Source organism: Astyanax mexicanus, chromosome 5 (genome assembly GCF_023375975.1).
Source record: "Astyanax mexicanus isolate ESR-SI-001 chromosome 5, AstMex3_surface, whole genome shotgun sequence".
Classification (NCBI taxonomy): Eukaryota; Metazoa; Chordata; class Actinopteri; order Characiformes; family Acestrorhamphidae; genus Astyanax; species Astyanax mexicanus.
The window spans coordinates 21,831,439-21,893,342 of record NC_064412.1 but is presented as its reverse complement, the minus strand read 5'-3'; the positions used below and the strand labels follow the sequence as shown (position 1 = coordinate 21,893,342).

Here is a 61,904-nt window from a genome sequence, read left to right as displayed (position 1 = left end):
TATTTGTATTTGGAATTTGGGAGAAACGTTGTCTGTAGTTTATAGAATAAAACAACAATGTATATATATATATATATATATATATATATATATATATATATATATATATATCCATAAATAGCAAAATTAAGGAAACTGATTTAGAAACTGAAGTGGTCTCTTATTTTTTTTCTAGAGCTGTATATATCGTGAAACAGCTAGATAGGAGTGTCTAGTAGAGTAAACTGTGAGTAAACACAGTGTTTTAAAACTCCAGCAGCACTGCTGTGTCTAATGATCCTCTCATACCAGCACAACACACACTAAGGCCCAATCCCATTTCCCCCTTGGCCCTACTATTTAACCCTACCTATCTATTTTGCACGTGTATTCCTAGGGGTGGGGTTTCCCACTCCTTGTTAGGCTGGAGAGGTAGGGGTAAGTGTTCGGGACACAGAGGAAGTAAGGAATGGAAAATAATAATTAATTGCTGCACCATCTACCCCATTTTTGAAGACCTGGAGGAGTGTTAACTCCTTTGGGGAGGGGGGAGGGATACGAGTGGTTAAGGGTAGTTAACCAGCAGCTATAGGCTGTCGAACTCTAGTGCTCCACTGCTTTAGCTATAGCTATATCTGTATTGGTGCTTTAAAGGGTAGTCCCAATTTTTAAGGGTACACTTGAAATCACGGAATAAGGATAGAAAAATGGAGAAATGGGATTGGGCCCAAACACACAATCATTGTCACTACAGTGCTGTGAGTGACCCACCAACCACATAACACCTGCTCTGTGGTGGTGGATAATAAAATGAAAGGAGGATAATAAAGTATGCAGGGAAACAGATACAGGAGTACAATCTGAAAAGGGAAGATGAAAAAAATGATACTGAGTGTAGAAACAAGGAGATGGTCATAATGTTATGCTTAATCTGTGTATATCTGTGTATATTATATCAAAGTTTTTATTGGTAACTAAGAGTCATGGCTCTAAAATTCCATTAGGTTCAATAAAGCACTGGCCAGTCACCACAGTTCTCCTTGTACTGTTGGCCCTTTAACAGTAACCTAGCCTGCAGTGCCACTAGATTTTCCACTGTTCCTCAGTCTCTTTTTGAAGTTGTTGAGAATTGTCAGATAGAAAATTAAACAGCTGCACAGACATATGCATTTTTCACAATGTTGTTTTTAAATACCAACGAATTGCCATCTGCTTATACTTTTTTTAAATCAGCCCTTGGGAATTAAAACAGGTTTTAAACTAAAGATCTAAAAAAGCAGTTTAAATTAAAGTCCATGATTGTTAAGTACCTATGCTTGCTTTTGTCCACTTGTTCCACAGCTGTCCTGATTAATTATAGACATTAACAAAACATAAAAGCAGCATTTTGAGCAAACAAAGGTAATGCATTAAAAAAAGACAATCTCAGTTCCTTCATTTGTCTTGCTTTTTGTCAACCAAGCACTCTAATGGGAGTAAGCACTCTAATGTAAGCTTAGTGGTTGAAGTATATTAATAAATAGATGTTGGTAACAATGAGTCATGGCTAAAGGCATTACCAAACCCACAGTGAATGCACAGTGAATTGGTTTGTTATGATTGTAATCCTTTTTTTGTTGTTTTGACTCATCATAAATGTTGCCCTTAGCAACAGCATTGACAGCAAAAAAAACAAAAAAACATTTTGTCACATAAAATCCAATTAGAACACAAGCTTCGTTTTCACACTGATTGATGTAGAGTTGTTTTTATTTGATCAGCGATGTTTTCTCTGCACTAAGGCAGAGAGAAAAAAAGTCGCAGTATAAAATCACAGACATGCAAAGTGACACAGCTAATACTTTCTGTCACACACACTAAACAGCTCTGACAAGCGAGGTCCAGATGGAACCCACTTGGCACAGTCCCCTCTGCCCACGAAGGTAACAGTGTGAAGGACACACACAAAGTCCCGTGATGCTGGAGGATGTTTGGTGAAGTGAAACCTGTTGATAATGGAGGAGGGCAATGGCTGTGGTGTCAGATAGCAGCATATTTTCACCTAAATAGAATGAATTATTCAGACCCCATCTTGTGCCCTATGACTGGTATATTGTGGAGTGAAATCTGTCAATTTATTACAGAAAGGCTTAAAATAGTGTAAAATGTGTTTCAACCAGGGATGCACTCTTGATATGGGAATTCTGTGTTGATTAGTTTTTTTTTGGGGATATTTTGTACGTTTTGGCTTTGTTCAGACTGGCAGCTAAAATCTGCCATCTATCTAAACATAAGAAAAAGAAATAAGGCAATATATTTTATACAGTTGGAAATCCTGTTCATTTCTCTTTTAAGAGAAATATGCATTTGAGCAGCAGAGCTGAGTAAAAGGGTTGTGCCCATGACAAAATTCGCCAGATCTTATTTGCCATTGCCAAACGCTTATTTTGCTGTTGCTATTGAAACTTGTTTTGAGCTTCTGGTACCCCCAGGTGCTGCCAATCAGATGCATGGGTCCTGCTACAGTGGTCAGTAGATGTCTGCTCCAAGGGTTGGCCTCATGCCACGTTTGACTGATCTAGATAAAACCCGTGTGATACGCAGGTTGTGTCATTATTTGGAGTGAACCTTAGTACCAGCATCTCCAAATTGTAGGCAAAGTTTAATATAACGGTGATGACAAGAACAGGCCGTGAGCTGGGTGTCCCAAGAAGATCGGAAACACCAAACATGCTACATTGTTTTCGCCCATTTCAGTCAAAATTGTGGAAATCTAAGCTTACTGTAAATAAACGATTTTCAGGAAAGACTTTAAACAAAAATGTTTTTTTTAAAGAATTAAAGTATTGATGGTGAGATAATGTGTGTAATAATGCGTATTTTCGAATCGCTGGGCTTATTCATTTGTGGGGCCACGTCTTTGCCTGCACTGCCTATTGGAGACATGCCATTTCTTCACTGTACCTATGGGATCCAGCGGCTCCCAGTGATGTGTTTAATGACATCGCATTTGGTTTGTAGTTGGTTTGTAAGTGCTGCATCGTTGCTAGGATACCTGTTTGTGGTGAAGTAACATGAGACATGAGGCACTTTTCCACTGGCATGGTGCCGGTGCCAGGTTCCCAAACGGTTCTTTGTGTTTCCACCGCAAAATCACAGGTTCTGGGCCAGAAAAAACGTTTTTGTTCTGGACCCACAATCTTGCTGGTCTGGAACCAGCAAACCTGTGACGTGAGCGGCCAAAGGGCGGGGCACTGAAGCGTCTCTGGGGCAAAGTTGTTTGCAAAGGTCACCTCCATTCACAGCTAAGAGTAGCAGAAGCAGCTAAATGAATGAAAATGAATCAACAGTGGTCCACCGAGGATAGCAGCACAAGTTTTAAAAGGAGCTCAGGTTCCGCCGTGTTGTTTTTAAATCGTTCCCAGACTTCTGTTTACGCCCACATTCACATAAATAGTTAGTGACTCCTTAAAGCAGTGGAAAAACGGGCTCCGGCACCGGCACCAGCACTTTTTTTTGGTGGAAAAGAGGTAATGGAGAGCTTCGATTACAGTGCATTAACAGCTAATGCAGGGTCAGAACTAACTGTGGTATAATAAGCTGTTTGGCATTTGTCTCATCCCACAAATGCATAATTTATTGGCAAGAAGCACTGATACAAAAAAAAAAAACAATCTACCAAACACAAATTTCCTTTGTTTTTGTGCTATGTTTCAGATTGTGTCCAGATTGATTTTTGTCTGAAAAGCCAGAAACCACATGAAATCAGATTTCTGCAAATAAAAACCAAACAACATTTGCAGATTTGTTTGAAATTTATTCATCAAAGGTTAGTTACTAAAACCAACCTCTATTACCACATCAATTCAATTTGTGATGTTTAGACACGTCAATCAGATCTGGTCTGATCTTATCACTTAAAAATAACTGTGCTGACATTACAGGTTTGTAAGAAAATATTGATTTTTAATTATATTGCAATATATGTTTTATTTTAAAAATACAGTATATATATATATATATTTTTTTAATTATTAATTAGTTAACATGTAAAGATTGAATGTCTTTACATGTTGGTTCATTTTGAATTGTGTTTAAACTCCACCCACTAGATACTTTTCTGTATCCACAGTATTTCACCTTGCTTACAGTATTGCTGTACTGTGATTTGTGATATATTGACTCGTCATTAGTTCTTAGTAAATCTGATTTGAGAAACAAATCTGATTTGCCTACAGTCTGAACATAGCCGTAGCCACACATATCTACAGTTATGGATGTCGATACATAAACAAACATTTATAAAACTTAGAAATTACAGGGAAATTAAATATTTATTTGTAAAGTATTAAAGTAGTATGCAAATATTTTAGCTCAGGTACCCAGCTGTGCCTCCACATTAATATTTACCTCTAGATTACAATAAATCTATCATCAAATATCAGTTTGAAGTATCAGTCAAATCTAAATATTACGTTTTTTTTTTTTAAATAAAATATGTGCTTATACTCATTTAATTCAGTATATCATTGTGCATCCTCAGTCTCACCACCACAGCAAGACCAATCCAGGCCTACATTGTAACTGACAGTGAGATGTAAATATGACAATACGTATAGTGTGTCATGTGCGATGATTTGTACCGATGGTTGTAGTGTCATACATTCTTCAATCAATATTTGTCCACTGTGAAAAAGGTTCATTAGTGGCTGTTTCATAATCGATCGTCGGGTTCTTGTTCTGTAAGTCTCCGAAGAAAATGAAGATTTAACGTATAGATCCGTTTACAGTCCATTTCTCTAGCATCTGCATTTTTTGGTTGAGCTGCATTGTCTTTCATATAAGGATGCTAGAAGTCAGTCACAGAAGGCAGTCATACAGTCATATAAGCTGAGCCAGGCTTGATGCAGTTTCTCTCCTGGTGCGCATTTGTCCTGAAACAGTGAAGATATCCACCATTCTGTCCCTCAGGCTCCGCTCCGGCCTCGTCCTCTCTAAGAGGAAAACCACAGTCGAGTAAATCCCAACGGCTAACACTGTAAACCCTCCACCCGCTAGCAGCACCACTCCAGATATATACATGTCATTCAGGGCCTGGCCAGGTTTAGGCATGTGATAGGCCAGCGCAATGTCCAGAAGCACAGCTCCACAAATCAGCAGGGACACTCCTGTGACGAGAACGACCAGGACGTCGGACAGGCCGCCGCTCTTCAGCACGTCGATGCGCCGCCGACTCCTCACACAGTTCATGTCCTGCACGGCAGAGCTCAGCAGCTGCTTGAGGAGAACCCCCAGGGCCAGCAGGCACAGAGCCGTCCCTGCCCCCAGCCGCCACTCGCTGGACAGGCTGGTGGTGGTGGACAGGAGGCCCACTCCGCCCAGGCCGCAGCCCAGGATCAGGGCTACCGAGGCACAGTAGCACAGCAGGGATTTGCGGGGCTCGCTGAACCACCACAGCTCCACCTGCTCCTCCAGGAGGTTCTGCTGGATTCGGGCCGGGTCAGCATGCTGCTGCTGATGGCCCCGAGGTTGGGGGAAGTCCTCCAGCTCCGGCATGCTGCTGCCCCCAACCCAGCCACCGCTGAGGCTGATGGAGTACCAGGGTCAAGTCAGAAGGGAGGTGGTCAATAAATGCACCTGGTACAGAATTAAAAAAAGAGAGAGAGTGCTTTAGCTTTACTAAAAACTGATGAATCCAAGATAAATTTCTAAAATATACCATAAAGATCTGAGTGTAGGCTCTGAAACCCTACAATGTACCAAAATAGAGACTTAAAGTGTACTGTATGTAGTTGTGTAGCATAATAAGTACATTTAAATATCCACAATTACTAAACTTATATTGTAATACCTAACAAAAATATGAATTCAAAGCAGCGTATTGCAATTTAAAATTGTATCTTTCAAGGCTCTCATGAATTATGTTCTGGGGAAACCATTGTTAAAAACGCATCAAAGAACATACTATCAAAATGAGGTATATAATACCTTACATCAAGAATGTATTGTAACAATAACTCAAACTTTATGATGTTTATAAACATCATTCTTAAGTAGGGCACACAAAATAAATAATTTCAAACAAAATCAACTGATTAGTAGATGTTTTAGTTATTTATTTATCTGGTTTGTCCAAACTGGCTGCAGATATTAGGTGTAAACACAACAAGCAGCAAACCAGATTACACTGTTTAATTAGTTAGTCCTCAACTTACCAACTGATTACATGTGTTTCTTCTTTGCTAATACAGAACCTTCAACCCTACTAACCCTTTGCTTACAAGACTGGTCACCCCTGATAATATAATATAATATAATATAATATAATATAATATAATATATAAAAGTATAATATATAAATAGCATCTAAAATATACACTGACATGCCAAATGATATGAGATAGCAGTAGGTAAATTGATCATGAAGTTTTACCTCTGGAGATTTCTTTGGAAAGCCCTCACCTGTTTATGTTTTGAGGTGTTATCTTGTGAGTGAAACTAGACGCTCACAATAAACACTTAACATGAATTATCAAAGTTTGAAAGAGACCTTATAGTGGGTGCCAGATGGATGGATTATAGCATTTCTTAAGTTGTATTGAATATTTGTATTCAAAAAAGTTGTATTCAACATTAAGTAATATTCAAGCCATAGTGTCAAGTATATACCAGACTTGTCATAGAAAGTAACAATGATCATGACTGGCAGCACCTGGCAACAGGCTAGAGCTGTCCATATGATAGACAAGCGGCAGAAATCACATTCATGTTTATTTCAGGAGGCCCCACATGCATATCCTGCAGGTCAGTGCAGTGCAGCATTATTTAGCCTTCATGGGATATGTTTAATGGCTTATGATATGTCAGTATATAAACCATAACTTCCAGTTTTTAATAAAACACTTGGTGTAGGTGTATAGAGCAGCCCACACTCACATGTACACTTTAGAAAGTTTGGTGCTATTTTCAAAGTTTGGTGCTATTTTCACACAAATCAAGCATTTCATCATTTCACAAAGAGCTCATTCAGTAAAAAAAAAAAAACACGCCATACAAATGTTACGTCTAACATTCAAATTGTGAAATAAGTTGTAACATGTCATCACTTTTTAGTCACTATTGAAAAGCTCTGCCTACAGAATCCAACACTGTTCTAAATAAAGATTATAGGGAAACCAAAGACCAAAACAAGCCTCCTTCACACTCCCCATTGTACAGCTTCCTTAAAGGAAACTCAGATGAGAGTCCAACAATCACGCCGGACCTACACACCTCTGTTGTGACTTGCCTGTGATTGTGGCCTGTGGAAGTGTGTGTGTGTGTGTGTGTGTGTGTGTGTGTAGGTGTGTACATTATAAGAAGAAAAGAAATTCCCCCTCGCTATGAGCTCAAGTGTTAATCCCTTTATCAATGGCCTGTCCCTGTGGTCCCTGCGACCCTCAAGGTTGTGGCACCGACAGCTTGTCTTTACAATCCTGTCAGCGGCTTCAAACTGCCTGCCGGCCTTCTTCTTTAACTGCTCTCAAACAAAACTCCACAGCAGGGGTGTGCCATATAATATCACACACAATAACACTGTCATCAGTTTTGAAGCGATGCAAAAAAAATAAATAAATAAAAATAAAAATGAATGAATGAATGAATAAATAAATAAATAAACAGTGGCATTCTGCATTTACTGCAAAGCTTTAAGGTTGTTTTGTATGATTGGTTATGTTTGCAGGTCATATGCATGCACTAAAATATTCTACACTTTAGTACAGTGATAGTTTTTTGTTACATTATTTAATTTTTATGTTACATTATTGTTATTTTAGACAAGATACAGGTCAAAGTTTACAGTTTTTTTATTACTACTGAATGTTTCAACCTTAACCTTATTGCTGTAGTATATTCTTAAAATATTTGTCTGTGTTTTGCCTTTAAGGATACTTTTATCACAAAAAAAATCAAATAAAATATCATGATGGCATCGTCATATATCATATTGCCAAACTGTAATTTCTAGTTGTGCAGCATGTTATATTTTTTATATGTTTATCTAATTTGCTATCACTTACATGTCCCAATGTTTGTACATACATACATACATACATACTTATTGACTGTTTCTTCAGAAATCAAATGTATTAATTAAGAGTTTGTGTCTCCCTTTTCTGCAGTCCCCAGTATATTTTCTCACTGCAGAGATTAAGGACTGATTCCAATTGATCACAATCACACAGAAAACACTAGTTCTCTGCTTTACAGACCAGTGCTGTAATATAATAAGATTATAATTTAAGCTGCTGTCATTGTTATGGCAACAATGTGTGCACCTTAAAATGTTGAATATATTTATATATATATATATATATATATATATATATATATATATATATATATATATATATATATATATATATATATATATATATAAAACTTTTTTTTAAATAATGCACAAGCTATTTGCACCCAGTACTTAGTAACAGTGTGTCCTAAAAATATTTCTATTGAAGTAAATGTAAAAAAAAAAAAAATGTTTGTTCCAAGTTGTGCTGTGTATTCTGGTCCATTCATCATAACATTTTTTTTTAATAATGCACAAGCTATTTGCACCCAGTACTTAGTAACAGTGTGTCCTAAAAATATTTCTATTGAAGTAAATGTAAAAAAAAAAAAAATGTTTGTTCCAAGTTGTGCTGTGTATTCTGGTCCATTCATCATAACATTTTGAAGAATTTAAAGAACAACTGCCTAAAAAAAAAAAAAAATAAATAAACACTTTGACTTTGACTTTGAGATTTAAATGATGTCAAAATAAAAGACACTTTAGAGATTAAAAAAAAACTGTATTAAACTGCATTTCATTTTCACAATTTAGTAACTAGTTTTTTTTTTACTCAATTGCCCCTAAATATTGATTTTTTTTTAATACAATGGCCATTTTTAAATATAAGCACTTTTCTTCTAAAATGTACAGAATAAACTAGGTTTTTCTGCAAAGTTTTAAATTTAGGGGTGAAATTAGCCTCCCTGTGGTGCAGATACAACTTTAATATAATTAATTTAATGCAATTTATTTAAATGAGATGGAAATGTAGCAAGGCTGTTTTAAAAAGGAGATAATTTGTATGTAGTACAGCCTTTTTACACATAATTTTATACCCACTGTGGCCTTTTATACACCTTTAAATGCAGCCCTCGCTACACCAGAAAGGAAAGATGTGAGGGATATGCTCCAGTGTGGCAAAACTTGATCAACACAAAGGCCTGGCGGGTTATTTTTCCTGTTTGTTGACTTTAATTGTTTTCCTATGGTGAGTGGATGAAACGGCTGTGCGGTTTAGTGTGAGCATATGTGACACTTTGTTAATTAAGTCCCTGTAGAATTGAGCCTCTTGTCACTGTCATGCAGCACTTTGAAATAGGGCACAATAATTGAGCAGGCATGGGCAGAGAGAGGAAAATTAATCACTAATAAATAAATAAAGCTAAAATCAAGATCGAAGATCTGCTAAAGTGTGTCGGCTGAAACAGTGAACTGCATCGGTGGACGTGAGCAGTATGAGTGGGTGTCACTGTAATCATGATAAATTACATCACAACATGCTTTACTGAGTATATCGTGGCTATTGTTAAAACTTTTAGATTTATGCTAATTAAAAAAGCCAGACAATAACAACACCGTGTATAAGTAACTATACAAACTGCACAGTCAACAGTAAGAAGCATTATGCTATTTTCTTATTTCATTTATTTCAATGGATTGATTATTTTTATTTTTTTCCTGTTCCTTCTAAAAGAGTGCATTTTAGACATACTGAATGAAAAATGTAATTACAGCTTTTCACACACTAAATTAAACTGCAATTACTGTTTTTACATCCATTTTAATGGTGGCACTGCTGTTTGATTAACACATTTGGTCAGCTTAAATTGTAAGAAGCCAAGCAGCTCATTTAAGCAGGTCCTATTTTCTTAAGTTGTGCAGAACCAGTATCGGTAGGTTCTTTAAGAGCAAAAGAGATGTGATAGCCTGCTCTTCTCTAATGACTACAGTGAAAATGCACTTAAAATCACCACTGGGTTTGGAAACCAATTTGGGCTGCTCAGCTTTAGGTTCTCTGACTGAATGTCTTTAGGACATCAATGATAAGAAAAAAATATTCAGTTTTCCTCAGAACATTTAGCTGCTCGACCCTTTATCAGTTCAAAATCCATACAGGACTGCATTTCATCAGGCTTTCTATTTTAAATGAGTTTCACAGCCCTGCAGAGCATTCTTTGACACCACTATCAGATAATGGTCATGCAGAACACTGGACTAATTGATGAGTAAGAACGTTGAAAGTTAAGAAAAAAAGTGGAGAATTAGGGTGTCCGACAGCATAGCACAGTATAGCATAGCATAACATAGCATATAACAGCCAGATTTAAAATGACTAATTATATTTTCAGTGTTTATTGCAGCTAGAAATGTAGTGCATGCTTTGGTCTAAACAAAATCAATGACATATCAGTGCAAAGCGCAACAGCCTCGATTAGAAAAGTTTACACTGACCACTAAGGGTGGGCGATATGGCCCTAAAATAATATCATGATATTTCATGGTATTATCGCGATAATGATACTCTTGGCGATATAACAAAAGAAATACAAAAACTTTTTCAGATTTGTAACAGATGTCAATGATTCAGAATGTCATGATGCTAATAATAATAATGCACTCCAAATATCTCCATATATCAAGGATTAAAGTAAAATAAATGATACTGGACAGATATAATCTGTCTCTAGTAGATATATCATGGGAAATGAGAAATGTGTAAATTATTCTTTTGCTTAAAACAGCAAAAAAATAATACCCTGATGTGAAAATTAGGTGTGGGTGATATGGCACAATATTTCAGGGTATAATATCATTCACGATATTCAAAAACGTTGGCGATATTATTGCGTGCAATATGATATGGCACACCCCTACTGACCACTGACTATAACAATGGCCTTACTATTTTATTCCTACTAGTAAAAGTCAGCCATACAAGGGCATTGTGGGTGAGACTCTGAACAGAATCTTTTCATGGTAAATTATTTACAGTGATCCATGCAAATAAAAAGAGAAACGAAAAAGGAAGTAAGAGAGTTGGAGTTTATCCAATGCTAAACCTAGCTCAACTGAAAAGGTGTCTACAAAGGGTTTTCTATACAACCACAGTTTCCAACAATGGAGAAAGCATACAAGAACACAGATTAGAAGAGATTTAATAGGTGCTGATGACGTGTCATCATTTTGCGGTTCACAATTAGAAAGCTGATTCGTAGCATTGTGGGTCTATGCATTTTTTTTACTACGGGAAATACAGTGTTGTTAGTCATTAATAGAAAAACAGGACTTTAGCAAACATCCAAACATGTTTAACTGGCCTAGAATGACTGGCAACCTCACAAAAAAAAAACTGTATTGCACATTATTAAGTGTGGATGTGATTTCTGCTAGAGTTGCTTGTCTGTTCACACTGACATTTCTAGCCAGAAGCCACCGATCATGATCATTACCACCCACTGCACTGTCCATTGTTTGTGACAATCCCTTCTATGGCATTGGGACACTGTGGATCAAAAATGTTGAATGCAACACATTTTCAGCAATGGAACATCCCATTCATCTGGCAACCACTGCCAGGCTTACTTAAACTCCTATAATTTGTCAACATGCCTTATCTGAACCTCAATCACAAGATAACACCTTACAATTTAAAAGAGTATGTAATACAGTACTGTGCAAAAGTTATAGGCACCAAAGCAAATTATACTAATCCATTTATCATATAGCAATACGAGTGAACAGATGCAAATAAACATACATACAGTAAAACGTACCAAGAATTCTCATTTTTAACTAAGTATGTTATATCCTGTGAGCCAAGCTGAAGAACAAAGTGTAGCTCCAGATTCCTCCCGGATGATTTCCCTCAGCCAGCATGTGTATATGTTCAGTTCCATCAGCAGCTCACCTGACTTACCAGATTTCCCAATTTACAAACCAGGTGTTGATTAATATGATGAGAACTAGAAATAACTCTATTAAACTCAGATAAGGAGAGATTAGGAAAAGTTTTAAGGAAAACAGGGCTGTTAAAGCCCTGCTTTTTGTAAAACTGCTGTTTGTATGTAGGCCTGGACAATAATTCGATATCGGTATTTATCGCGATAAGAAATGTTTCAATAACGGTGATATCATTTTTGTGGTATATCGATATGTATTATTTACAGATCTGTCACGGACATGCGATTTACTGGCGTCAGCTCGCCGCACAGCTGAACACAATCAGCTTCCGTAGCTGTACTATCTCTGTGCGTGATGACGTAATCACATAGGCACGTAGCCAGATAGGCTAGACTAGGCTAGATTTGGCTAGGCTAGGCTAGGCTCGGGTCCGCTACGCATCTAAAATGCCTCGCGCTGGAGCCAAACGGAGCCGGCACGAGCGGATCCAAGGTTAAGGTAGGCTCGGTTTGCATCTGAAATGTTCCGCGCTGGAGTGGAACGGAAAGGAACCGAGCCTAGCCTAGCCTCGGGTCCGCCTACGGGTCCGCCTACGGGTTCGCTCGGTCCGCCTCTGGTTCGCTCGGTCCGCCCACGGGTCCGCTCGGTCAGCGGTCAGTTGCGGGTCCTCTTTGTCAGCCGCGGGTCCTCTTGGCTCCCAGCGCGGGACATTTTTGATGCAAGATGAATGCCCCTGCCGCTTCCACAAGTGATTAATTGAAGGAGGGAGGTCTAATTCAGTGGTGAGGATTTGGTTCGACTCTCGAAGGTCTGCTAAACTTCAGTTTGCTGCAAATTGTGCCGGAGAGTGGAGCCGACCAGCAGCGGTAACGTTAAAACATCTAATCTGTTCCACCACCTCAATCAGTTCCACTACATACAATATTTTCCTTATACTGGCTGAAGCACTTTTATAGCTTATGTTGTAAGTTATTTAAGTTATTTAAAGTTTATGAATCCTTTAGGTTTGTTTATTTGACGGGGATATCATGTTCCTTTTATGTTCATAAAGAGTTGTATTTTGGCTGAAGCACTTTTGTAGCTTATATTGTAACTAAGTTATTTATAGTTGATAAAGCCTATAGGTTTGTTTATTTGACGGGGAAATTTTGTTGCTTTTATGTGTATAAAGGCTTCTTGTGTTCTTTATCCTAGTTGGAACACTTTTGTTTTGATCTGTTAAATTTGTTTACAAAAGACTAAGAAGCTCTGCTTCTATCCTAATTTTAAGTAATTTTTTATTGGTAATAGTTATATTGGCTTATGTTTGATAGGGATGTCATGTTTTTATTTTGCTATATGCAAATAAAATTGAGCATTGATTTATCTTGACTATTATTTATTTCTTAAGTATTATAATGTTTTCGTGAAAGGAGGTTTCAAAGACTTAAATTAAGTAGACAGTAGTAGGTACTAGGGGTGTGCCATATCATATATCACGATATTATACTCTGAAATATCGTGCCACATCACTCATCCCTAATTATCACATCAGGGTACTAATTTTTTTGCTGTTTTAAGCAAAAGAAAAACTCACACATTTCTAATTTCCTATTAAATATTTACTAGAGACAGATTATATCTGTAAAGTGTCATTTATTTTACTTTAATACTGGATATATGGAGATATTTGGAGTGCATTATTATTATTAGTATCATGTAATTCTCAATTATTGACTTCTGTTATAAATCTGCTAAAATTATTGTTTTTTTTAAATATCTTAAAGGTGTGCAATATCATATCGTATACAATAATAAAAAAGTTTTTTGTTTTTTTGTCATATCGCCAAGAGTATCGTTATCGCGATAATACCATGAAATATTATGATATTATTTTAGGGCCATATCGCCCACCCCTAGTAGGTACGTATTTCCATTGCAGGGATTCTTAGCAGTTTTCTGAGGCCTTCTAAGTATTTATATCGATATCGGAATTATATCGTATCGACCGAAATTAAGGAATATATCGTGATATGAATTTTGGCCATATCGTCCAGCACTATTTGTATGTATTGCAATGCTTTAGTGTTTTACTGAGCTAATAAACACTTACTTCACAGTAGGGGTGGGCGATATGGCCCTAAAATAATATCACGATATTTCATGGTATTTTCGCGATAACAATACCCTTGGCGATATGACAAAACACTTAAAAAATATATATTTCAAAAATACAATATACACTGCAAGAAAAAATATATATTATTATTATTACATACAGTATAATACTGCACACTCCTTGGTGAGATATTAAAAATACAAGAATTTTATCAGATTTGTAACAGAAGTCAATGATCCAGAATGTCATGATGCTAATTATAATGCACTCCAAATATCTCCATATATCCAGGATTAAAGTAAAATAAATGATACTGGACAGATATAATAGGTCTCTAGTAGATATAAAATGGGATGGGTGATATGGCACAATATTTTAGGGTATAATATTCACGATATTTGAAAATTTTGACGATATTATCGTGTACGATATGATATGGCACACCCCTACCTCACAGATAAGAAGCTTTTTCTTTACTGAAATTCCCACAGAGTCTCAAAACATTTGCACAGTACTGTGTGTTAAATTAAACAAATTATCTCTAAAAAAGTAGGCTGCAAAATGTGCAGCAAAGTGTTCCATGTAAAGAATTTGATCAAATTTTCACCTAGAAATTACCAGCACATGTACAGTAATTTGACCAGGGATGGGCGCATGTTTGACCTTTAACTGTATATAGATATATGTACAGTCATGGATGCTAGCAAAGTGCTGGAAAGCTCTGAAGTGGCCAGCAATAATGAGTCCAAATCTAAATTAAAGCCCATTAAACACCTGTGGAAAGATCTTAAAATTGATGTTTGGAGAAGGCACCTTCAAATATGTGAGAACTGGAGCAGCCTGCAAAAGGAGAGTGGTCCAAAATTCCAGTTAAGAGGTGTAAGAAACTTGCTGGTTATAGGAAGCGACTGATTGCAGGTATTTTTTTCCAAAGAATGTGCAACCAAATATTAAGTTCAGGGTACCAATAAGTTTGTTTGGCCTGTTTTTGGAGTTTTGTGTTAATTTATATCAATTTTGCTTTTTTGTGTGTGTTAATCCAATACACACTAAGGAAATAAACATGTTAAACATGTGCAATTACAACATTTTGTCCATGACTGTATATGCTCAATAGTTATTGAGTTCATAATAGAGAGAATTTGAATGTATATAGAACAAAACATATTGATTTTGGATCATATTTACCACAGAGTGGAATTTTTCCCTCAGAAAAATGTCTTAGATCTTGAAAATATGTCACTAACAACATAACGTCCATGAGTTCTGTTCAATAGGCATAGGATATTTATGCTTCTCTAAACCCACTGCACCCACAGCCCAGTATGCCCCAAAGTGAAGTAAAAATGCTACAAGATGCTGCCATTTGCATGTGTATAAACCATAGCATAAGTGCCAGAAGTGCTTTTTATTAAAGGGCAGAGACTTGACAAATCTGTGGCTTTTATGCAGTTCTGTTTTGCATGGCTACATAACAGAGCAGCGTCAGTGTCATTCTAACAATCATCACTTAGCAATTAATTATTGTTTTAATTATTGTTAAAACTATTATTTTAGATCAGAGTAATGATGGAGTATGACTGTTGTTTGAAAAACACTGGTGTTGTTAATGTGTTGTATCTTCCACATCAGCAGTTCCCAACACAATTTGCTACATTTTTGACTTCATTAGAAGTCTTCATGTTTTTTTTTTTTTTTTTTTGCTCATCAAATTCATTTGACAGCACTGTGGAATCAACAGTGCTTATTAACAGGAGCTTATAAACAGTAGCTCATAAACATATAAATAGAAACAGCTATTTTTTAACATTGCATCAAATTGGCCAACATGCATGTTTACCTGCAAGTCTTTGTCTACTTTGTGAAAAATCCTCTTGGTATCCCTCGCAGTCTTCAAGTCTTCAAGAAACCAAAACAAAGCTCCGCCCTTCCTGACAGGTACAAGCCAAGCATCAAGGTAGCCTGTGTTCTGAGTCAGGTCTGTAGCAAAGCATTATTCTTTGGTGTCAGGGTCTGTTGGGTGGCAGGACATGTATCTGAATAGGAAGCATTCACAAAGCAGCCTCTTGTCTTTGGTCACCATGCAACAGCCGCTGCCTTGTTCCTTCCTCGCTTGGTTGCCGGACAGGGACAATGATGTAACGATGTCTTTGTATCCTTTTTTTAAGCCAGGATGAGGTTAATGTGTCACTAGAACAAGAACAAGAAAGATAAAATAAGAACAAAAGGCAGAAGAAGCCAAAAGATCAAGATTAGATACTTTTACTTTTTATATTAAATGGCTGTATCACATACTACTGAAAGAAATGTTGAGATATGCAGGAGAACAATACAACACTGTATAATTTAACACTTCTTTTGTTATCATTTCTGTTAACGTTGACTATTTGTCCAGTTATTTATGACTTTTCAAATGTCAAATGTCTTACTCTGTTCATATTTGTGCATGTTCCTTTAAAAACCACTGGGAATAGTGGTTTAGCCAAGAGTTCAAACAAAACACAATCACTGCCACATGGATAAGTATATACGTGAAAATTATTCTATACTGAGTTTGACATTTGAATTTAAATACTGAAAAAATATAAAATTTCAATGATATATGATATAGATAATATTTCAATTATATATTTTTAGATGCACCTATACTTGCTACAAAAAACACACACACATACACACACACAAAAGAGGCAGCAATATAAAGGGCTGCAAATGGTGATTGCTTGTGGATAGAGAATTTATTTTCAGATTCAATGGCTGTGTTACATACCACTGAAAGAAATTATAACATGTGCAGGAGAACAATACAACACTGTATAATTTAACACTTTTTTGGTATTATTTCTATTTATGTTGACTATTTGGCCAGTCATTTATGGCTTGGAGCACAAATTTCAAATGCCTTGTGAACTTTATGAGTTTTGAACTTTACAGCATTATACTTGTTTTTACTATGTAGCTTCTCAGTGGTTGCTAGGCAGTAGCTATGGTGTCCCAGGTGCTTGTTTCAGTGCTGCTAACTAGTTGATGTTGTACCCATGTGGTTGGTTGTGAAACACTAGTTTATTTTGTATCAACTGCACACAAGAAAGGTGCAAAGACTTTTGCAACTCATTCAATGAAGTTAATGAAAATCTGCAATAATCCTGAATTTCACTGACTGAACCTAGTATTAAAATAGTGTCACAGATCTTTTAAAAATCTCCACACTCTGTTATATTTGTGCATGTTCCTTTAAAAACCACTGAAAATCATGGTGACACTTTAAAAGCAGTGGCTTTTATATTGCAAACTCTTTTGTGTTTTTTTTTTTTGGTATAAAATATAGGTGCACCTAAAAAGAAAATTTAATCTTAAAGTAATATTATTACAGTATTTAAATTCAAAAAGTCAAACTCATTATATAAATTCAATACACACGAAGTGATCTATATCTAATATTAATAAATATGGCTTAAAGCTAATGAAAACCAAATCAATATCTCAGAAAAATTGACGACGTGGTGGTTTTTGGCAGTGTGCCAAGTCCTGCTGGAAAATGAAATCCGCATCTTCATAAAAGTTGTCAGCAGAGGAAAGCATGAAGTGCTTTAAGATTTTCCTCAAAAAAACTGCACTGACTTTGGACTTGATGTAACACAGTGGACCAACACCTGCAGATGACATGGCTCCCCAAACCACGTCTAGTGTAGAAGTTTCCAAAATCAGAGACATGTCATCTGCTGGTGTTGGTCCACTGTGTTACATCAAGTCCAAAGACAACACAGATGATGTGGATTGAATTTTCCAGCAGGACTTGGCACCTTCCCATACTGTTAGTTGGTCTTATATAATATTCTGAGACACTGACCTTTGGGTTTTCATTAGCTTTAAGCCATAATCATCACTGTAAAAAAAGAAATAAACACTTAAAATGTAAAATTCTGCAAATTACTGAAATAAAGTAACTTTTCAATAAAATTCTAATTCGAGACATATTTATTTCTGTATGCAAAGGAAGTATTAATGAGCTTTAGTAATTGTCTCCTCTTTAACAGCTTTTTCTGCTTCCAGCATGGATTCACCTTTATCAACACAATAACTTTGCTGCATATAAGGATGTGGGAGCCATTTCATGCACTTATTTTTGTGTTACACATTCATTTCTAACAACTGGTCAAAATTAGACTAGTTAATCAAAATTAAATGTGTATTCAAATGTCTGGTGTGAACAAAGTAATGGAGGCTCATGATAATTAAATTAAATGTGCTGCATTTTTCAGAGAGAAAACTTGTAACTAGGTCAAACTTGACCGGGGCACAATAGGAGGGTTCAATAATTAATAGTCTGCAGTTAATGAGTATTTTTTTATTTGCTGCAGAACACATGTACAGAACAATAAAATCAACAATCACACACAAGAATAATCATTATAACACACATTAGTGATAGTTGTGTCTAAAATATTCTTCTGTCCAAATCCTAAAACCCAAACGTCTCCTTAGGGACCAATAATGTACCTCCATGCACGGCCAGAAAATGAGCGGGGACAGATAGGACATCTTATTTCATAGTCTCTTTTTATATTCAGTATACTTTATATGGAGACATAAAAAGAACAATAAATAACTTTAACTTACAGCAAACTACAGCTAAAGAAAGTGTAGTAAAATTGTCTTGGTGTCTGTTAAGCTTTGTTTATGCATATTAGGCTAAAGTTTTTCTGTACTTCTGTATAGCAGTTTCTTAATTTATGCAAGGTGCAATAACATGTAACAAGTGCACAGTTTATGCAGAACATATAACAAAAATATGAATAAGATCTTCACCTTTACATTAGACTGTGCTTTTGCTGTACATATTTACTAATAGATGGGTTGCTTATTGCTTGTAACATGTTTTTAAGAGGCAATACAAAGTACTATTTGCATATTTGCAAATTTAACAATATTTTAACATCACTTTAAATTTAGTCAATATCAATATAACATGCCTTTTCATTGTATTTTCTTTTCATTTTTATGTTAATTTAGGGATAAAACGCCCCTTTAGGAAAGTAACCTCTGACAATGACATGTCACACTGTTTTATTTTCAGGGGACTGAAGATTCATGCTGTTCAGTAATTAATTTTAATTTCACTCATTTTTCATATTGTCTCTCTACTGAGCTGAGGTAAAGCTTCAGCTGTCCACACTGGTGTCCCAATAACAAAACAAGATCATTTTAAACAGTTAAAAAAGTCATTAATTTAAGATCAACCACATTTTTATCAAATGATAAAACCCTGCCACTGTCCACCCTGTCATACAACTTGCCATGGTGGGGGATGCATGCATGACAGTAAGTAATAAAGTTAAAATAAAGCGAGATTAAACTGGAAAAATATAATTCTCTGTGTATTTTGAAGTCAAAATAATAAAAAATCTTATTTCATTGTTTTAAAAGTTTTACGAGTCAAAATGACAATGTTTTCTAATAATGGCTCATACAATATTGTAGGGGTGGGAATCGTTTACTATCTCACGATTCGATTCGATTCCGATTTTGGGGGCCACGATTCGATTCAAAATCGATTTTTGATTCAAAACGATTTGAATTATAAAAATTTCTGCTTCTGGCTTATGAATCTTATTGAAAAAAAACCCTCCATAATATACACTGGTCCTGGAGCAGGTAATGTGTTACAAAAACAATAAAATGTGCAGGAATGTGGGTCCTCAGTGACAGAGAAATCACTGGGATATCACAATGACGTTAATGAACAATAAATAAATAATAAATAACACTGCTTTATTACCAGGCTACTAGCGGTGGTGTGTAGGTGACGCTGCTGGGCTGATGTGATGATAGCAGTGGAGCGCTAAAGTTCAGGAGCAGCTGCTGATTAACTAGTTAACTTTAAGGTCGTTGTATTTCTTCAGAAAGGGGGCAGGAGGTGGAGAAATTAATTCATATGGTCCATTCCTTAATTCCTCTGTGATGAGGAGCTGAAATTAGCTCTGATTAGCTTATTGTATTTTTCCGTTCCGCCTTAAATGCTGCAGCCCGCTGCCACCTGTAGCGTTATTTAAGGTGGAACTGGAAAGTTAGCTAGTTAGCTAGCTAACAGTTACTGAAACTAACTACTAGCGATCTTTTTTATGCTTGTTATGAAGCATTCTGCCATAAAACATTGAAACTACACGTTAATCTAAGGTAATATAGTGCTTGTTCTGCCATCTTACCGGTGATTCTCAAACACCTACGCTCTGTGTGTGTCTGGAAGATCTCCGTTTGAAGGGACAAGCCCTATCCCCAGGGTTGCCAGGTCCAACAAAAATACCCAGCCCAAAATCAGTCTAAAACCCGCCCCTCAGAATCGATTTTGGGACATTTTAAATCGATTCTGAATCGTAGTAAATGAGAATCAAGATTCTTATGTGAATCGATTTTTTGGCACACCTCTACAATATTGACAGGCTATATCCTCAAAACATTATTCCCCACTAATAATCCTGATAATTATCCTGAAGTATAAGAGGTTAATTAGCCAGTCATGTTTTCAAGTGCAATGCAAATGAATATAAAGCAGATACTCTTAAGTCTAATGGCCAGAAGCTAAAATATCTGTCCTGTCCTCTTTATATTCAGCAAGTTCTATATCAGGAAAAGAGTGTGATGTACCTGAAAACCTGGAACATGGTAATCGTGGTTTTGAATAATGCAGAACAAGGCTCTAGAAGTGTTGTTTTATCATGCACAGCTCAGATAAGGCCGTGCTTCCTACTGCTGCCTCTACTCTCCTTAATCCACGGGTTATCAGGCTGCACACATGGCTCAGGTTACTGTGAGGCATAACCCAAGGAACAAACCAGACGCAGCAGCTGCTCGGGTCCTTCACTGTACACTGTCCAACTACACCTCTTCTGTATCTCCCCAGTTGCTTTCCTAATCTCTCTCTCTGTTTTCGGTCCGTTTTCACTTCTCACACTGTTCAGTCTCACTTTAACTTTCTCTCTCTGTGTTTTTTTTTCTCTTTTAGTCCAATTGCACTGGGGTTCTGTTGGCTGGACAGGTTAACCTGCTTGAAAATAAAAGCCCCTCCTCCTCCTCCTTCTCCATTGCCTCCACCTCCTCCCCTCCTTCTTTCTTTCTTTTAGCTCTCTGTTTGACAGGCTCTACCTTTATTGTGCTGCACCTACTATGCCTACTGTTGTTTTGCACCGTTTCACTTCAGGACCCACTGATGTCACCACCTCTCCCTTTCTCTTTCTCTCTCTCTCTCTTACTCTCTCGCTCTACGTTATTATTCCCACATCTCGTCTCACCTCGCGACCATGTTGCAGCACAACCTGAAAGAAGAGTCAGAAAACAAACTGATATTATGAACAAAGACGAATTGCTCCATCGTACGCGTGTGTGCAGAGTGTCTGTGTTCTTTTTGCATGGTTAACTTAATAACATTTTGATATAGCTGCGCTTTTACAGACGCACCGATGTATGTTTTATAAAATACACTACGGCCGAGTGCGGGAGACAGATCTCCTGATTTCTTTTGACTTTATTTATTGCATTTATTTATTTATTTATTTATTTATTTCTGGGTGCCTCAGCTAGAACCCGGGTTCATTTTGTTCTGGTCGGGTCTCTAATATGCTGTAAACTCATTGCTTTGCAGCGGCTGTCCTGCTCCTATTGAGCACAGCTGCAATATTTAAGGACTAATTAAATCACCAATTAACATGCGCGTCCGCCCAGCTCCACACACTGCTGACAAAAAGAAACTGGTTCACCTTTTTTCCTCCCTCCCTTCCTCTCTCCCTCCCCTCTCACCTCACCTCCTCCCTCTCTCACTCTCTCTCTCTTTCTCCATCCATCCATCTCTCCTTACTTTGCTTGTTTTCTCCTCAGAGCAGTGTCAGGCCCCACAATATTCAGATTTATCCTGCAGGCCTGGAGCACCGTACAACGCCCATAACCTGATCCCAAACAGGGCAGCCATCCAGCTCCCCCCCCCCCCCCCCCACCCCTCTACACTGCACTCCACCCTGACCTCCATCTGTGTGACAGTCACCGGCCAGGTTACACACCTGCACCAGCTCACTCACTGGTCCTCAGGCCAAGCCTTCTCAATGACTGCCTGCCCCCCTGTCTGCCCACACGCTCCCTCACAGAACGTTCTAGGCTTTCTGTAGCTGGGTGTTCGCCGTGTTGTGTGCTGCGTGTTTGTTTTGTGCAACAGCGTTCATGAGTGTCTGAGCTTTTCTGCACTTTACACCAGTTATTACCTCGCAAATAGGCTACATCCTTCAGAGTCCTCGAAAACCAAATAGGATATAATCATCTGAGGTGAGGATGTGTCCCAAAAGACCTAGCTTCCGAGACCGTGATACGTACAGTTATTTTTCTAGGCAGCAATGGGCTTATTTGGTTTATACATAATAAACATAAACAAATAAACAATATATCATGATGCTTCTGCATCAATTTGATCTTACTGAAGTTCACAAAAATGTCAGCAAACAAATGTGTGCTCTCTTTAAACAGTGATCTTCAAATATATATATAGCAATAAAATAGTTTACTGAACAATATGGATCAATGTTTCTTACTTTTCTAATGTTACATACAGCTCTGGAAACAAATAAGAGACCACTTCAGTTTCTGAATCAGTTTCTCTGATTTTGCTATTTATAGGTATATGAGAGTAAAATGAACATTGTTGCTTTATTCTATAAACTACGGACAGTATTTCTCCCAAATTATAAAAATAAAAAATGCTTTATGCTCATGTAGAGCATTTATTTGTCGAAAATGAGAAATGACTGGAATAACAAAAAAAAATGCTTTCAGACCTCAAATAATGCAAAGAAAACAAGTTTATATTAATAAAGTTGTAAGAGTTCAGAAATCAATATTTGGTGGAATAACCCTGGTTTTTAATCACCGTTTTCATGCATCTTGGCATGTTCTCCTCCACCAGTCTTACACAGTGCTTTTAGATAACTTTATGCCACTCCCGATGCAAAAATTCAAGCAGTTCAGCTTGGTTTAATGGCCTGTGATCATCCATCTTTCTCTTGATTATATTCAAGATGTTTTAAATTTGGTAAAATAAAAGAAAGAATCATTTTTAAGTGGTCTCTTTTTTTTTTTCCAGAGCTGTATATCTATACACTTTCACAGTCCTCAAATAATACAATATTTTAATAAAAATATGGCATAATATTGTCAGTGTAAAGCTGTGTAAATGCTTTCTATGTCTCCAAAAGTGAAAACACGCTCAACTTGGCATCAACGATTATGCAAATTAACACATGAATGGGTTAAAGTAAACGATCACTTGCATGCAAAATGATATCAGTGTACTTTAAGTCAGTTGCACAGTATGCATAGGTCATGCAAAGTCTAGTGTATTTGTAGTTGGGTGGTGGTGTGTTAGTGAGTTAGTGTGTGTTGTGCTGTCATGAGTGGATCAGACACAGCAATGCTGCTGAAGTTTTTAAACACTGTGTAACTCACTGCCCCCTCTATCACACACTCCTACCTCGCTGCCTTTATCAGTGGATAAATTAAGCTGCCCACAGGATCTTATCTACCCATAGGACACTGTGTTTGGAAGTATACTCAGGCCATTAGTGACAATGAGGTGCTTAAAAACTCCAGCAGTACTGCTGTGTCTGATTCACTTGTTCCAGCACAACACACACTACTAAAACACCACCACCATGTCAATGTCACTGCAGTGCTGAAAATAATCCACTAACCAACAGGGAACAGGGTGAAAGGAGGATAATGAAGTATGCAGAGAAACAGATACAGGATTACAGTTTGTAATTATACAACTACAGAATCCTTCTCTGTGCTCAGTGGAGCTGAGAAAACATGTACAATATGTGTAGAAACAAGGAGGCGGTCACAATGTTAAGCTTGATTGGTGTACTTATATACGTATATGTGCAAAAGTCTTATACAGTAAGTCAGAATGTGTTGTGTCAGTTTAGTATTGATATCTTGTCTGTGAACTCCAGACACTGTATGGATTTGGACAGTTCCATCAGCAGCTCACCTGATCTACTTTAATGAAGAATTGATCAGATTGAATACTTCCCTGACATGACTTAGATCTTGCACTAACGCATGTATGGTTTATACAGCTCTGGAAAAAAATAAGAGACCATTTGAAAATTATGAGTTTCTTTGATTTAATCAAATTGAACATTTCTAGAATATAATCCAAAGGAAGATGGATGACCACAAATCATCATATCAAGCTGAACTGCTTGAATTTATGCACCAGGAGTGGCATAAATGTATCCAAAAGCAGTGTGTAAGACTGGTGGAAGAGAACATGCCAAGATGCATGAAAACTGTAATTAAAAACTAGGGTTATTTCAACAAATATTGATTTCTGAACTCTTAAAACCTTATGAACCATATCTTTACTACAACTTGATTAACTTGTTTTCTTTGCACTATTTATGGTCAGAAAGCTCTGCATCTTTTTTTTACTTCAGTTATTTCTCATTGTCTGCAAATGAATGCTTTATATTACTATTTGTATTTGGAATTTGGGAGAAATGTTGTCCATAGTTTATAGAATAAAACAACAATGTTCATTTTACTCAAACATATATCTATAAATAGCAAAATTAGGGAAACTGATTCAGAAACTGAAGTGGTCTATTATTTTTGTATAAAGCTGTATATAGAGAGTAACTTTAATATAAAAATAATACCCTGATTCACCTAAAATATACTTAAATTATATTAAATCCAATGCTTATCCTGAACCTAACTTTTCCCTTCTTAACCCTGTTGAGAATCAGTATAGTTCAAACACAGGTTGTTAATAATTTCAGCACATTTGGAAAACCTATAGGGGAACATCAAAGCAAAGTTATGTTTTTTGACATACAGATTTTTATTGAGTTATTTTTTAATAAAATTAATCTTACTATCTTAAAAACCTGTCAGGCTTTAAATCATCTTGACTGGTACAGAAAGGGAGAGAGAGAGAGAGAGAGAAAGAGAGAGAGAGAGAGAGAGAGAGAAAGGGAGAGAGAGAGTGTATGTGTGTTTATTGTGATGCTCACTTGACCCTTTAAGTGTTATCATCTTAATGATATGATGTTTTCGAGAAGCTCAGCCCTGATAAATTGCTTTACACGTCATTATCACAGATGGCCTGATTGCAGATGATAATATAAAGTTATGCCATGCAGTTTTAGGGTCAATAAAATTCAAGGGTTTAAAGGTTAAAAGCGTTATCATGACGTCAGGGTATTTTGCAAGTACTATGTCGCATTTTAACTCTTTCGGACCCAACATCTATTGCAATGAACATGGTGTCTTTTCTTCTTTCTTGTGCATTCTTTCACTTTAAACAGATTGAGATCTATTATTTACCAGAATAGGCATTTTATGTGTATTAGCCAACCCACTGCATTGGAAAACTATAAATCTGCACACTGAAGTAAAGCATAGTAGCATCCCAGCTAATGTGACAGAGAAAACACCTTTTCCCCATCATGTTATGAGTTGTTTTTACTGATTAGAAATAATTTGTGAATATATATATATATATATATAGTATAAATTTAAAAGCTATAAAAGTTACATGACATTTAAAAAGTGCTAAACAAACGACTCAATCGCAATGAACAGGTAAAATTTAAATTTTATGTTTTATGATTTTTATTTATTAATTAATGTTTTTATTTTTACTGAATCCTATTTTTGAGTTCATTAGAGGCACAAAATAGCATTCTTATATTTTTTTCATTACTAGAACAAGGTTAAAATATGAAAACATACTGTGTTAAAGTAAACGATCACATGCGAACATGGAGAATAATATAAGTGGACTCTGGCTGTCCAGTCAGAGCAAGAGAGAGCGAGAGCGAGCGAGAGCAAAAGAGAGAGCGAGAGCAAAAGAGAGAGCGAGAGAGAGAGAGAAATACTAACAATGTGTAATCTGATGTGGTCATGCATTAGAGAATCATGCAAATACTAATGCAGTAGGGGTGGGCGATATGGCCCTAAAATAATATCACGATATTGTATGGTATTTTCAGAAAAACGATATACTCATAGCGATATGACAAAACACTGAATTAAATACTAATAAAAGTAAAAATACTAATAATGCCCTCCATGCATCTCCAGACATCCAGGATTAATGTAAATAAATGATACTGGACAGATATAATCTGTCTCTAGTAGATATATAATGGGAAATGAGAAGAGTGTGATTTTTTCTTTTGCTAAAACAGCAAAAAAGTAGTACCCTGATGTGATAATTTGGGAGGGGGGGTGATATGGCACGATATTTCAGGGTATAATATTGTTCACGATATTAAAAAATGTTGGCGATATTATTGCATATGATACGATTTGGCAGACCTCTATAATGTTGTCTAAAATATAATTTAGCTCACTAACTTTACTGAGCTGTTTTTAGGCACCGTACCATAAAACAACAAACTAACTTAGCATGCTTTTATATTCTATTAGATGTTCTTTGATCTATAAGATGAAAGAAGCAGCTTCTAGTCGGATGTAAAGGCAGGTGTAAGTTTGTGCTGGTGTTTTAGTGGTGTTGTGGGGGTTTGTTGAGTAGCTGGTTGTTTTGCTCGGGTCAGTCTCTGAGGTGTGAGGCAGTGTTCAGTCCTACCTGCGCTGCTGAGCTGCTGCTCCGGTCACTCGCTGCTCACTCGGGTCTCCTTCTCCTCCTCTCTCACAGCGCGGCGGTTCTCCCAGCAGCGGGAACACCGGCTTTAATCAGCCGAGCTCTGATATCCGTATCCCCGCAGCGCTCCAGCGGACTCAGCGCACCGAAATGAAGGCAGCCCGGCCGGAGAGCAGCGGCTCAGGTGTGATCACTTCCACCCATCCGGACTTTCGCCTCGCGCTCGTGTGCGCGCGCGTGTGCGTGTGTGTGTTTGTACGTTGTTTGGGACGTGTGTGTGTGTGAGTGTGTGTTAGTGGGGGCGTGGCTTCTTGGTTCTCGCGCAGGTTTAGGTTTTTTTTTTTATGAAAAACTAAAACCCTATACATAATAAGTCAGTGTAACGTTTACAGTGTACAGCATGGGCGTGGTAGTGGGGGGAAAAGTGGACCTAACTACACAGGGCCCGAGTAAAAAGAGGGGCCCATGAAAATCCACGTTCATTGTGTACTGGCATGGATAGGGGCCCACTGACATTGAGAGTGTACAGGGCCCAGAATTTGCTGCTACGCCCCTGGTGTACAGTCATTTTCTGACTGTATTATAGCTAAATTCGAAAATAGAAAATTGGATATAAAACTTAATCATAATTTTTTTCCATTCAGTAGAGTGAATAAGACATGGGTTTTCATCCAATTTTTCAATTATATAGTTTTTAGTTTCAGCATTTGGGCAAACAGATATTCAAGAAAAATAAAAAGGTGAATCTTTTGATTTTCAGATCTTGTAACACAAATCTGATGGTATAATCCTTGCAAAATGCAAAAATCAGAAAATAAAGAAAAAATACATTTGTACATTTTTCCTGAAAATCCAACTACGAGGTGCAAAGATGAAAAAAGTAAAATAGGAAAAAAATATGAAAATTGACTTGTCTACATAAAAAAACAAATGATGAGTTTTTACATCCAATTTTCCATTTTTGCAAACTGTCAAAAAAAATAATTATAAACGTTACACTGACCATGTTAACTACGTTAAATCAAGGTTTCATTTTTCATCTCTAATACATTAAAACAAAGTTGATCTTATGAAGTCAGAATTTATTTATTTGTGCACATCGATTTTTCATCGAAACTTTCATTAAATATGTATATCATTTGCGTACTATATTTTGTAGTCTGTTTTGTGTTTTTGCAAAATAGAAAGAAAATTTGATATTTAAATAATAATTATATTTAAATGAATATTCTATTTATAAAACTATTGTTTGCAGAGAGCATAGTTTGCCTATAATCACTGTAAATGTAGAAGAGCTCAGCCCAGCTATTCAAAACTTTTTTGAACGTTGATATAACGTCAGTATTTTAGCATTAATCGATGGGCCCATGTTAAATAAAGGTTGTTTTTTCATCCTCAACCTTAAACGATGTAATACTACCAAAAAACGTTTATGTAATTTTTTTTTATCCAATGTTCTCTTGCAATCAGGGTGAGTGTGCTAGTGTTTAAAATTAAACTTTCTTAAAATATTGTTTAAAATTGTGGCTTTTGGTCCTCAAACCTTTAAAATGATTTAAGATGTATATGTATTTGTATGTTTATATATTAAAATGACAAGGTGGACACCTTTTTAAAAGTTATATTAAGTGAAAATGCAGAAGCAAGTGTTTTTAGTCTCTTGAAAATAAAACAGTAAAAAGGTTGTGATATCACTGATTACTGTTACAGGTTACTTTCTTAATTACTACATTTAAATAGCTTTTTTTTATAAAACTTGAATAGTGTGATTAAAACCTACATTATTAAAAAAATATATATATTTTTAAAAGATTTTTAACTTTACAAATTCAACTTAAGCAGGCAGCACTGCAGACATGACACATTAAACTGCATAAAATGCACTAAAAAAAGTGAAAGTTAACATTTTTCTATACTGTATCTTTAATATTTTTTTGTTCAGAGTAAATCTAGAAAAATGTATTTGGTACCCAGTGTTTGTATGAAATTTAAACAACTATGCTGCAGGCTCAAAAGGTACGTTATATAATGATATTGACCCTTTTATTATCTTATTTGATTGTTTCATGTGACCAGACAGACATAAACCAAAGCATAGCATGTGCAGCATGGTATTGAACCCCTATTGCAAATTAGGTTTATTGTAGAAATGTTTGAAAATTTAGCTGTTTACAATAAACTATTTACAACCACTAAAACAAGTAGATTTTCTAAATTTAATACACAATTACACTTACCATTGCAGTTTCAGACCTAGTCAGTCTCTTCATAACAATCATGTTTAGTGCTTAGTAGTACTTAGAGCACCCTTTTGCTGTTATGACCTGCAAAAATGATGCATGGCCAGAAACCAGCTTCTGGCAGCGTTCCTGTCTTAGCCCATTTCTCACGGGCAGTGGCCTCCAGTTCACTAATATTCTTGGGTTTGTGTGCTGCAACCACCTTCTTCAAAACCCACCAAAAAGTTTTTTATGGGATTCAAGTCAGGCAACCGTGTTGGCCACTCCATAATCTTCCAGACTTCTTTTGAAAACCAGCCTTTGTGGACTTTAAGGCAGTTTGGGATCATTGTCCTGTCAGAAGGTTCAGTGAGAGCCAAGCATCAGCTTTCTCACAAAAGGCATGATATGTTTTATTAGGATTTCCTGAAAGCTCACTGAATTCATCTTGCCCTTCACATGCTGCAGATTTCCAGAGCTAGAAGAAACAAAGCAGCTCCAGAGCATCACTGAGCCACCGCCATGCTTCACTGTAGGCAGGATGTTCTTTTCAGAGTGTGATTTATTCTTCCTCTTCCTTTTCCATAGGCATTGTCTTGCATGTTCATTAGTAGATGTGTATGTCTTGGAGTTGTGGCATTTCTGCAGATGTTCTGCAGTCACTCTGAGGTTTTTGACTGGCAGCTGGAGATAGCTTCCTCTTTCTGTCACATACAGGTAGTGTAGCCAGTGTTCCTGTAACGCTGAACGTGCAGGCTTCCTTGTTTGTGCAAGACAATGATCTCTCCATTTTGATTTGATTGCAATCTCTTTTGATTTAATAGAACTCTGGACTTATATTGGCCATATTTCTAAAATGCAACTTCCAGTAGCAATTCACAGTCACAGTCAGCAATTCCCAATGTGTTTGATCATAAACACAGCTGATTGAATGAATTTACAATTTGCAAATAAGTGGTTTAATAGGGGATTCCAGCAGACTGCATTAAAAATCATTAAAAGTGTAATTTTGTGTTCAATTTGGACAAATCATTTGTTGTATTAATTGTGTTATTTAACTATTTAAATGGGTCTGGTTCTAAATAAAATTGTTTTATTATAAACAACTGAAAGTTCTTACATTTTGCTACTAAACCTAATATGCAATACAATAATAACAATTCAATTATTTTAAACGGAAAGACTTGATTCGAGTTAATGGCATTTCAAGTCTCTTGTCTTACTTGTGTAAACACTGCATCAGTTTAAAATTGATTTACATTTTTCTTTCAAATGTTTTTCTTTAAAAAGTCTAACTTTGAATTGATAAAACTGATTGATCAAGTTCCTCTGTGATAAAATGTGATCTTTACTGTCAATACTAAGCACTACTGAGAACTAAACCTAAATAAATGAAAATGTTCAAATACAATTACTTTAAGATAAGTTTGTAATTTTTTGATATGTCTCTTGATATTTTTTTTTAAGATGGCTTAATGAATATTTAACATTTTGAGACCCTGCATCCTCATATGCTCACATTACATTCCTGCCATTAAAAGATGGTGGGAATCCCAGTCAAATGTTTCTGCAGCCAGTCCACCAGACAGAAACACGGGCCAGGCAAAAAATCTCATCCAATTTTATATTTGAAACTAGTTTGTTTACTTACTGCAAAAAGCTACAATTGTGTTTTGTACTGGTTGGGTCTCTCTGATTTCTAAATGGCAAGGATCCTTTTTAAATGTTAAAAAAAGAAACAATTGTCAACTGTTAAACATTATGGAGGCTAAGCGAGTAGCCTAGATTGAGCTGCATGGGCAGATACAAGAATTAATTTCACAAAATATTAGCAAATTCTGGAAGAAATGTGACACAGTTACTTAAGACATTGTTGACAAGTTGGCAACAATAGAACAGTGACTGATATGCTTACCAATATCCACCATGAATGATTTTTAGCAATGCAAGAGCTTTGCAAAACCCTTTGGGAATTCCACTTTTATGTCTTTTTACGTAAAAAAATATTTAAAATCTCTGTGAATATATTATAAAAAGGTTGTGTATGTAAGAGTTAGAAGAGGTTCGAAGTTTTAGTAAAAAGTAAAAAGAAAACCCAGTCATTTACATTTTTTTTAAAATAACAAATTAATCGCCTGTTTGCATATTATTATAATATACATTAAGTAGTCTGTTGTGGCACAAGTTTAATTTTCTATTGACCTAAAAATAAACAAGAAAAAAATGCTGTAACTGTAGTTGTAACTTCACAGTAGAGGAAATAAATAACTGATACCTTAAAAGTAAGATTTTATTCTGAAGTAGGCCTTTGGAATTTCTTACCATTACTGTTGGTTTCTTTATCATCAAATGTTGGAATAGTATGCAAAGCAGCTGGTGTGGGCTCATGTTCAGTTGTAAAAAAAAATATGGCTATTACTTTCACATCAAAGGTAAAATATGGTTTACCTCAAAATGGTGACATCCAGTGGTTGGAAAAGTAAATGTCCTCTGAAACTCTTAAGAGTTGTATGAAAATCAATCCAGCAGTCCATTTAGTTATCAAACTTCCCGTATTGATCATCAATGTATCAAAAACACAGCACAGGATCTACCAGTTTACTTTCACCATGCCTGCCTTTCCCAAGAGCATGTTAGCTTAAAGATTTTTCATTCCTAAATGGTAGAGTGAGCATTACACTGAATACTCTCTCTACCAGTGCAGATGATTGTAATACTAAGATTTACTGGAGGAACTGGGCCCAGAATGGTGTGTTTGTTAATTGCGTGGATTCGCCTGAGCTGATTCTTGTAGTGCTGAAGCTGACAGCGCACAAGCGTCTACTCCTTCCCCAAAGCATTAATCTTACTAATCAGAGTAATGTTCTCCTGCACAGAAACACACACACACAATTGACACACAGATGACCATGCAACTAAATAATTAACCCAGATACACAGTAGGGACCTTAAAAACACATATTTGTTCAATTCTGGATAATAACCTACTCTGTGTGAAGACCCTCGAACACAGAGCATTTAAAATGAAAATAAATTCAGCAGGTTTTTACTGGTTCACAAAGATAGCATTTTTAGGACCCTATGATATTCATAATATTAAAAACACAGACAGAATCACAGAATTGTGGAATAATAATAGGAAATAAAAGTGGAATTAAGATATATACACAGAAATACACAGAATTATAAAATGTACTGTAGCCTGGTGCTGCTGTTCTGAGCTTCATAACTAAAGACCAGAGTAACGTACAGACACATATCATATCAAACAACAGACCTTACCAAATGTAGCTAGCACAGGAACATCATTATGATATAAAAAATCAGCAATTAATTCGTCTCAGAAACAGATAGCATCCAGGCTAACACCTTCCAATCCTTACGGCTGATTTCGGCTGTTTGCTAGTTAGCATTGAGACACTAGCCACATTCTGGTGTTCTGAGATCAATAACTAAAAACTGAAGTGAACTGTAGCGATAATCCACATATCATATCAAACCCCAGAAATTACAGATTTAGCCATCCGTATCAGCCATTAACGTAGCTTGGAAAACAGTTAGCACACAGGCTAACACACTTCAAGCCTTTTGCTGTTAGCTAACATTAAGCCAATAGCTGCCTTCTGGTGATCTGAGTTTAATATTTAAGGATGTGAGTGAAGGATAGTCATAATCCACATATCATATCAAACTACAGAACTAATCTAACCAGCACAGTGCCATCCACCTGTTGTCAAAAATTTGCAATAAATTCAGCTTGGAAAACAGTTAGCATTGCCAGTTAGTGGTTAGCCATTCATAAAAAAAGCACCAGGCCAGATAATATAGATTAATAGATGTATACAAAAAAGCAATGTTTTTTAATGTATTTTATCTTATTTGGACTTTTGGCCAAAATAGGGGTCAAATATCAAAATTCTGTTAATATTTACATCTCATTTTTTGATATTTTTAACAGGGCTGGTATTTCTTTTTATTACAGAGCAGCATATTTCAGCTATTAATAAATAAAAAAAGTGATTTTTTAAGACACATTTGAGTGCCCTCAAATCTCCTAAAAATAATTCTGGCATGTAAATCTACTCTATAATTGTTTTGTAATTTTTAGGTGAATAAATTGCAGCTATAAAAATGATCCAAATATATTCAGCATACTGTAAACATACTAACAGCACTTTTCTATAGGCAGGAAAAAGGGAGTAAATTGGTAATTGAATTTTGTCCTTTATTGCATTTGTAAAAAAAAAAAAGTGAACTGATTTTACTTTATGTCTAAGCATATAAAGTTATTTTATAAGTTATTTTTATGTGTCCATCGGTTTGGTTTCAAGACTGACCACATTCTTCCACAGGTATTCCCTGTGATTAGCATGTTCCATCTCTAGACATACACACATTGCTAATCCCATTACATTATCAGCTTTAATTACTATCAGTTTTAACTACAAAGGGTTCACTTTGTAATTGTCTAAATAAGTTTTTAGGGTTTTTTCCAGTTTAAATGCATGTACTGACAAAATATATGAAAATATATTAACTTAGTGCATGAAGTCAGTTAAAAGGAAAGTCAGTATTGCTGCTGCTTATTAGACTGCAGCTACTGCTGAAAGTGTTTTCAAGTCTGATCTGTATCATCCCCACTTTACACACCCCTACCCTCTGCATCCATCTCTACTTGTCAGAAGTGCTTATATGAAATTTAGGGATGTTTTTTTTTGTCCGTCGGTCACTTTGGTTTCGAGAGAGACCACAGTCTTCTTCAGGTATTTTCTGTGATCAGCATGTTCTCCATACATACACACATTAATTAGCCCTTATTTTCTGAACACCATTACATTATCAGCTCTATGGAGCGTATAAGAGCACTCTGTAGTTCTGTAATTACAGACTCTTGTCCTGTAATCTGTTTCTATGCATTCACAGGATACACCACCACAGGGCAGATATTATTGTTTGGGTGGTGGGTCATTCTCAGCACTGCAGTGATTGCATTTAAGATGGTCTTTGCTATCATAACGATGGGAAAAGTATGCTTTGTGCAACTCAAAATGCGCAAAAGGCATGTACTAATTTTCTTAAAATTAATCATGGGTGTGTTTTGTGCGTAACATGCAACAAACCATTCAGTGTGTCACTTGCCATTTCCAATAAGAGCCAGGTGTGTTTTGACTTTGGCAGATTGCTATTTCAGGGGCGCAGCTACTTGAACTGTTCAAACTGACCTGCTTGTTTATGCTGTGCACGATCAAGGTGCTGCTAATTACGCTGCAGCTACTACTGAAAATGGTTTTATATCTGATCTGTATCATCCCCACTTTACACACCCCTACCCTCTGCACCCATCTCTACTTCTCCTTGTTAGAAGTGCTTAGCTAAAGTTCAGGCACGACCTGTTCTTGCTGAGTGTTTATCTAGTGTTTGATTTGTTCATCGTCTGTAGAGAAGAAAGCAGAGTGAGGCTATCTCTCTCTGTTTCTCTCTCTTTCTCTCTCTCTCTCTCTCTCTCTCTCTCTCTCTCTCTCTCTCTTTCTCTCTCTTAGAGCTGCAGTTAGTGCTGATCTGTTTCACCTCTCCAGCTACATGGGCTCATTTGTATTCTAATTGCCAAGCCTTGATCTGCCATGCTACATTTTGTACAAGGCTGTATTCTGTCAATGTGTAGTCAATACCTGCAATATTGTGCACTGAGTGTCAAACTGACAGATTGACCCAGCACACTTGGAAAAATCATTCCTTGTTCAGTTAAAAAAAAAAAGTACTTCATGCGGTATTGAGGGCTGTTACTTATTCAAGTCAACTAATTTTTGGACAAAAATTAAGCAAATTAAACGGCTCTTCAGATGAAAAAAGCAGCTAACATGTTTAATTAAATGCAACATCACAAACACTTCAGCCCAACCTCTGATCTAGTTTAGATTTTTACTGTAGGCCAACACTTCTCGGAAATTACATTTTTCAATGCCACATTTTGAGCTACTTAGCTACAGCAGATTCAATTAAATTCACACTGACATTACAGGGACCTGTATCAGGCTAAAGGAACAATAATAATTAAAAAACACATTTTATTACAAGGGAAACCAAGAGGTTGAAATGTGTAGAGATACTGTATGACCACACAAATGTCTTCAATAAACTGCATATACAGACAAATGGCCAAATGCCATCAAACATGGGACAAATGTCATGTCCAGTGACAGAGCCAGCCCTGACCAATGTGGTGCACTAGGTGAGACCTTGATTGGTGCCTCTTGTATCATCAACCATTGTGATTATACACTTATATAGTTGTTGAAAATGTATTTATTTTTCATAAGCAAATAACAGCATTAAACACAAAAATTAGTATTAAAGAAACAAGTGAAATCAAATAAATTATACATACAACATAATAAACAACATACACATTAATATATATATGGTATTGCACAAAATATTATATTAATACTATATTAAATAAGCCAGTGCAGGAATAAAAACTTTTATATTCAATATAAATAAACATATTGCAAAAAAAAAGAAAAGAAAAGAAAAAAAAAAACAGGATGTGCAGGACTAGGATTCAAATATTTCAAAAGTGCATTTAAATAGAACAGAGTAGCTCATGTGTGTTACGGTATACTAATTGTAAAAAAAAAGCTATGTGTAGCTATGACAGCAAGAGTAAATTACACCAAGCTTGCATGCTTCATTCACAAAACTGTATTTCAGCTGTCTAAAGCGCAGCCACTATGATCGCGAGACTCTTGGTTCGAATCCCGTTCATGTAGCTTGCCATCTTTCAGGGTGGTTAGATGGTATTCTTTTCCCTCATCACTCCTAGGGTGATCTAGATCAGCCAAGGCATCTGTGAGCTGATGTATCAGAATCAAGTTGCGCTTTTCTTTAAGGGCATTATGATGCTACTCAGCAATGCTGCATCAGGTGGTGGCTGACTTCACATGTATTAAAGGAGGCATGTGCTAGTATTCACCCTCCATGTGTTGTGGCATCAACTCTGATGGGAGAGATACAGCTGAGTAGAATGAGCTGAATGGGCAGAACAATTGGCTTAGCTAAACTGTGAGAAAATGGGACAAAAAATTTAAGAAAAACAAAAACTGAATTTAGTTTCAACTTATCAAACATGGAGCATGTTGGCTGTAGCTACATACTTAAGGCAATGAGTGTAATAAAAATGTAAAGACTTCCATTATATCTATTATATGTCAATATCTATTAATGATATAAGGTGAGGCATTTTAATGAAACTAGACTAAGATAGCAATAAAAAAGATCTGTTTTTTTTCAGGCAGACAGTGAAAGCTGCGAGCAGGCAGCACATTCAATTTAAAGAGGGACCACATCTTTTCTTTAATGGAGGTTATGTACCTGTTTTTTCAAATATCCCTTATGAATTTAGGGTGGGAGTAACAGATATTGACAACAGGAGGATGCCACATGGCTCATATATATCACAGACATTACTTAATATTGTTAGAATATGAAGTAATACTAAGGTTTTTGTCTAGTGACGTTAGTCACAACCCATGAGAGTTGCACTTACCTGATATGTGTGTGGGGTCTCGTGCATTAAAAGTGGATGTGATTTCTGCCATAGTTCCTTGTCTTTTTTTCTACTGTGTATTGAGGAATATTATATTTCGAGAATAGAATGCCCCATCCTTCTGGCACTCACTATCAGGCTTAATTTAAACTCTGATCATTCACCATAACCTTTACCTTGCCATGAGCATGTTGGCCAGTATTCAAGCTCATTCATACGATAAGACGTCCCACTTATACAGGTGTGGGCATTTCCATTGCCTGAAGTACCAGTTTGTGCTCAATATGACTACTGACATCTCATTGCGTGTAAATATAAGTTAATGCAAAAAAGATGTAGAATATCTCTCTCTCTCTCTATATATATATATATTTCCATGTTCTCTGATCATTATGAACTGCCTTTTATTGTATGTAATCCAGCATGAACTTGAACTCCTTTAATACTCAGTTACACTTCTTCATTTCATACATCCACACACTGCACGGTGAACGTCTTTGGAGATGAACTTGGTGCCAAGTGGGGTAGATTTCACACTTGCTCAGCATAATTGACTCAAAGTGAAACACAATTACACAGATACAAGGCCACAAATCTGTTACAAATAGCCATGAAATCATCATGCGCCATTTCTCTGCAGTGGCCTGCTTATTTTTATAGTTTCACTCACGCTCTATCATTGTGATCAAATTAAAATCACCACCAGAGAGTCCATGAGATATCTGCTTGTACCACCTAAACACTCTATTACCGCTTATAAATTAGCATTCAGCACTGTTAATCGAACTATGGTCCTCTTTTAATGGCAAATGTTTCTGTGATTTTTCTCCCCCTCTCAATCCAATTAGGCCCCGGAGACTGTGCAGAGCGGGCCTAATCTTTCCGATAAAGCAACATTTTAAACAGCAAGTGTGCTCTCAATGACAGTAAGTGAGCACAGTGCAGAGGCAGGAAGTCCAGGGTGTGCTGATATCAAACACTTTACTAGTCATAATTCTAATGATTAAATACGGTATGTGTGCTCTTTCAGAGAGAGAGGATCCCCCCCCTGTGTGTCACACATCAATTATGTTCAAGCACATGCTTGTGTTGGTGGTTATTATTCACTGAGAGCATTGTGGTGGTTGCTGGGGGTCTTTGACAGAGGAATAAAAGCAATAGAATAGATGTGCACTGTCAAAGGCACAGAGGGAGAAAAGAGAGAAAGGCCAGGAGTGACCAGATATCAGAGATTGTGTGTGTGTGTGTGTGTGTGTGTGTGTGTGTGTGTGTGTGTGTGTGTGTGTGTGTGTGTGTGTGTGTGTGTCTAAGAGAGAGAGAGTATTACAATGTGTGAAATGACTCCCACTTGCTGATGGAGTGTGATTATTCATTAGTTGCAGGCTTGCTGCTGGCTCATACTGAGCAACACTTTTAGAGTGACCTTGGCAAAGTCTCATGTGAAGCACCTGGTCACACAGTGGTCACTCAGTGGAACTAAATCTGGGTCAAGCATTATTCTATTTATGATGACAAAGTACACTAAAAATATTAATTTTATTCATAGCAAACTGACTTTTAAAGTGAATTAAAAGTTACATTACAAAATGCATTATATACGACTTTTGTGGGTTTTTTTTGGAGTGAATATTGTCGCCGTACAATGAAAAACAAGTATTTTCAAAGCAGCAACTTTACAGGAGATAGAAAAACCCTTCAAAACTTTCAATGGAAGTCAATGTAAAAATAATTTATTTCAGGTCATTTTGTAGCATTTCTATTGGTCCCGCTCATCAAGACATTTTGGCACAGTGTAAGGGACAGTTTATCTATTCAAATTATGTAGTAAACTAAAAATCAACAAAAATGAAGATACTTATTTTTCATTGGACAGTGATGATATACATCTGCATATCAAATTGTTTATGGTTGTTTTGCATTCAAAGTAAGAGCAGTCTGAATAAGGCTAATACCACTTGAACTTTTTCTCACATTTTGTCACCTCACAACCACAAACTTAGCACATATTGTAAAAAAAATTATGTTTTTCAAACTGTTGATCAAATAAAATATCTTCTGGAAAGTGTGACGGGCAAACGGATTCAGCTCCTCTATATTAATACCTAAGAGAGCCAACTTTCTCCAGTCTTCAACAAGTTTTCTTCCAGGGTTGCCCTGTATTTAGCTCCATCCATATTCCCAAAATTACACCAAACTTTATTAAATAAATTACTTCTGAAGGCTGAGTACTTTTAAACGTCACACTTTTTTTTCAGATTTTTATTTGATTTTGAAAAAATGTATCATTTTCTTTCAACTTTACAATTATGTAATTATATTTATACATTATTTTTATCTTCCTAAGTTTCCTTCGGGATAAATAAAGTATCTATCTATCTATCTATCTATCTATCTATCTATCTATCTATCTATCTATCTATCTATCTATCTATCTATCTATCTATCTATCTATCTATCTATCTATCTAATTATATTTATGTAAATATATTTGTACACTTATGTTTGTGTTGGTCTATCAATTAAAATCTCAATAAAATACATTTAAATGTGAGCCACCAAAAAAAAAAGGTCACGCACTGATATTCCGTTAGACTACCTTTAGCTTTGATTGCTGCACGCATTTGCTGTGCCATTGTTTTGATAAGCTTCTGCAATGTCACAAGATTTATTTCAATAAAGGTCTTGCAGCATTGATGATGGTAGAGTCTGACTGCTGCACAAAGTCTTCTCCAGCACATCCCAAAGATTCTCAATGGAGTTAAGGTCTGGACTTTCACAGTTCCAGCCCCATTAATTCAGGTTGTCAGCTGACCTCATTCTTTCAGCACATACTGTTGTTGAACCTAGACCTGCAGACCAACTGCAGCAGTTAGTTTAGTTAAATCCAGGTGGCGATGTTTTGGGGGGCCAGGCAGTGTGGTTATGTAACTTTGTAACTTATTTTACAACACAACACAAAAACACTGGAATACACCATGTAACTTTACAAAGACAAGGACCTACACCTTTGTCTGAAGATGCTAAATTTAAAGCATCTGAACAACTCAACAGCCTTGCGAAATCAATCTTGGCCAGGCTTCTTTTTCTTCCACTTCAGTCACTGACTGAATAACTATAAGATTTGAGATTTTGAGTTCTGACTGTTCTACACCTCTCTACCTGTAGCAGATTTCAAACTCTGTGTAATTTTTTATGATAGATTCTAAGGTGTATTTTGTTACACAGACTTCTTGTACTGAATGATCTCATCTCTCTTTTCTCTCTTTTTTTCTCTCTCTTTCTCTCTTGGGTCTCTTTCTTGAGGCCTTGAATTGCTTTCTTCAGGGATTTGATTACAGGCTGGAGTTTCTATTGGTCTGTCTTCATATATTTTCTCTGCCCAGTCCAGGTTTTCTGTCTCCTTCTGTGAAATTCTGACAGAGAAAAAGAGAGAGAAGAAAAATCCTTATTGCTTTCAATGTTCCATAAAATTTTCATTATGTGCAGCCATAATTGTGATAAATGTGTACAAACAGAGTCGACATCTTTCATCTGTTTGTTACAGTATTTCACCTCTGGCTATGCAAATGAGTCCTGCTGTGTAGGGGGACCAGCATCAGGTGTGTTTACACTAACTAGGCCATATGCTGCTTTGATTATTTAAAATCCTTGATCGAGGGTACTTTAGGGACAGGAGAAACTGCTGTGTATGTAAGTGGGAATGTGGTAAGAAACTTTTCATTTTTGGCCATTTATACCAAGTGAAGATTTCATGACAAAAGGAACAGAATTTTTTTCTTTCTGAAAAATTACTGTACACAGTTTTATACAAAAGTCTGAGCATTCTTATGCAAATGACATATTGTTAAACTGACTAAAAGGGGAGTGCATTTCTGAGGTAGGTTCATTGCTGTCAAGAGTCATGGTGGGATGTGACTCATCTAACAAGGCTCTTCTCATGGGCTTTTGGAGCTAGTTAATGTTAAACAGACATAATGATTGTGTTTTTGTGTCCGTGGTATTGTGGGGTCCAATGTGGTGGTGAGTTTTAATAATACAGGTTGGTTAGTCTGACTGTCGTTATTTATAATTTGCAGTTATAGTTCAGTGTGACAACTTACAGTAAATACACTGCCAGGCCAAAAAAATAAATCCCCATCTGGATTTAACTAAGTAAATAATGTGGGTTTGATGCTGCAGTTGGTCAGGTCTAGGTTCAGCAACAGTATGTGCTGAAAGAATGAGGTCAGCTGACTACCTAAATATATGGAATATAGACCAGGTTATCCAATCAATGGAACAGGCATATTTCAAGATGACAATTTAAGTATTCATGGGGCTGGAATTGTAAAAGAGTGATTCAGGCAGCATGAGATCATCATTTTCACACATGGATTGTTCACCACAGAGTCCAGACCTTAACCTCATTGAGAATCTTTGGGATGTGCTGGAGAAGACTTTGTGCAGTGGTCAGACTCTATCATCATCAATGCTGCAAGATCTTGGAGAAAAATTAATGCAACACCAACAATGTTGCCGAGCATTTACAGAATAAAAACGATTGAAAACTCTTATATAGTGTAAAAAATAATAAATAAAATAAATACTAATTTTTAAATCAACATTTAATATAGATGAAATAAAATGAATAAAATATATATGTAAAAAGACAAAAAATAGAAAATTCTAAAAGATCAAATTTCTATAGAAAACAAATTGACACCAAAAGTAAAGAATTTATAAAATATAAAATAAAGAGAAAGATAATAATAGTAAAAGTTGATCAAATTATAGAAATTATAAGAAATGATAAAATGAATAATAATGAACTAAGAACATAGGAATCAAAATGAAAAAAATGTATATTGGAATAAAAAAATAAATAGTAATAAATAAATATATAAATAAAACTAAATGAAACAAATTAAAAATAACAATAATTAGAAAAAGGTAAACTTATTTAAAAAAAAACAGTCTTGATATTTCTGTGTATTACGGGCACAGGCAGTGTATTATTAAAATATACTTACTATATATTTGATTTGACATTCAGTTGTTGATTATATAAAATGTTGGAATTTCTTGTGGGCTACTTTAGTTTACAGGACATGGCCCTGAATCACAATGCAAATTAGATTCTCAGAGGTTCCAGGCCTTGGCTTGAGGAAATTTTCTGCAACTGGACCTTATTGAATTTTAATTAAAAAACCCTGACATAGACCAATGAGCATGTGAGTTTACAGCACACAGGTGAACATCAGTAATGTAGTGTGTGGGTGAATGCGTGCTGCTTACCCTGTTTCACATGGCGTCGGAGTTGCCCTTGAGATTCAGGCTTGTCTTCTTCTTTTTCTTCAGCCATCTCTCATAATGCAGGTGCATCTGCCTCTATCTGCTTCTTTCACTTTTCACTCTGTCTGCTGTGCATAACTCTGTCTGTGTGTGCATGTGTTGAAATGAGCTGAAATAATGAAAGAAACCAAAACAGAAAAAAAATAAATAGTATATGCATATTTACTTGCCTAGAAAGGGTCTATAGAACAAGGAGATATACAGGGGAATCACATTTGATTTTATTTACATAAAGAAAATAGGCCATTACAATACAGATCAACTATGTTTGCATGTATAATGATTTTAACCCAAATTAAGAAAAATCTCAGTATTTCAATATTTCTTAAAGATATTGTCTATTTTATTTGCATTTAAACTTTGCACTTCCATTTAAGAGTGCCTTTCTGTGGTGTGGTTAAAGGTCTCCTTCCGCTAAAATGAACTTTTTCTTGTTCTTTGTAAAATACAGTAGGTCACTGTTGTATATGTTGTATATAGTTGTATATGCTGAACATGAAACTCTTCCTCAACCTCCATTGTCTGCAGTAGTTAGTAAAAGAAAATATTCAGAAAAACAACTTGATCAGGAAAAGCACCATGTCTACATCAACCTCGCCCATCTTTGCTTCAAGTGCCCACAGGCAGAGCTGAGGCCACACATCTCATTTAGAAAGGAGCTAACAGCGCTAGGAACAGCACGGCAGTCCGTTCCTGTGTTATTTGTGCAAAAAACACAGTGTTATATGCTTTACCCAGTAATTTAGTGTCAAAGAACAAATAGTTAGAATTTGTCTATTTAACACCACCAGCGAAGTACAATTGAGATAGGTGTGTCTATGTTTAAAACATTTCTGTTTACACTAGTTAAAATAAAAAAATAAAAAATCCACCTCAGGGTTTTGTTCCAACTGCCTGTACCTGGACTACCTGCCTCTGTGTGTTAACATAGGATCTCCAGTGGATTTCGCGTTTAACGGAGACTCTAAGACTAGATCACTGGCTGGACTGCACTTAGCAGGGCATTACACATGTTGTAAAGTAACATATAACATTGCAAAGACTGTTATTCGTGTAAAAATGTCTTTATTTTAGAGGCTATATGTTTGCATATATGAATATTCATGAGTGAGAGCCGATATCCTATAATTTTTCCCACTCCCACCACTCCTCCACCGGATGAAAGCAGCGTTTTTTTTTTTTGTTTGTTTTTTTTACAAAAACAGCTCACATGGCTTTCATTCATACTCATTCATACTTTCATTCAATGAATGAAAAAAACAATGGAATAAGACCTTTTTAAGAATTTACATGCCTTATGTTTGGGGACTACAGCCTTGTTGTGTAAACTTTATATTTACCATTGGTCTCTGGCACCATATATTTACATAATGGGAATGTCTTCCCCACCTCACCTACCATCACTGTATGTTCTTTCCATCCAGGCTACCATCCCTTTTTGTATGTTTAATAGTTTATTAATTATAATAAATTGTGTGTGACTGGCCTTAAAGTTATAGGCTGTAGAAGCAAGTTACAACCTGTACTAACACAGGATTATGCAATCATCATTTGTGAAAAAGGTAACTGTTATAATGTAGAGTGACTTAAGGCTGATTGAGACGGTGGGAAAATTGGGTCAAGCAGCGGAAAATTGTGGAAAGGCAGAAGATAATAAAGACAGAAGGTAAAGGAGGGAAAAATCACTGGAAAACGTGAATGGGAGAATGGGAGACTGCAATGGTTTAAACAGAAGCAAAAGCAGCCATAGGTACATGAAAAGGTCAAGCCAGGTCAAGCCATTCATAACAAACCCAGCACTTCACTTTGAGCTCTCCACTTAAACCCGCCTCTTTTATCCCAATCTCTAGCATGGCCTTCTTCATTCAGGGTTGCATCACTGGCATGGAGGCCCTAATAAGATTAATTTAGCCGAGGCTCAGGAGTGAAATAATAAGGTAATTATGCAGAGGCTTCATCGCTCAGCCTCTCCCGCTGTTCCGGATTGATGGAAGCCGACGTCGCATTTCCTTCACGATAGCAGCGATGTCCTCGGCCAAACGCCAGCGTCCCCCCTTGATTAATCTGTCTCCTCTCTTCTAATCAGTGTCACAGCAGGAGAGAGTGGCCATGTGCTTTAAACATTCTGCTTTCGCACCCTGATTTGAGGTTGCTTTATGAGACAGACCACCCATGATCACAGGCAGACACACACTTCGCTCAAATCTAAATATACAACCTGCTCTGTACACAGATCTGCACCATGTAAAAGCTGAAAACGTTCTAATGACAGGTTATTATTTAACAACATTTCATAATTTCTTGACTAAAGTTGATAAATGCTCCCTTCTAATGGATTACTCTATATTGACCATTTCTCCATTTTTCTCCAATTTTTTTTTTACACAAATTGTTTTTACTTTTTATATATTTTATATAAAAATCTAATGTGTTCAGACCTATATTTCTTCACTCATTAAAGTGTACATATTGTGCCTCTTTTTACACAAGTTTTTACACAAAGAATAGGTCTATGGGCTATAGGCATCATGTAAAGCGGAGTAGCCAGTGATGTTAGTGGCTGAGCTCCCTAATCTGCTGACTTGCATCAAACACTAGAATATGATAAAGGGAAACCTCTAGGTTTATAAGCCAGTCAATAATCCCACAGAAATAAGTGGTGTTAAAACTTAAATGTTCCTGCCACCGCGTTTTGTAAAGATAGGTTGCTGTTAATTATGATGTTGCTGTTTCAAAACTGATTTTGCGAAGAAAATAAAAATGTGATTTATCCTACAGCCATAGTAAGGGTTGGCTGGAGCATTTTTATAAAATTAAAAAAAAATATTTGGTAGTCATTTTGTGGGGACTGCATTTAAGGCTACCTGCTTTCAGGTTAGTTAGGGTTACAGGCATGTGCAGACTGGCCTACAAAATTTAAATAAATCAAGATAAGAGTATACTGCATAAGAGTAAAATATACAGGTTTCTTTTTTATTGTTGTATCATGTTTTTTTATTTCAGTCAAATCAAAAGTCAGATTAATTTTTTTTTCTTGTTTGATGCTAAACTCTGTATAGTCTCTGTATAGATAAAGTCCATAGATATGACTTTAAAAATATAGAATTATACCTCAATTACCTAAGAGAATCAAATATATGAGCCCTTCAAAAGATTAACCATATGGCAACCATTTGTTCTGTTTGTGAAAAAGCAGTTATTTTCGTCTTTGATGTTGTAAGTTATTTTAAATCAAGTGCATTACTGAATTAAGAAATTACAAAAAGGCATAGTTAATCACATTTGAGTTTTTGTTCAATTAAAATAAGGAAAGTTTGATATATGACAAGGGTTAACACTAATGTTAAATCCCTGTCTGGCTCACCCAGTTTATCCAGTGTTTTGTTGCCTTTTTACATCATATTTTCAATGTCTTCCTTATGGGGTCAGATCCACCCTGTTCTTAGCTTGCTGAGCTGAGTTAGCTGAGCTATTCTGGTGCTGTGCTTTTGTTTAGCATGCTTGTACTCTCTTGTGGCCCTGCATTTCCCTCCAGGTCAGACATGGTGATAAGTATCTCCTCAGCATATGAGCAGACATCTATCCTAAGCCACTGTCAGCAGGTATTGGTCATCAAAAGTTATGAGTCCATCTTAGGACACAGAGACAATTAACTTTTAATAGGAAGTGTCTCCAGGGCTCATGTTGAAAATCAGTCTCGCTGATGTACATGGCCAGGCACATTCACTGCAGTAATACTACTGTTTTATAATATACACTTCTCTCACTGAAGGGTATATGTGCAGAGTGACATTATTAAATACCACAGGTCCATTTGGATAATAGAATATAATGTTCTCCAAGCTAATTCATGTGAGTGTGTGGCTGTTTTGTTATCAGTGAGGAACTCTCAAGGCCATTAGGCCTATATAGAATGTATGTGAAGAATGTTTTATTAAATAGATACTGGTTTACCCTGTAAGAATTAGTTATTTTACATTATTAAGTTTGTTTTGTTGATGAGTTGGGGATTTGGGGTACCACTAAATGCAATCAAATCTTCACAGCAATGTAATATAAAGCCCTCTCTAGGCAGTAGAGATAGTTGTAGCAACAGCAGGATAAACTTATTTAACTTTAATAACCTTGATTTTGTAAGAAATAGTGAAAAAAACAAGTATCCCAATACTTAATGCAAGTGGACGAATAATAATCCAAGATCTAATAATCACAATTTGTCACTGATATTAGTAACACATTCAAATTCTACAATAATAATATTATAAAAACATGATAGTAACACAACTGTAGTAAGGTGGTAACAAAAAATGACAATAACATTGTAATAACACAGTAGTAATGCATGTTATAAAATTTATTTAACACAATAGTAATGGTAATGGCAACAGAATTATAACATTATAATTACATGGTAGAAATACAATAGTAATAATATGTAGATAACTATTCTAATTACATGGTAACAAAAAAATGTAATAACAGTAATTTACCACAGTAAAACCATTATAATAACACGGTAATAACACATAACAATAGTATTAAGATGCTAATCACACAATTGTATAACATCAGCAAAGCACTATATTGTTATCAATTGACTTATTTTACTCTATTCTTTCACTTAATCTTCTTCATGGATCAATAAAGCAAAAAAAATGCTTTACTTTGAAACATTGATCTATCTATGTATGTGTCTGTCTGTATTGTGTCTTCAGTTTAGTCTATAATATTTTTTTTCTGCTTTTTTTGCTTTGCAGGCACTGAAAGAAAATGCATATCTAGTTCGTATTCTATATATATCTATATCTATATCTATATCTATATATCTATATATTTTTTTGGTTGGTTGGTTGGTTGTTTTTTTAGTAAATAGATTTACATGTGACCTCAGATATATTTTAATTATAGACGTTAGGGCATGATGTGAAAAAGATTTTCTAACATTGTAATGGCCCTTCTTATAGTAGATCAATGAAAAAATAAAAAAATCAACAAGGAACATTCAGACTATAAGGAAATAATACCCATAATGAATAAAATACTGTTTCTGGGTAAAATATTGTTTGCTGTTCAGCTGTTGAACAGATTAATACCGGAGTTACAACATTTCTGACACATTTGCTGATGTGATTTAAACATTCGTTCACAGCGTTTACAATGGAGACATTTGTAATAGTTTCCTGCAAAGCTGACGGCTGGGCACGGTTTGGGGAGGTATATGATTGACTGCACTGTGATTGTTTTTCATAGGCTGTCGAGAAAGCAAATCAGAGACGGGAACTCAGAAACTGCCATGTGCTCAGCATGAGTAGAGGTGTTTAGGTGATGAATATTTGTCACTATTCGACTTCAGCTGCTCTCTGGCCCAACCCTGTTGTCATTACTGGATTGAAGTGTGACCCTCTGGGCCTTGGTTTTTCAGTCCAGAAGAAAAAGCACCAAAAGGACAATCTATTTTAAATAAAGTCAATCTGTGAATGAAGAGACAGTCTGCACTGAAGGTATTTCTTCTGGCATCAATATTATCTGAAAAAGTGCAACCTGAAGATCTTATCTGTACTGACTCAGCGTTTAAACTCAGCACTACTGTAGCAGTGCACCATAACAGCTTCCTTAATACCTAGATTTATTATTTGCTATTAATACAGTATATCATAATTAATAATTCATTACCTAATGTGAATTTGCAACTGCTATACAAGCAATGAAGTAAACAGAGGCCCTCAGGATTTAGGCAGATACAATAACACACAGACTTTAGTCAGATAAGCGGAGGATCAGGGGTAAGAGGAAATGGTGATGGATATATAACTGCAGGATACACACACACACACACACACTGCTTCACTGACTGCTGAGTGTGTGAAACCATGACACCAGCAGCATGCCATACTAATGCATTAGAGCATTAGAGCAACTGTTGTATATGTGGTATGTCTTGTACACAATGACATGCCAAAGTCACAGGATAGCAGTCTTTAAAGAGTAACTAAACCCCCTGATTTTTGCTGACTCCACCCTCAGCAGAAATTTGAAATATGCTTTAAAAAATGGGAGGAGTAGTTTGGGAGGGGCACTGGATGATGTATGGGTTTAGGGGCAGGGCAGAAGGGAGAGCTAATTGGCCATAGAAGTGTGCCTCTGAAAACGATAAGGTGCAGATGGTTGGACATCACCAGGGGGGCGGTCTCTTTGATTGACTGATTTGCATATTGCATATCATTCTCGCCTGAAGCACAGTTGAACCTATAACAGTGAGGCAGAGGTAAAAATATATTTTTTAAATAAAATCTTTAAGCAGGTCTGGTATGTTTTACAACTTCAAAGAGCACATTTCAGCTACCAATGAAAACAATACGGCATTTATATGTTGTATACGTGTTATACATTGTATACAGGTTATAAACATTGTATGCGTGTTGTATACATGCTGTGTAAAGTTAAAACGTGAAAAGAAGGGAACAGTTTTCCAGTAGATGATGATCAGGCCAGTTACATCATCCTGTTACAGGATGTACCGCTTCATTATCACAACATACTATCTTCCTTATACTACTACTATTAATACCAAAAGTGTCTATTTTATATACAGTAATGGCAATTTAGTTAAATTCAATTAAATATCATGACACAGCTTTTTAAATGTTCCTTTCAACATTGTGAAATGCAAAATTCAAGGCTCATTTGAAAAATGGCTCTGCACTATGCTCTTTCTGACCTGTCTGGTGTGTTTATACTCATACAGTAGATGTTTGGTGGACGCTGAGGCCCAATCCCATTTCACCTCTTGGCCCTACCCCTTGGCGTGCATGCTCAAAACAGAGGGGTAGGGCCAAGAGGTGAAATGGGATTGGGCCTCAGCGTCCTAATTCTTGTTAGGCTGGAGGTGTAGGGGGAAGTAATAGAGCTTGTTAGCACTTTATACTGAGATTTTTCAGATGCACTGTTCAAATGAAGGGGTATGAGAATCACTGGTAAGAAAAACACAAAGGTGAATATTTTTCTTGTTAAAAGTGACGATTAGCACTGTATTACCATAGTTTGAGGTGTAGTTTCAATGTTTTATGGCCAAATTATTCATAACAAATGTATAAAAGATCGCTAGTAGTTTCTCTCAATAGCTAGCTAGCTAACTTTCCCGTTCCACCTTAAATGGTGCAACAGACGGCAGGAGTTGCAGCATTTAAGGTGGAATGGAAAAATAGAATAAAATAAAATAAAAGCTATTCAAAGCTAATTTCAGCTCTCCTGCACAGAGGAACTAAGAAATGGACAATAATAATTAATTCCTGCACCATCCCCCCCTTTCTGAAGACATACGATGCCCTAAAGTTAACTAGTTTAGTTAACCAGCAGCTAGGTTACTGAACTTTAGCGCTCCTGATGTCATATCGGGTGTTTAAAGGGATGTCCCAATTCTTAATGGAAGGATTTCACCTATTCCCATTGGAATAGAGTTACATGGTGAATGCTCTGTTTTCTTTTATTTAATCAAATCAAAGGTCAAAGGTTAAGACTTTAGTTCCAAATACCAAATACGTCTAAAGGTTATTCAGATAGCGATTTTTTTTTGTTAAAAGTTTGGATTAAACCAAACTACAGTCATTTTACAACCTGTTCAATTCCTTAAAACCTGTTATACAGACAAGATGAACATTTTATACCATAGACACACACAGTCAGACACAGTGAGCACAGTCATTGCAGTGAGGTTTAAAGGCTTTACTCAAGGGCTGAACAGTGTTGGTGTGCCAAACCTGGGTATCTCTATCATTTGAGCCACCACTGCCCCGATTACATGCTAGTAGTGGGTAGAGCTTCTCAGATGGGGTGGTATAAAACTAATGAGGTGACTTGAGACATTGACACCCAATTGAAATCTGGGTAGCACAGTGAATCTTCTCAGTTCTCTTTTATTTCATAAAAAGGAATGTCTCAGTTCCCACTTTGTGGATTGGTTGGTACTCTTCAAGCCCTTAAAAAATTTTGAAGTCAATAACAAACAACGTTTTTCTATAATTTCTGGCAGAAATACCACTTGAATACCAATTCCACTGTAAACAGCTTTGCTTTTACATTACATTACATTTGGCAGACGCTTTTGTCCAAAGCGACTTACAATAGTCAAGTACAATGTAAAATAAGTTTAAAGGTAAAACATCTTTGGATAGGGATAAAAGGAGGTCAAAGGGGAATAATAGGATAGAGGAGTGAAGGAGGGGAAGAAGGAAATGAGGTTAGAAGTAGTTAGTGTGTTAGAGGTGTTAAGAGAGTAAGTGCTCTTTGAAGAGCTCTGTCTTCAGGAGTTTCCTAAAGATAGCGAGAGATTCTCCTGATCTGGTAGTGGAAGGTAGTTTGTTCCACCATTGGGGAACTCTGTATGAGAACAGTCTGGATTGCTTTGTGTGAATGTTTGGCAAAGCGAGGCGACGTTCATTGAAGGAGCGCAGCGGCCGGGAGGTAGCGTAAGCCTTCAGGAGCGAGTGCAGGTAGGAAGGAGCCTGTACTGTCATCACCTTGTAGGCGATTGTAAGAGCTTTGAATTTGATGCGAGCATCAACTGGTAGCCAATGGAGCTCAATGAGCAGCGGGGTGACATGTGCCCGTTTTGGCTGGTTGAAGACCAGACGTGCTGCTGCGTTCTGGATCATCTGGAGTGGTTTTACTACACAGGCCGGGAGGCCAGTTAGCAGGGCATTGCAGTAGTCGAGGCGTGAGATGACGACCGCTTGCACCAGGAGTTGGGTGGCCTGTTGCGTCAAGAACGGTCTAATTTTTCGGATGTTATAGAGCGCAAAGCGGCAGGACCGAGCAACTGAGGCCACATGGTGCGTGAAGGAGAGTTGGTCATCAACCAGAACACCCAGGTTCCTAGCAACCTTTGTCGGTGAGAGAGAGAGAGAGTCGATACTTATAGAGAAGTTGTGTTGAAAAGATGGTTTTGCTGGTATAACCAGAAGTTTAGTCTTTGAGAGATTTAATTGAAGGTGATGCTCCTTCATCCATGAGGATATGTCAGAGAGACACTGCGATATCCGTGCAGAGATTGAGTGATCTTCAGGTGAGAACGACAGGTATAGCTGGGTGTCATCAGCAAAGCAATGGTAGGAAAAATCCGTGTGAGCGGACAACCTGACCAAGAGAGGTGGTGTATATGGAGAAGAGAAGGGGTCCCAGTACCGAACCTTGGGGAACCCCAGTGGATAAGGAGCGGGCTGAGGACAGCTGTCCTTGCCACGACACCTTGAACGAGCGCCCAGTGAGGTATGATCTAAACCATGACAGCACATTGTCTGCGATCCCCATGTTTGAGAGTATAGTTAGGAGGAAGTCATGGTTGACTGTGTCAAATGCGGCCGAGAGGTCCAGCAGAATGAGCACTGAGGACTGACCTGCAGCTCTGGCAGTTTTCAACGCTTCAGTCACAGACAACAGAGCCGTCTCGGTAGAGTGTCCTTTTTTGAACCCAGATTGGTTCTGGTCCAGAAGGTCATTCTGGGAGAGGAAGCCAGAGACCTGATTTAGAACTGCTCTTTCTAGTGTTTTAGAGAGAAAGGGTAGCAATGAGACCGGTCTGTAGTTGTCAACCTGGGCGGGGTTGAGAGAAGGCTTTTTAAGCAGTGGTGTCACATGTGCTTGTTTGAAAGCAGTCGGGAATACACCAGAAGTTAAAGAGGCATTGATCGTGTGAGTGATAGCCGGAATATGTGAGTGATAGCCGGAATCTGTGCATGAAGCCTAAGCAGTAAAATCTTCCGAGAGCTTCTCGGCTCTCTGTGCATACGAAAAGCCTTAAGCTGCACTGGTCCAGCACATGGTGGGCATGTGGTTGAGCAGACTGTGAGCATGCCAATTTGCAGCTAGTGTGGTGGCAGTAACTTGCCCATTTTAATGTAGTCCAATGTGGCGCTGTAGAGCTGGCTATAGTGCTGATGACTAGTTCTGATGACTCTTCACACTGATTCAGTACCAAAGACAAAATCTGCTGTAGCCAGTAATCTGACTCAGGTCAGGTGTGCACACATCTGTGAGAATTTGCACGCACACACACACACACACACACACACACACACACACACACACACACACACACACACACACACACACACACACACACACACACACACACACACACACACACACACATAAACGCACATGACCACACATCTTGTGTCTTGTTAGAATGTGGGATCATACATCATCAAAAAAGAGTATACTATGATATTTTATTTAATTATATAATTATATAAATGATTGATTACAGTATAAATCCCCACTGTAGCACAGAAACCATGTATCTCCAAAATGACAACTTTGCAGTAGAAGGAAAACATGTCTTTAAATTTAATAGAAGTCACTGTAAAAAGATTTTCTTTCTAGTCATTATAAAGGGTTTTTGTCTAAATGTGATGATAAAAGTTTTGTAATTATATGCAATAATAGAAGGGTGAATTAACAGGGATTGGGATCATTTTCAAGCTTTCTTGTTATTAATGGAACATAAATAGCCACACAAATTGTCCTTTTCTGTAAAATTATTTAAAGATGTTAATTTTTCCTTCCTTCATTTAAGATAGCATATATTTAAACATAGTAAAATACACAAATCAACCTCATGTTCTTAAAAAATCACTTGTTTTTAATAAAAGGTGAACAATAAAATGTGCATTATACTTTGCATTATATTTCCCATTTTCTTCCTTATCTACCTCTGCCACACTGCATCAATATTTCACTCAAATTACAAAAAAAATGTTCATCACAATGCCATCAAAATTCTAACATAGACCCCTTCATACAATCAGCACATATTTATTTTGCCTAACTACCTAAATATATGATATAAATCTATGATTTCCTTTGTAATTCTTATTTCCTCTTTATGTTCAAAATATACAGAAGGCATAAAATACAGTAGAACCAGTTGGTGTGCCGGCAGCAGTAATATGTGCCAGGTGGTGTGCCGGTTGTTTTAGGATGTGCTGGTAGGCGTGCAGGCAGCTTTAGAATATGCCGGATTGTGTGCCAGCTGTGTATGATGTGCTGGTTGGTGCACTGGCTGCATTATGTCAAACCTTACATTTTACAGTAGCTGGCACATCAACTGCCACATTTAAAATTTGATGCCATACCAACTGGCACACCGTAAAACAGCTGTGATAATATCCAGAAAACTTCAATGTGACCAACATAAATATTTATATAATATATAATATTTAACTTATTGAATTTATCTGAGGATCAATAAACTAAATATGTATTTATGTAAGGACAGCCTCCATGGATAAAATGCCTCCGGCCACCAGAGGGAGACAAAGGGAGCCTCCTGGTGGCAATTTAGCTTAACTAGCAACACCTGTGCCTTGGTTTGTGTGTGGACAGCCATTTTTTCCCCTCCTTTCTTTTACTCTTTTTTAAACGAACATAAAAGAGAAAAAAACAAAAGCAAAATGTTGTTTGTCTATTTCTAACAAACCTAGAAGCACACCAACCTACACATTTCTAAAAGAGATGGCAAGCCATCTGGCACACGCAGAAACAGCCAGCACACATTAACCACCAACACACACCAAAAAATGACATGCTGGCAGCTTTAATATGTGACAGTTGGTTTGCCAGCTGCAATAGGATGTGACGAGGTGTGCTGGCTGCTTTAATATGTCCTGGATTATTATAACGGCTGCTTTATGATGTGCTGGTTACTGTGCTGGCTGCTTCAGGACAGATTTGGTGGATTGGTGTGCCAGCAGCTTTAGTATGTGCTGTAGGATGCGTCGGTTAGTGTACCACCTGATGTTGGCTTCCATGCTGTACAGAGATTAGAAGTGTTGACATTAAAAGGCCTCAGCATACTTCATGCAGAGACAATGTTCACGTGGCTTTAGCGAACAATGTGACGTAATTGCGGAGAAAACGAACAGCCGCGGACGCCGCACAGGGACTTTGCTCGCTGTGTGGTGCACATGGAAGCTGGGTGAACTCCACGGCCGAAGACACAACGCGACAACGCCTGTGATTGGTCAGTAAAAGAGAGGCGTACCTAGATGGACGATTTCAAAGAGAGGCTCGCTGAGCAGCGGTACCGTCACCTTTATGATTCTTCATTAAGAGATACGAGTTTGTCTAGACAGAGCGCGATGGGTGATCGTTTTCCGGTAGTCATAAAGTTTAACTTCATTAATGTCACAGCACCACCGGCAGTTTTGTGGAGCATACGAGACAGGCAAAGCGAAGCCGCAGAAAGTATGCCAGATCGAAAGCTCGCGAAAGTGTGCTCAACTTCGTGCAATGCTCACGAAATTTGTTTCACTGGATGTATGCCGAGGCCTTAACCTGCCACAGGCAGATCTGGGGTGGGTTTCCCGAAAGCTTCGTAACGCTAAGAACTTCGTTAACTCGTACTTAAGATTGATCGTTAATTAAAGAGTGTTTCCCAAACCCGTGCGTAACTAAAGTACTACGTAAACTCGATCGCAGATTAACGAGTGCTCTCACCCAGTCGTTATTTTTAACGAGCTTCTTTAGGGGATCTCGACTTGCAGTTCAGCACCTTAAACACCAGGGACCGCCAATTTTGTGGAAGAAAAATGATAATTTCCGTGTTTGAAGCAATTATATTACATTACTATTAATAATAATCAATTATATTATTATATAATTATTAATATTATTATATTATATTATATTACTATTAATTATAATCAATTATATTACTATATAATTATTATTATATTATATAATTATTATATTATATTATATTATATTATATTATATTATATTATATTATTTCCCGTGTCTGCGGGTGCTCCGGTTTCCTCCCACAGTCCAAAGAAATTAATTCAGGCTAATTAGATGTCGGATAAAAATTGCCCCTTAGGTGTGAGTGAATGTGTCTGTGTGTCTGTCTGTGTCTGTCTGCGCTGTGATGGATTGGCATCCTGTCCAGGGTGTATACTGCCTTCAGCCCGATGCCAGCTGGTATAGACTCCAGCCACCAAGCATCGACCCCCCCCCCCCCCGCACCCCTTAACGGATAAAGCAGTTGACGAGTGACTAAATGAGTGAATAAATTATATTATATTATATTATATTATATTATATTATATTATAATGCCAACTGTGGCTTGTAGTCTAACTGGGCAATCAAACCCACGAGTAAATTATTTAAATCCAGATTAGCGATGATAGAAGTCTTGACATTAATGCTGCAAGAAATGCAATCAGTCAATTCCTGCAGATGATGCTCACGGTCTAAGCAAAGCTGCAAAGTCACCAAGTTCATCTGGGCAAACTCTGGGGTGTGTCAGCTCGCAAATATCAGTCAAAAGTTGGACACGTCTCATTCCATGTTTTTTTTTTTTTACATTGTCGATTAATATTAAAACCATGAAAACTAATTGACGCAAATGGAATTAGTAGACAAAAAGGTGCATGGCTTTGACAATCCCCTGACATAAACCCAACTGAGATGGTGATTTAGGTTGAGCTGGAGCTTCACAGTATAAAGTACAAAACATATTTCTGTTGGTTTAAAATGTAATATATATATATATATATATATACACACACACACACACACACAGGAACATATGTATTATTATATTATTTTTATAATATTAAAAATTAGAATAATAATAAATTAATATTACTATCAACATTACTGTTAATAATATTAGTATAATATATATTTATATAATATATATTAACAATAATAGTTTTAAAAATGTAAAAAATAAGTTTAATGTTTTAAAATAGATTAGATTTTCGAGTATTTATTTAGTCATATGTATCTTTAGGAGTATAATGTTGTTAATTACAACACATTTGTACGTTTTTAGGGTGTAATAGTGAATAAATACTGCATATTGCAGTGTTGAATCGATATTTGTGGATCGATTGAGCGCGCTGTTTCGGGGGAGGAGTCAACAAAGATGTTCTTTAACCTCGTTCGTTAATTTTCACGTTGCGAAGCTCTTTGGGAAACACTCGCAGAACTGGCTCGTTCTTTACACACGTCATTCGTTAGTTCGTTCGTTATCCGCTAAGATTGATCGTTTTCGGGAAACCCACCCCAGATCAGTAGAGTTCACAACAAATCAAGGATGGTCTGTCAATACTGGGAGAAGAGTGCAAAAGGAAACGCTTTGAAACAGATTTTTAAGACTGTGATTAGCACCATGTAATTCTAAACTGAAAACTTTGAGACCTTATTGAGTTTCTTGACTTTGCTGAAACACGCTTCTCTGCCAAATACTCACATTTGATTGGATTTAAAAGATCAATCAGATCAAAAAAGTATTTTCTCTTGTCCAACAGACTCCTTGCTGAAAGACAGATGTGAATGTTGGAGACTAATGAGGTTTCAGACTTGCCTTGATACTAAAAGTGAGATTAGGATAGCCTTTACTGTTTGAATAAGTGATTGGTACTAGAGGTAATTCAAAATTGTTTGCACATCATTTTATTTTATTAACTTTATTTATCTCTAAATGTATTGTTTGTGTAACAAATTATTTGTAGCCACTGATATTAAGCGTGATCAAATTCATTAAAGATACTACAGCCCTACTGAATTAAAAAGAACTCTGATTATTGCCATGATGATCTGATATTTGTTGCAAGCAAATTTACCATTTGAAAAACAATACTTGTAAACTTTTATTATGATATGCCAACATCCTCTTACCTCCTTATCCTCTTTTCTTTCACAAAGTACCTTCTCTATGACAGGTTTTGACAGACTAGGTAAAACGTTTGATTTGGCAGATCCTAACATTTCTGCCTTCTCTCTGATAGGTTTGCTCTGTTTTTTGTCTACTTTCACTAGTACACCGCTGCTTCTTTTACCAGCATATTAAGAGTTTCCATTAATCGCTACTATGCACACTTAACAACTAAAATAAACTCCAGATAATTTCTGTCCTTGTCATGTAATAAACTAGAAACAGGCCAGGCCTCACCATGAAACAGCTTTTTAGTTAATGATCCAAATGCTTTTGAGTGTGTAAAAAAAAGATGCAATTTTTGTGTAACTCCTTGATTTACAGGTGAAAGTCTGCACTTTAAACACATCTTAATTGCTTTGAGGTGATGTTAATAATAGAGTGTACAACTGTCCTAATACTTATGGACATGACAGCATGTATGAATCAGCCAATATCTTTTAATATGGTGAAATTCAAATCACAAGATTTTTTTGATTCATGTGAATACATCACTACAGTATTTAAAAACAGTCATATGAAACATTTCAATAAATATGTATAACAAAAAGGCCACAAAATGATGACAGACTGCATACAAAAAACACTATATGAAATGTGTTTGTTTACACCCATCTCAAAATATGGAATATATCTCTGGTAATAAACAACATTTGTTGATACATACAGAACATTTTAATCTGTCATATCACTAAAATAAAATGTTCAGATATTCACTTTCAGGTGTGGCTCTGGTTGGGAGAGATTTTAACTGGACAAAGAGTGCAGATAGGTCAATTGTTAATTAGCTGCTTGCCTTAATGTTTATGGATTTTTCTCTTGTAAAGAGCAAAATTTGCAAGATATTTCAATTCGTTTCATGTTTCAACATGACATGACATTTTGTAAAATTGATTCATGACATGAAATGTTTTCTCAGTCAAGATGATTAATAATAGATGACCAAGGTTAATGAAAAATGACCTTGCATATCATGTGGCACTGTGATTTAACAGAAGATGGAAAGAAATCTGACTAATTGTTATTTTATTGCATGTTTAAGAGCCAAAGAGCAGTATATTGAGACAGCTTATTTCACCTAAGGTTCTGGGTTTGTTCCTTCAGATGAAAGGCAGCGTTCATGTATTGGGTGATATCTGTTTTCTTCCGTGCAAAGTTCAATCTTCCATCTGAGCGATCTGAAACAATCTAAAACGTAAGAGAATGTTATGTCATGAAATAACAGTAGTACACTGTGAAACCCAGCACAGTATTAGATAAGGGGGTACACACTGCTACTGAGTCTTTATTTGATTTTTGGTAGGTACATTTTTATTTATCCATCTGGAGGAACAACAAACACAAATCAATATCATCTGCAAATGTCATCCTAACACACTTACCAGAGGAGTTGATATCCACCCAATTTCTTGAGACTCTGTCATGGGATGAGTGTATTTCTTTGTTGGTTCTGAATGTGCTGCTTTGATGAGCTTTAGAAAGGCAGCTAACAGGAAAATAAAAAGAAGAAAATATTGTACAATTAAACACTATAACACTACAGACATTCAATATTTTAATAAATATCTTCCCTGTTGTTTAAGCAAACACATTTTATGAGAGCTATCAAAGATATTTAAAGTATTAAAACAATCATGAGGTAAAGGCTGAGGTGCAATAGATGCTGTAAAAACAAAAACAGTGGTACGGTATACTATATAAATATTCCTGTCATCTAATTAAATATTGTCGATGCTGGGATGTACACAAACATATAAACAGAATTGGTCCCCAGGACTAGAATTGGGATTTGGTGCTCTACTTACGGTCTTCTTTTGTTGGTTCATGTGTAATCCTTGACATGGGTTTATCAGTCAAGATGTGCACTGAAAAAAGTGTAGATTGTTACAATGTTTTATTACTTGTCAGTTACAAGAGTTTTTGTGAGCACTGGAGAATCTCCTAAAACTTTCCTAACTTTTTGAGAAATTCACAACTTGTTTATGGTTGCAGTACCATATTTTCATGTGCATTCATAGCTACATAATAACTCATTTGAACGCTTTGTTAAAAGGCAGCTGGCTAGTGTTGTGTTCTAAAAACTGTGTTGTATTTTCTAAAAGAATTCTAAAAGAAAAGAATTTTCACACTGCATTTGTGGCCAGTATAATTCACAACTTTAGAACTAGAACTTAAAATAGGAAAGAAGGAAAGAGAACTCAGATTAGGCCATATCTTAGAAAGGCCTTAAAAAGTTCCCAACATGCTGCATGTTCATTTAGTTGGTGGTTAACTGTTAAAAGTAAATATCAGACATGAAATCAGAATATTATCTTTTGTGAGATTTTTTGTGTGTTATTTGTCATTTGTTTACAGGTGAAGTCCTGTATTTTCATATACATTTGTAGCTACATAATCATTAATTTGCCTCCTTAGATAAAAGGCAGCTAGTATTGTGAACTACAAAACTGTATTGGAAAGGGGTCCAGGTTAGTCATATCTTAGAAAGACCTTAGAAAGGCCTCAACTCCTGTTATCATGCTGCATGTTCATTTAGTTGATGATTAACTAGCAAATATCAGAGACATGAAATATGATTTACGTGTCAGAATATTACTTTTTGTGTTTTTTTTTTTGTGTAATTTGCCATTTGTTTATTGGTGCAGTCCTAGATTTTTATGTATACATTCACAGCTACATAACAGCTAAAACTATTTTGACCCCTCAGCTAAAGAGTAGCTAATGTTGTGTACTTCAAAACTGTGTCGTATTTTCTGAAATCATTCACTTTTTTTAACAACGCATTTGTGACCAGTGTAATGCACTTTAGTTAGAACTAGAATTTAAAATAGGAAAGAAGATAAGAGGGCCTAGGTTAGCCATATCTTAGAAAGGCCTTAGAAAGTCCCCACCTCCTTTTATTATGCTGCATATTCATTTAGTTGATGGTTAACTGTTAGCAAGTATCAGAAACATTAAATATGACGTGTGTCAGAATATTATGTTTTGTGTTTTTTTCATTAATTTGACCCCTTAGCTAAACAGTAGCTACTGCTGGGTACTACAAAACTGTGTTGTATTTCATTTTTCACACTGCATTTGTGACCAGTGTAATTCACTTTAGTTAGAACTAGAATTTAAAATAGGAATTGAGAAAAGAGGGCAAAGATTAGCTAACTATTTAGCTAGTTATGTCTTAGGAGAGGCCTGACTAATAAAAATTCAGCTAAAGTAACTAACCTAGTTGAGCTAACTAGCTAGCTATTTTGTGTTTGTCGTGTTCTTTAACTCTTGAACTAAATCACAGTTAAGTAACATTTTTAGCCTAATAAAGAGTATTTATTTAATAAAAATGTATTTATACTCACGTTTTTTAGGGTTAATGCTGAACTCTGTGTGAAGTTTTTGGCTCCTCTGCTCTTTCCGGATCCTCTCCACAAAAATGGCGTTTTGGTGAACTATATCCACAGGTTCTGTTTCTTTAGTTTTACCCGGAGCTGACATTGCCTGTTTGAGTTAAGTTTAAGTTATGTGCTGGTAAAATATGTGAATATAGTGTTAAATCGGCCTGTCTGACTCTTTAACAGCAGACTTTTCCTCGTGAGGAATTACCTTCGCTCTCTTCTTGTTGCCTGGCAACTGTAAACACGTTCCAGCGTTTCCCGCCACAAGAGGGCGCGCGAGCTTAACAGTTTAACATGCTCGAGACAAATCCAGGGTAAAACAGCAGAGCTAATTAAAGATATATCAAAGATATAATAAACAACCACCTTAAGAACTGAAACAAAAAGAAAACAGCAGCAACAAAACAGTAAGTAAACAAGTCTTAACTAAAGCTTTTTACTACTGAAGTAAAAGTGTAAAAGTACTGCTTTTTAAACGACTTAAAGTATAAAAGTAGAAGTAATGTAAGGGGGAAATGCCATTAAGGACAAAAGCTAAGGCCGCATCACATGGTCCTATAGTGCACTACCCCTCCTCCTCAAAACCAATTTTTCTAAAAGCCACAATGACTATAAAGCTATATTAAAATTTTTATGTTAATAAATTTGGGATGCACTACGTTCCCAGTTTCAGTATTTTTAATAGTGAGTCTTCTTTTTATATATTTTTGCTTTTCTTTTCTCTGTTTGTTTTTTTGTGTGTTTTTGTGCTTCACTTTATTTTGATTGCTTCCTTTTTAAAGTGTGCCCCATTTATTTAGCTATTTTTGTTTTATCAGCGTAGTGTTTTAACACTTTTTTGCTTTTACTTTATGTTTTTGTATTTTTCCATTTCAATTTTGTTTTTTAAATTTTTGTTGTTGTTTATGTAAAGCTCATTGTATCCCTTATCTTGGCTTGCCTTAACAAGTGTCAATATGTGCATAAATAAATATATTTTTTCTGTAGGTGCATTCCTGTAAAAAAAAAAAAACTGCATGAGTTATTTTTAACAACTGGACATTACAGCAGGATTTTTATATATATATATTTTTAATAATATGACTTATTTCCACAAACCACTGTATTAATGTCAGTCTCCTTTGTCATTTTTCTTCCCTCTCTTTTCCTGCCTTAAGTAACAGGTAGCTATAGTAGTAACCAAAGTAGGTGTAAATAATTTCAAGTAGATCAGACCGCTGTTTATGTATTCTGAATGTGAACTAGTGAATAGTCCTTCTGGTTCTGTCTGCTGTGTGTGTGTGTGTGTGTGTGTGTGTTTTGGGCCTTTTTTTTAGCCATATAGCAGCAACATGTTGCAATAGAGCTGCAACTGCAATGCACACAATGGGAGCAGCTGTACTTACACTCTTCTATAGCACACAGACATGCATAATTTAGACATGATTTTAAATCATGTGCATAGCGACAAACAAAGCATTAAAACATATTTGTATTGTAAAAAGTGAAAACAGCATCCGTCAAATACTGTTTAGCAGTTTTTACTTTGATATATAAGTTTTTACATTCTCAAAAAAGAAAACTTCTGTAGTTAGACAATAAAATGAAAATGTCGCCACAGATTTCCATTTGCACCTCATTCCTAAAGATGGCAGCCTCTACCAAAGTAATAAACAAGCAACCAACACCAATAGTTTGCTTTCAGCATTGTTCCCTGTGAAAAATGAAATTAAATTTAATTCAAAAAGCCTGGGCACCTCAAGATGGTCAAGTTGGCTAATCTATTAGCATTTAGCAAATTTTATATTCGTCCTAGATTACCAAAAATTGCTGCATCCAAGGGGCTGCACATAATTAGCAGGAAACCAAGTTGTCAATTAATATAGCTCACATTAACATATTCAGTTTGCAAGCTGACTGTCCAAATACCAAGCGATATGTGCATATATACAAAAAAAAAAAAGCTTCATCTGGGCTTTGAATTCTATTTTAAAAGCAAAAGAGTTTCCAGAAGCCTAGATGG

General features: G+C 36.3%; 2 protein-coding genes across 2 annotated transcripts; both read right to left on the bottom strand.

Moving 5' to 3' along the window:
* Positions 1–1,710: 1,710 nt before the first annotated feature.
* On the bottom strand, positions 1,711–26,942 carry LOC103033021 (transmembrane protein 125). The gene is made up of 3 exons (XM_007258348.4): positions 26,686–26,942; positions 15,889–16,238; positions 1,711–5,595 (listed from the first exon to the last, which is right to left on the bottom strand). The coding sequence occupies exon 3, from the start codon at positions 5,512–5,514 to the stop codon at positions 4,840–4,842; it is 675 nt and encodes a 224-aa protein (XP_007258410.2). The 5' UTR covers positions 5,515–5,595; positions 15,889–16,238; positions 26,686–26,942; the 3' UTR covers positions 1,711–4,839.
* Positions 26,943–56,939: 29,997 nt separating this feature from the next.
* On the bottom strand, positions 56,940–60,142 carry fam183a (family with sequence similarity 183 member A). Its single transcript, XM_049479899.1, has 4 exons — positions 59,867–60,142; positions 58,325–58,384; positions 57,902–58,005; positions 56,940–57,707 (listed from the first exon to the last, which is right to left on the bottom strand). Exons 1-4 carry the CDS (start codon positions 60,000–60,002, stop codon positions 57,594–57,596), a joined length of 414 nt encoding a protein of 137 aa, XP_049335856.1. The 5' UTR covers positions 60,003–60,142; the 3' UTR covers positions 56,940–57,593.
* Positions 60,143–61,904: the final 1,762 nt, after the last annotated feature.

What these genes read in the sequence shown, in the direction of transcription:
- LOC103033021 (XM_007258348.4), bottom strand. Translation starts at nt 5,514, where the DNA reads ATGCCGGAGCTGGAGGACTTCCCCCAACCTCGGGGCCATCAGCAGCAG.
- fam183a (XM_049479899.1), bottom strand. Translation starts at nt 60,002, where the DNA reads ATGTCAGCTCCGGGTAAAACTAAAGAAACAGAACCTGTGGATATAGTT. An exon ending in CAGCATTAACCCTAAAAAAC is followed by an intron (nt 58,385 to 59,866) that starts GTGAGTATAAAT and finishes CACTTTTTTCAG; the next exon opens with TGCACATCTTGACTGATAAA. An exon ending in TGAACCAACAAAAGAAGACC is followed by an intron (nt 58,006 to 58,324) that starts GTAAGTAGAGCA and finishes TTTTCCTGTTAG; the next exon opens with CTGCCTTTCTAAAGCTCATC.